The 72,089-nt window shown below is 42.6% G+C and overlaps 3 protein-coding genes across 4 annotated transcripts; all 3 read left to right on the top strand.

Moving 5' to 3' along the window:
• Window positions 1-26,590: 26,590 nt before the first annotated feature.
• Window positions 26,591-27,107, top strand: LOC133907894 (transcription factor ILI6-like). Of its 2 annotated transcripts, none has more exons than XM_062349998.1 (2): window positions 26,591-26,857; window positions 26,955-27,107. In XM_062349998.1, exons 1-2 carry the CDS (start codon window positions 26,726-26,728, stop codon window positions 27,105-27,107), a joined length of 285 nt encoding a protein of 94 aa, XP_062205982.1. In that variant the 5' UTR covers window positions 26,591-26,725. The 2 variants fall into 2 exon arrangements, with proteins under 2 accessions (XP_062205982.1, XP_062205981.1); XM_062349997.1 differs by having other exon boundaries at window positions 26,952-27,107.
• Window positions 27,108-41,001: 13,894 nt separating this feature from the next.
• Window positions 41,002-44,786, top strand: LOC133907497 (sucrose transport protein SUT3-like). Its single transcript, XM_062349550.1, has 9 exons — window positions 41,002-41,115; window positions 42,150-42,215; window positions 42,400-42,498; window positions 42,602-42,666; window positions 43,312-43,396; window positions 43,477-43,510; window positions 43,610-43,785; window positions 43,863-44,417; window positions 44,500-44,786. The coding sequence occupies exons 1-9, from the start codon at window positions 41,002-41,004 to the stop codon at window positions 44,779-44,781; spliced, it is 1,476 nt and encodes a 491-aa protein (XP_062205534.1). The 3' UTR covers window positions 44,782-44,786.
• A 19,682-nt stretch (window positions 44,787-64,468) lies between these two features.
• On the top strand, window positions 64,469-66,701 carry LOC133906949 (homeobox-leucine zipper protein HOX23-like). Its single transcript, XM_062348915.1, has 2 exons — window positions 64,469-65,199; window positions 65,764-66,701. The coding sequence occupies exons 1-2, from the start codon at window positions 64,546-64,548 to the stop codon at window positions 66,151-66,153; spliced, it is 1,044 nt and encodes a 347-aa protein (XP_062204899.1). The 5' UTR covers window positions 64,469-64,545; the 3' UTR covers window positions 66,154-66,701.
• The last annotated feature ends 5,388 nt before the right edge of the window (window positions 66,702-72,089 follow it).

Here is a 72,089-nt window from a genome sequence, read left to right as displayed (position 1 = left end):
GAAGAGAAATCCTTTTAAGTTAATCTCCTTCCATCTCCACTAGCAAGGTGAGACTAAAAAAAGCACACATACCTCTACATAGTTAGGCCTTTAAGATTTATTTAGAATTATACAAATATAATGGACCATGCCCATAGATTCTAACAATCTCCCAGCAGATTTCAAAGTCTTACAAAGATTTGCCTTTTCGTCAATACTATTTGATATACGAGTGTTTCGATGGAGACCTGTTATGGTTAAACATCCACCTAAAATATTAAGCTATACTCATTCACATCTTGGACAATGGACTATGACTTGAATTGCAAGTCTTGTGCAAACAAGTTTCACTCAAATCATAATAGATACTTGGCTGCAAGTAGGCTACCCCCGCGTGTGGAGCATATAAGTCATGCTCCATGGTCTCTTCATGAGTTTTTAGAGATTACCCAAGTCTCATATACTGCGACTAACAGTCAGGCTCATATATGTGTGTTCTTTCAAGAATGTCATGTAGAATAACATCTTTGCTAACTAAAACCAACATAACAGATTAAGGCAATAGCCAACCTACCTTACAGATTTCTACAGTATTGCATCTTCACTTGAGTGGGTTGTTTGGTACTCTCCTTTAGTTAGCCAATAGCATGTTCTTTCTAGATCCTCATTCACGAGATCTCTGATCACATAGGTTGGGTTATCACTATAGTATAACTCACATAGGTCTTATACTCATATGTTTCGATGCATTATCTATCACATTACATGATGTCCCTTTGTAAATTGATCTGCCAGGTTTTTAGATGTTTGGATATAATCTAACGCTATCACTTCAGAGTTTCTCAATTTTCTGACAGATTTCAATCTTCTCTTTACATGTCTTCACGATTTCATGTTGTCCTTATAACTATTCGCTTTGACAATAACGTTTGATTATCACAGTTCATAAGAATAGCCGGTATCGATTTTTTTTGACCACTGGCAAATCCATCAAGAGATTATGCAGCCATTCTACATCAACAATAGTCGTGTCTAACGATGTAAGTTCTGCTTCTATGGTTGACCTCGTCAATATGGTCTACTTGCAAGACCTCCATGAGACAGCAGCACCGCCAAAAGTGAATACATATCTACTAGTGGCCTTGATTTCATCAATGTCGGATATCCAATTTGAATCACTATATCCCTCCAGTACTGATGAGTACCCAGTATAGTGAAGTCCATAATTCATAGTACCTAGTAAGCAGTACATGACTCGGTCAAGCGCATACCAATAATCATCACCAAATTAGAAGTAAACTGGTTCAATTTGCTCATAGCAATGAGATATCAGGCCTTGTAGCATTAGCTAGGTACATGAATGATTCGATTATCTGGGAGTATCTCAGTTGATCTATAGCAATTCTTTTATTCTTTTAAAGTATTAAACTAGGATCATAAGATATTGGAGCAATCTTGTTATCCATGTAGCGAAAGCAGCTTAAGATCTTTTCCACATAATGGGATTGCGAAAGTGTAATCTCATTCTCATCTTTGATCAACTTGATATGTAAGATCACATCTACCTCTCCCAGATCTTTCATATAAAAATTTATAGACAAGTATAACTTAACCTCATTAATCACATCAAGATTTGTCCAAAAATCAAGATATCATCAACATACAGGCACATAATAACTTCCTCACCCCCACCATGGTGATAATACACGTATCTATCAGCTTCATTAACTGCAAAGCCTGCATATGTTAAAGTTCTATCGAACTTCTCATACCATTGCTTAGGAGCATATTTGAGATCATACAAAGATTTCAGCAACTTACATACCTTGTCCTCCAGACCTTCTAACACAAACCCATCAAGCTGATCCATATAGATTCCCTCATCCAACTCTCCATTAAGGAAAGATGTCTTAATGTCCATCTGATAAATGAGAAGATCATGTGAGACAGCCAAGGAAAGTAATACTGTTATCGTGGTCAGTCTAGCGACAGGTGAATAAGTATCAAAGAAATCTGTGTCTTCTTTTTTATATAACCATTGGTCAAAAGCCAAGCCTTATACTTTTCAATAGTATCATCAAGCCTAAGCTTCTTTTTAAACACCCACTTACAACGTATAGATTTACAACCATAAGGTCGATCTGTGACTTCTCAAGTTTCGTTGGCTAGAATGGAATCCATCTCACTTCGAATAGCCTCCTTCCAGTAGTCTGCATCTGGAGATACATACGCTTCTGAAATCAACTTACGAGTGTCATCCACAAGGTACACAGTGAAATCATCACTAACAGATTTTATTGTCCTCTATCTCTTACTCCTTCTTGAAGCCTCACTGTCATCCTCCTTAGGAACAAGCTCATGTGTATGTTCAGAGTACTCGAGTGGTGTGATAGGTTCAAGAATTATCTCAGAGGTTTGACTAGAAATGTTATGTATATCCTTCATAGGAAATATGCTCTCAAATAAAGTAGCATCACTAGATTCCATAATTGTATCAACTAGCATGTCAAATACCTCAGATTTAACTACTAAAAATATATAGGCAATGCTCTGATGAGCATATCCCAGAAAGACACAATCTACTGTCTTAGATCCCAGCTTGCGCTTTTTAATTATTGGTACATTAACTTTCGCCAAGCATCCCCAAGTGCGCAAATAGGAAAGTGATGGCTTTCTCCCTTCCTATTCTTCATATAGGGTTTTCTCCTGATTCTTAGTAAGAAATATATTTAGAACATGACATGAAGTTAACAAGGTATTCTCTCATCATGCCTTAGATAATCCCACAGTGTCTAATATGGCATTAACCAAGTCAGTTAGGATGCGGTTCTTCCTCTCAGCTACCCTGTTTGATTGGGGCGAATAGGGAGGTGTTCACTCATGAATAATTTCATGTTCCTTACAAAATAAGTAGAATTCATTCAAAAAATACTCTCCACCACGATCTGATCTAAGTCTTTTGAATTTTCTTTCCAATTGATTTTCAACTTCTGTCTTGTAGATTTTAAGGTAGTCTAGAGCCCCATCTTTGGATTACAACAAATACACATAGCAAAATCTAGATACATCATCAATTAAAGTCATGAAATATCTTTTTCCACCTTTCATCAACACTCCATTCATTTCGCACAGATTTAAATGTATGAGTTCTAATGGTGCCAAATTTCTCTCCTCAGCTGCCTTGTGAGGCTTACGAGGTTGTTTAGATTGCACACAACTTTAGCATTTAGAACCTTAGATAATGGAAAAATTTGAAATTAAATTCAAGCTGGAAAGCAGAGACATGCAACCAAAGTTTATGTGACATAACCGTGAAGCACTAGCCTCATCTCGTTTAATATGGCCACAAATATGGTTCACAGATTTATTGCAGAAATCAAAAAGGGAAAAGTGTAACAAGCCTCCGCCCTCATAGCATTTACCAATAAAGAGTCCATGCTTTGACACAACTACTTTATTGGACTCTAATACCACCATAAACCTGTCTCTATAGAGAAGAGAAACAGTAACTAGATTCTTGTTTATTGAAGGGACATATTGTACGTTTCTCAGATCCACGATCTTTCCCCAAGTAAACTTTAGATCTACAGTGCCAATACCATGAACAGAAGCATGAGACTCATTCCCTATTATGATGGAAGAATCTCAAGCAGCCTGATAAGAAGAGAACATCGAACTATCAGCACATATATATACATTAGCCCCAGTATCAATCCACCAACTGGTAGACTAATTCATTGAAAGAATAATAGATAAATTACCATATCTACTAGTTCCATCTCCAGTATTGACAATGGTCACATTGATCGACTTGGTGTTCTTCCCTTGATTAACCTTTTTCCCTTTGTGGTCTTGGCAATCTTTGGCCCAATGGCCAACCTTGCCGCATAGGAAACAAGTTTTGTAATCTTTGTTCATTATCTTCTTCTTGAAGTTGGTGGTTTATTTGGTCTTATTATTTTTCCCTTTGAACTTTCTGTTAAAGGATTGTTGCACCACATTTGCACTAGACTGTCCATGACCTCCTTTGTTATGCACATCCTTACCCCGAGCTTTCTCCTCAACATCAAGAGATACGATCAGACTCTCAACAGAGATTCCTTGTCCCTTATGTTTTAGAGCAGTGGTAAAATTTCTCCACGAGGGCGGCAATTTGGCAATGATGCCTCTAACCACAAATTTGTCAGGTAAGGCACACTTTAGGAGTTCAAGTTCCTTTACAATGCACTGTATCTCATGAGCCTGCTTGACTACCAATCAATTATCTACCATCTTGTAGTCATGATACTGCTCCATGAAGTACAATTCACTACCTACATCTGACACACCAAATTTCGCGTTCAGTGCATCCCACAACTCTTTTGCGTCCTTTATGTGCATGTACACATCACAAAAATGATCGGTAAGAGCGCTAAGAACACATCCTACAAAGAGCGTGTTGGCTTCCTCGAACTTCTTCTCCTCATCAGAGGAAAGAGTTCCTTTAGGCCCGTCAGATGCAACCCAGTAGCAGTCCTTAGCTGTAAGCCACAGAGTGGTTTTGACCTACCATCTCTTAAAGTGCACACTAGTAAACTTGTTCGGCCTCAATGCATCAGCAAAACTAGCCATCGTTAAATCAAAGTGCCCATAATAACATTTTTGGATAGTTGGAAAATATAGCACTTTCATATTTAAATTAATTCAATTCATGATATAAAATGAACAAGAACAAATACAGATAATCAATATCGACTAACTCCGACGAGCCCCGACTAGACACTTAAGAAGGATCTTGACTAGCTCACTCGAGTAATATATTGACTAAAACATTAGAGTGGTATATTGACTAGTTCACTCAACTAAACACTCGAGTAATATAGATTGCAGTGTACGTACCCGATGGCTACGTGAGATGTAGAGGTACCTATGATGTCAATGTAGTAGGTGATAAAGAAGATGAAGTAGTCGAAGTTTATCACGATGCAACAGACAGCTACGGTGGTGGCGAAGTAGACGAAATAGACCATGATGATGTAGAGGAAGAAGATCGTGAGCAGTCGTGATGAGCGTTTCCCAAAAACCTTATTCGCACTCTCGATGTAGGATCCCAAGAGCGACGAGTTCCGAAGACCTGCTCTCCTATTTGTCATTGTATGCTGGCGTTGCGGGATGTAGTAGATTATGTACAACGGCGCAGTAGCGAGAAATTGGCAAAACCCTAATCAAGTGTATTGTGTCTTCACATCTTTTTTTGGGGCAGCGACTGGCAAATATATATAGAGGGAGAGTTGCGCGGTTGAGACACGCCACAATTGAAATCTGTTACGCACCACGATCGGATCTTAACTGACATGATTTCCATATACTTATCTATTTGACCATACAACAAATAGAATAAAACCACAAAAGGAGGCCACACATGTGCAAGCAACTGGACCCGATTTCGACGGACCATTCATGCAGGTGCCACGTACTTGCGCCTTCCAGCTCGGCGAGACGAGGCGAACGTATGTAATCTTCTAGTCCTCTCATCCACACATGCTAAGTGGGTAGAAGAGAAAAACCCTTTTAAGTTGGTCTCTATCCACCTATACTAGTAAGATAGGACTAAAGAAAACATAAACATCCCCACATAATTTGACTTTTAAGATTTATTTGAAATTACACAAATATAATGAACCAAACTCATATATTCTAACACTTTACATGGCAAGTGGTGTGTTACAAGCTGGGTTAATGATGGTATAGTTAGTTAAGATGTCAGTCCCAGTCATTTAATATGCATCCAGCTCCTAACCTATGTACAACCTATTCTTGTTACTCCATTTGTTCAAGAATATATGACTTTTGGACAAAGTGTACACGGCGATCTGTCTCCAACTCATAACTTTGACATCAGTTATCATATTACTCCCTTTGGTTCCGTATTTCTTGACGTTTTTTGGCGCCTGCTGCTCCCGCTGCGTCGTTTCATTTTCGAGCGCTCGCTGCATGCTCCTTTTTGGCGCTTGCTGCTACCGCTGCACTTGTTTTGCAATATTTTTTCGCTAGCGCGCTGCATGCAAATTTTTTTGGCGCCGTCTGCTAAAGCTGAAACTCCCTGCCTACTCCTTCTATTTAAACCGCGGTTAGCTAGCACTTGATGCAAAGAAACCCAACCAGTTAAAGACATTAAGATGGAGCAGTCGATAGATCATGACATTGGTAAGTGTTCGTTTGAGCAATGCTTGTTCGCTTTCTTTTTTTTCCCGTTGAACCATGTTTTTGGCCCATGACAATGTCAATGCTTTTCTAGGTGTTTTTTATTTGAACTTGGAAGCACCCCATGTTGGATTTGATCTGAACTTTGAAGCACCTCATGTTGGATTTGATCTGACCTTTGAAGCACCTCATGTTGGATTTAATCTGAATTTTGAAGCACCTCATGTTGGATTTGACTTGAACTTGGAACATGTAGAAGATGACAATGTTGTCCAAGGTGGGATCGAAATGAACATGCAACCACCCATGCTAGCTTCTGCTAATGGCAATGTTCTCCAAGGTAGAAGATGACATGAATCTTGTTTTTGTATTCTGTTGTGCCTTCTTGCCACTACTAATGGTTCTGCACTATTTTTTAGGTAGGGAAGATACTCCAAATGAATTAAGAAGACAAATATATCAAGCTTTGTTGGCAAGAAGCACAAATGGGAAACTAAAGAGGCATGTTACCAAAGAAGTTGCCAAACTATTCGGAGTCCGTCATCGCACTGTTCAGCGTGTATGGCAGCAAGGTAAAAGCTCCCTTGATCAAGGCATTCTGGTTGATGTTTCTAGTACAAAGCGTGGCAGAGGTGGCCGTAAGCGAGTTCCATTGGATTTAGAACCACTACGTACATTGCACTTAAGCATAGAACAACACTAGAAGATGTACGTGCTGTGTTAGGTATTAGTAAATCCAAGCTATTGAGAAATATACGAGAAGGTCAGCTTAAGCGTCACTCAAACAGTATAAAGCCACACTTACCTGATGCAAACAAGAAGATAGGCTACAATGGTGTGTGGATATGCTTGAACCTGAAAGCATGCATGATAATCCAAGGTTCAAGGGGCTGTTTGATGTTGTTTTCATTGATGAGAAATGGTTCTACCTTACTAGAAAATCAGAGAGGTATTACATGCTTCCAGATGAGGATGAGCCCTTACATACATGCAAAAGTAAGAACAACATCCCTAAGCTCATGTTCTTGACTATTACTACTCGACCAAGGTTTAATAGAGAGGGAGTTTGCATTTTTTATGGAAAGATTGCGTGCTTACCTTTGGTTACAAATGAGCATGCTAAGAGAAGTAGTGTTAATTGGCAAGCTGGGACAATGGAAGTGAAGCCCATCACTTCAATTACTAGGGATGTCATTAGAACGTTCATGATCGACAAGGTGTTGCCGGCTATTTGAGCTAAGTGGCCACGTGAGGATGTCAACAAACCCATCTACATCCAGCAAGACAACGCACCGTCTCATCTAGATCATGATGATCCACTATTTTGTGAAGCTGCTAAGCAAGAAGGTTTTGACATTCGGCTTATTTGTCAACCGCCCAATTCACCAGATTTCAATATATTAGATTTGGGTTTCTTTCGTGCCATCCAATCCATTCAATACAAGAAGACCGCAAAAATAGTTCAAGATCTTGTTCCAATTGTCCAAGTGGTACACTTTCTACTACTAGAATTTTTTTATATTTTGCTTTTTTATACTCAATGCTTGGAGCTAAATTTGATTTAATAAACCAGGTCTTCCATGAGTATTCTCCACGCAAGGCAAATAGAATCTATCTTACACTTCAACTAGTATGGAAGGAGGCAATGAAAGTTCATGGTTCAAACAAGTTCAAGATTCCACACATGAAGAAACAAAGTCTAGAAAGATAAGGGCGCCTCCCTTTGCAAATCACTTGCGAGGCACCATTGGTAGCCGATGCTATGGCAAAGCTCGCTGCATGGAACAATTAGACATGGATTAGTAGTAGAAAATTAGATTTGGAGTAATAGTATGCATGGAACTTTGTAATCTGCATCAAGCATTTGATAGTTAATCTTACCAAGGTTTTAGAAGAACTTATGCATGAAACTCTTGTACATTTTGAGAATCCGGCACCTCAGTCTCGCCGGCAAAGGAGTCCACCATGAAACGAACCTCGTCAGAATCTTTGACATCGGCCAAGGAGTCCACCACGACGGCCTTTTGCATTGAGCTCTCGGCAACGTCGTCAAACATCTTGGTGATGTGCGTAGGTAGCAAGATAACGTTATCTTGACATCCTCGAGATTGGGAAGGAGTACCTCGCAGTCGAACTCGTCGAGGTCGTAGATCCAAGCCAAGACCATGTACTCTCTGTGCATGAGACCACAGCGAGAACACGGCCTCCTGCTTGTGCGCCGATACTCCTCAACGTCATTGATGTCGTGGACTTAGCCGCAGTGATCGCACTCTTGCGCGAGCTGCTCCACGATGCCACCGGTCATCTCATCCTGTTACGCTAGCTGCTTGGTGACGCCGGTCGTCGCGTTGTCCTCCTGCGCCATGGCACCGGGAAGCAAGCAGCACCGGGGAGCAAGCTGCGCCAGGGAGTAAGGGCAACGGTGAGCGGCGAGTGGCCCGGAGCTCGCGTGAGGGGCCTCGGCTGACAGCACCAGGGAGCAAGCAGTTCTTGTTTAAAGTAGCGCCTCGGGAGCTCGCGAGTTGGCACCGCTGGAGACGATGTGCCACTGGAGTAAATGCGATTTGCATGCATGCAAGGGTAAAAAAGACCAAAGTGACCGGCGGGAGGCAAAAATGTCAAGAATTCAGATGCAAAGGGTCCAAGCCTCCAACGACAAGAAAATCGGAACCGGAGGGAGTAACATGTTAGTAAAAGTTATACATAATTATACTATGCTTCTAAGATTATGTATTGTAACAAACCTAATGCTATTTTTTAATAAAAGAATGTCTTTATTCTGACTTCTATAAAAGACACGCAGTCAACCATTCGTTATTATATTATTTTAGCCATAGGCCATAAAAGATAGCGAGCCAACAAATAGCTCTCGTTCACACTTAAGAAATAACATAAATAAAAGCAAATCAAGCACAAAGCCTTCTAGTAAATTGCCATTCATACTGGACAAAAAACTCCATGATCGTGTATCCAAAACGCGGCAAGCCCACTTTATCTTCATCCTTACTGTCTCCGTTTGCAGCAAAGACCAAAATCAGATTAAGTGGGTTCCCCTGAGAGGACTTGCATGTAAGAGTTTGTATGTGTCTTATTAAAGATAGTGTCATTCCTACTTAACTATATAACTCAACAAAGAGCGCTTACCCCCCACCAAAATTTGAGGTCTAATTGTTAAGTCAATGTTTTGCAACCAAGTTCCAAACAACTGGGCAAATACAATGGTGGTTCAAGGCCAAACGCAACTTGCACTAACCTTTAGATTAACTTAGCAAACTGACAATCAAAAAATAAATATGAGATAATCTCATTGTTATCAAATAAAATCAATGCTCACTACCTTTCTAAATTCGTTTTACTAAGTTGTTTAGTCAATATTACTCCTTTTCCAAAAAAAATCCTAATGCTATTATTTTCATATAACTAATCAAATAGAATTGAGTACAGCGGCGGTCAATTATTCTTGTTTAACAATCACCTGGAGACTGAGTAAGCCCACCTGAAATAATTATATCTATTATCTTAATATTTGAGGGAAAAAGAGCAACAATGTTCGATCTCAAGATCACAAAATTACCATGTTAATCTGACAAAAGAAAATGTTATAGATCACTCAATGTTATTAACATCTAACGGTCTAGATTTAACCAAAGAATTCATATCAAATACGATTAATAATTAAGTAAATTTAGAATTAAAAGGTATGGAAGATTAGTAGTTAGATTTCCATACGGCTTAGAAAGCAAAATATATAAATAAAGAGTCCAAATAAAATAAAAATAAATAATAATTGAAATTATGGTTAGAATAGAAAAAAAAGGATCCATATCAAATAATGTCTTAGAAAAATATCAAATATCTAAATAAAGAATCCATACAAAATACAATTAATCAAAGGTTATCGTGACAAAATATTATAGTGAGACTAACCATGCTATTAATGTGAGTCAACTTGCTAGTTTATTCAAAGAGAAATTACAAGATCAAGCGATTGTCTCCCGTTTCTAGAGAGGTGGTCACTGTTAAGAAAGTTTGACCACTAAAATTCTAAAATTTCGTATATTTCTGAACAGTGGGAGTAACTGTTTCTGAGTTCCTAGAGCTTTGAGGTTTATTACTCCGCAGGAGAAGAGTCATGCGGAACGAATGTTACAAGATGGGGTGGCACCTGATTCAACCAGGCACAGCCCGGCGCATTAAGGGATGTTTGTTTAGCAGTTAGATGTGCTGCAATATTAGCACCCTAATATCGAAAGTGACTGTTTACAAATATGCAAGCATCCTTTTGACATAAAAAGATAAAAATACTGTATAGTTACAATTTACAGGAGGCTGATTGTGGTGGATCTTAAACTAAATCAACCCTTAAATCTGAAGCATGCATTATTCTAGCTGCTGGGAGTGTATCCTGTCGATTTAGTACTATTCAGGAGGCAGGCAGAACTGTTTGTGCTTGCATTTGCTGTGATTGGCTAGCTACTTTATCAGATCTGGATTAGTTAAATAGATCATTGTGTAGCTCCCAGCTGCACCATGCAGTCATCACTGACGACTTTGTGTCATAGAAAAGCATGCATGATCTCTTTGTGTTAATTAGCAGTGGCCTCGTCGCATCCTATATCTCATAATTTTTCAGGCTCACAAGTGCTGCATGTATAATTTGGTAGGAGTGTAGCATGGTTGTATAGCAAGACCTTCTCTTATACTGTCTTCAATTACAAATGTATACTATTTTAGCCTCCTCTACTATTTACTGTATATGTATGTCGTTCTGGGATATCAAAGTAACTTTTCTCTGATTGTTCAGTTTCGTCAGTCATTTATTTCATCATCGACTGAGCTCTTTTCTTGGTAACTCCGTTGTTATCAATTAATACTACTACTTCAATACTGGTGTAGTGGATGGGAGAATGGAGAGTGTTTTCACAATATTGATTGCACACTTTTACATGAGAATAATTGAGGGTAGCATAGTCATTTCAGCTACCTCCTTAGACCGTCTCCAACGGAGACCGTTTCGGTGCGGCATTCTACTGTTGCGGCAGATATGCGGAGTGAGGGCGTCCGCATTCGACTCCAACGAAGGCCGTATCGGCTGCCACAGCGTTGCGGGGTGGAGAAGGGAGTCGGCAAACAAACGAAGAGATGCTGCTTCTGGAACCGTGTGCACGAGCGGATAGGAGACGGAGCGGTTTCTCCCGCGAAGCGGTGGAAGAGGAGCTGGCGAGCCAGTGCGGCGGCGAGGCGGGCGGCTTCGGACTCCGGCGGAAGCGCGGAACATCGGGGTACCCAGGAGAGTCCGCGGCGTCCCCCGCGGCGGAGGAGTCCTGCGAAGCAGATCCGGCGACGGCACTTGGATCTCCCCCCCCCCCCCCCCCGTCCGTGTGCTCAGCGACAGCACCCGGAGCGACGTCGGCAGCTACGTTTTGGTATGTTCTCCGGGCTCAGATCCATGATTTTTTGTGGCTGACGGCGGGAGCGTGGTCTGGTCGGCGGCGGTACCGAAGGACTTTAGGGATTGGTTGGTGCATTCCAGAGATTGGGACTTTGGGATTGGTTGGCATCTGGCTTGTAGAACCAGAGTTTCAGACTTAGATTTGGTAGGAACTAGTAGTCCTTCTCCCATTATCAGAGCATGATGCTTGCTTGTAGTTGGGGTTCGTAGGGATGTGAGTTTGAGCTCTGTCTACTTTGGTTCCCTCCGTGTAGCTGGTTCTCTCCGTCCACCAGTGAGTGAGAGAGATGGCGCAAAGGCCAGCCCAATGTACCAGAATTGTGGTCTCCTGAAATCCTATTGTCTCGAATAACCTCTACTCATTGCTACTCAGTGGAATTGTTGCACTATGTATACCCATTTGGACAGATCATAGGCTTGAATCCTTTGTTTGTGGCAGTAGGTATTTCCTCTGCAGATCCATGACTTGCCTGTACTATGCAATGGTCATGTATTTTCTGTCGGCATGAACTGTCAATTTGCAGTAGGTAGGAAGCAAACTATACATGTCAAGTAATTAAGAAAGCAGTATCTTTGTTTATCATCTTTTATTTGCTTGCCAAAATCTATGTATGCATCTTATTTCCTTGCCACAATGTATATGTGATTCTTGTGTCTACATGCTGATTTGAAGCTAGCATTGTTCCAAAGGCATATATTACAATAGTTTCTCAGTTTCTGCAATTGACCTATCGTCTTCCTCATCGGACGAATCGTTGGAGAAACATAGCTTTCTCATGTACTGTTTCCAGGCTGCACAAGGCTCCATTTCGTGGCTTGCAAATGAGAGGTCCTCTTCCTCCTTTATATAGTGCCCGGCCGAACCTTCCAAGGGAAGACACTTCTGATCCTTCCCCTACAAGCCACTTCGTCGGAGGCTTCAGCCGCAAGCTTGCTTATTCCTTGCTTTGCACGAATCCTTCTACTGCAAGACACCACAATTTATGTTGTTGGAAACAATGTCATCGTACTGCTTATTAACGGGTCTACAATTGTACACCATGACAAAATTCAATTATTTCGAACCACTAACGTAAGCCCTTAGCACAACCAGTGAAACGGGATGCTGCATCGGCGGTTATGTCGGTTGGATGTTAAATATTTGAAAATAGGAAAGAGAAGATAGAGGATGAAATAAGGAGATTCTGTTGGAGATGAAGGGAATGAGGGATGCTGCAATAGTGATAGTGGATGCTGTAATAGTATTTTAGAGGATAAAATTTTAAGAATTCTGTTGGAGATGGCCTTAGTTCTTATATTCAACTCTAAATGAAATACATTTGTGATGGGTGGAGTAGCAAGTAATTGATTTACCAAATAATTTTGTTAAAGATAGTTATGCAGTACAAATAGTTTGAGCCTGGCTTTGCTAGTGAAGGTGATGCGTTGCCGGTCAAACAAAATTGCCAATCTTGCCGGTACCCACCACCGAGTTACCGGTATCACCGAAAACCGGCTGTTTTCTGAACCCTCGATCCTGGTATATCTTCGGAAGTGCTGAAGAGAAATCCATTTGCAAACATTATTTTATTTGAGCAAGACCCAGCCGCAATTATTCAGAGCAAGCTGATTTTCACCGCAATTAGTCGGAACTGCTGCATGTACTCATGCAGACTGCAGTGGTTGATGCATACGGCCCGGGTTTTCACATAGCATATTGTAGGACTAATGATGATTAAAGTGAAGTGAATAGACGTCTTATTAATTTTTTACGAAACGAATAATCTTCTCTTATTTAGTCATTCAACGCACCTTAAAAATCAAAAGCGGAAACAAAACAGGAGAGAATTAAGTTGTTATTGAAATCTCCGAAAAAACATATAGCTCTCGTAAATGTATATGAACATTAGTTCTATTGAAACTCATTCTACAGGTCATCACCGTAAAAGATAGTAACTTGAAGGAATAAGTCTTTGATCCAACGCAAAAATCACCGGAAAAAGATATTATCTAAGCTGATGATCTAGAGGCAAGGGAATTCAACACCCACTTGTATATATTTATATGTGAATTTTATACATCTAGCAACAAGAACAACTACTTCAAAATGAGAAAATTTCAACCTTCAACCGAAAATGAAAAACAAAAAAAAGGAATAACTTGCAACCAAACAAGGGAGGAAATAGAGGAAACTAGAAAGAGATGAACACGAGCATCAGAAGAAACAATCACTTTATTTCTCACAGAGGTCAACCCTCTTTTCGGCAGATTATAAGATATTTTTCTCATAAAAAGCTCTCACCTATTACAAAGGCTAAGCTTTTCTCTCTCATTTCCTCTAAAACTTAGCACTCAAAACTCATATTACTGACTCAAGCCTCCTACACAGTCATATCCCTCTATTTATAGGCCTAGAGAGGTAATTTAGTCTTTAAATTTTCTTATTTCCAAAATACCCCTCTCTTTCGATGGCTTCCTACCTACCACCAGGGTATTTTGGTCCATTTTTTTCTCCATTTATCGAACGGTTATGGCTTCTTTATGACTTAGCTTTGCCTCGACGTACCTTCGCGATGATGCCACATGCACTCCATCCTTTTACAGTTTTAAGGCCAAGCTTAGGACCACCATTGACTCCGTCTGGCCTCCTTATCGTCTGGCACCAAACGGCCCGCTTGGCCCCGATCATCCCGTTGTTAACCGCCAAGTTACATCCATCACCTGCACAACATAGGACAAGCAAATATGTATCTCCAATAGCATTATAGATTAGCCAAAATCAAAATTTTTATTGAAAGAGACATCGCACAGAAAACGTGAACATCAGATGATCCGTTGATCACTCCTCCTGAGCGCTGGACCATCTGGCGTGTTCAACCCATCAGACCAGACATTTTGCATCTTCTCTGGAAATATTAGTCTAGAGTGCACATCAACTCATCGCCGAACCATCCGGCACGTGCATCTCAACCCATTTTGCAACTCTCTGCAACATAAGGTCTGGCGAAGCATCCGACGTACATGCTGCTCATCGTTGGACCGTCCGACGTGTAGAAAAGCTCCTGACACGCTTTGCAAGCTCTCTGGACAAGTTAGTACGATGTGTACTGCAACTTTTGCTTCTAAGTGGAAATGCTCCGACGTGAAGTCCTCCTGAGCATCGGACCATTCGGCGCGTTCAAATGTCCCAGCACCTAATCATTCGGCATGTAAAATTTTCCTGAACTTAAAGACAAAAATACCAACTCCATTTTTCTTTGCAACTTTGGTTAGTCATGATCATACTTGCAGTACATAAACATGTTCATACAATCCAACAAATCATCAAACTAGAACAACAACCTTGCCGATCACTTATCACAAATAAACCAATACATAGTTGAACTTGGTTTCTCAATCTCCCCCTTGATTAGTGCATTGATAACTCTCAAAGTACAAAGATTTTGGTTTGAAGAAATCCAACAAGAGAAGCTCATCCAAGTGACTAAAAACTCAAGAAAGAATAGAAAATGTCACTTGGCATTAGAATGATTGCAACCAAATAGAAAAGCTCTCCCCTGATGAATACACAGGTTTCAAAATTCTTCTTCTTTATGATTTAGTGCATATGTTGTCCCCCTTTGGCAATGCAAACATCAAGGACAAAAACTCCATGGAATACATGATTATGTAAACCTAATGAGCATTCGCAAGTATATCACAAGGCAATTGCACAAGCTAAAAACATCAAAGGGCTATGGAGAGTAGAATGTGGAGCTCACAATCATATAAAGACTCGAAAAGAGACAGTGACATAAGAGTATGAAGCTTTACAAGCTAATTCTGAAAAATTATTGGTGCATTTAAGTTCATATAGTAGAATCATGTTAAAAATGATCACCACATAAGCATCCACTCGTGCCGAGGTAATACAAGTATTAAGAACTAGCCAACTTTAATCTCAAACTAGCCAAACAATAATTCATGATAATAGGTTTTACAAATACTCACAGATGAAACCAAGACTTAGTTAGATCAAGTGATTAAAACACAATTGAGCATTTAGGCACATTTATTTATTATTCTTTGTCCTCAAGTTGTCTCTTATCCAAGCAAAGTATCGCACGACTGGGTACGACAAACACCACGAGGCTTCAAGATAACCGTATTGGATCTCATTTGAGTATAAGAAACTTGATTGCTTAAGATTATTCAAAGTGCACAAATTATCAAGTTTCACTTAGATCAAGTCAAGTAGTGTCTTTGTGACATAAGGAACACATGTTCCACCAAGGTTCTATCATAAGCTAAACATTGGATAAAGATAGAAAATATAGTGCAATATTTCCCAATCCACTGTCTTGAACCAAGAAGCCTAGAGCAAGATATCCATCAAACTAGTCTTAATACAAGTATTGACTAAGCCAAAGAAATTACGAATATGATGATCAAGAATGTAGCATTTCATAGTCTACATGATTCATAAAATTGCCAAATTTCATCTTTAGAAAAGTTTGTTTGCTTGAAAGGATTCATGTCAAAGCATCAAGGGGAGCCTAAGTTTAAAAGATTGCTCCGCACAACTACTCGACTTAGTCTAAATTTAAGTCTAGCAACTGAAAATGCTAAAGACATACAAGTCAAAGCTCAACTACTATATATATCTTATAAGATGAGATGCAATGCAAATGCAACAAATGTAAGATAGAATATGTAAAAAAGAATTTCCCCTTACATAATGCCATAGAGATGGCATACTCCAAGATTTTCCCTCAAATAGGCAAATCTGGTTGCATCTAGAGGTTTGGTAAAGAAGTCGGTGAGCTAGTGTTGGGTATCTATATATCTCAAGTCAATATATTTCTTCTCATTAGGGTCTTGCAAAAAGTAGAATCTTACATCTATGTGTTTGGTTCTGGAGTGCTAAATTGGGTTATTGGCTAAGTTTATGTCACTGGTGTTGTCACATAAAAGTGATGCACTCTTGAAGTTTAACCTAAAATCTCTCAAAGTAGCAACCATCCATAAAATCTAAAAACAACAGCTAGCAACAGCAACATATTCAAATTTAGCAGTTGACTGCACAATACTAAATTGTTTACGAGAAGACCAACAAACAAGAGAGATACTTAAGAAATGACAAGTATCAGAGGTATTCTTCCTGTCAATTCTACAAGTAGTAAAATTGACATCCGAAAAGCCTCGAAGAGAAAACAAAGAAAAAACAGAAAACCAAAGACTAGACTCAAGAATGTATTCGAGATACCTTAATATGCGCTTTATCGCTTGGCAGATCGATATCCTTGGTGATGTTTGGAAGCGAGCACAAAGGTAAACAATGAAGTTGATGTCAGGTCTTGTCGCTATCAGGTACAGGAAGGAGCCAACCATGCTCTTATACTCCCCTGATCTACCTTCTTAACATTTTTATCTGGATCAAGCACAATTGTGGTAGCCATCAATGTTGCCAAAGGCTTTGCATCGCTCATGTTGAACTTCTTCAGCAAATTCTTAATGTACTTCGTCTGGTGGATGAATGTATCTTTCTTAATTGCTTGATTTGCAGCCCAAGGAAAAAAGTTAAGCTCACCTATCATCGATATCTCAAATTCTCTACTCATAGTTGCTGCAAATTTATCTACAAGAGCATGAGAAAAGCCACCAAAGATGATATCATCCACGTATATCCGAACAAGTAAGAAATCATTGTCATGTCTAAAGGTAAACAAGATATTATCCACCGACCCTATCACATACTCATGCTTTAGCAAGAAAGACTTAAGTTTATCATACCAAGCTCTAGACGTCTGCTTAAGCTCATACAAAACTTTCTGAAGCTTATATACTCTATGTGGGTACTTGAGTGCTCGAAACCTGAGGGTTGTTTGACATAGATCTTTTTATCTATGAAACTATTTAGAAAAACACTCTTGATATCCATTTGGTGCTACTTGAAACCCTGAGATACCGCAAATGTTAGGAGGATTCTAATGGCTTCTAATCTAGCTATTGATGTAAATGTCTCTCTAAAGTCTATCCCTTCAATTTGAGTGAAACCCTGAGTCACAAATCTAGCCTTGTTTCTAACAACTGACCCATTCCTCCCCTGCTTATTTTTTAAAACCCATTTGGTGCCTATGGTATGAACAGTTAAGGTGGCCCTATAAAGACCCAAACTTGGTTTCTCTTTTTTTAACTCTCCGTGCATAGTATTGACCCAATTTGAATTAAAAAGAGTGTGTCCAATATCACGAGCCTCAAAAGATACAACAAATATAGAATTAGTGAAATAAGCATGTTGAGCAGATTTGGATCTCGTTATCCTGTCACCAATGTCGCCGATCATCAGCTACGGGGATGTCTTCGCTGAATGTGTTTGGAGCCTTACGCTGTGAGACGATCTCCCCCTCAACCACTGCAAGTATAGGCTCGAAAGCAGCTGAAATAGACACAGAGTTTGCAGGACCCTGTCGGTGTGTCGAAAAGCAGTAGCCAACTCAAAAGAAGGTATGACAATAGAAAGTAATAGATTATTCTCATTATCACCGAGAGTTTAAATATCACTATCTACAAAGATATTTTTAACTCATCTCTTATTTACCTGCACACTCAGAAACAGTACTAGTACCCGGAGTTGATCAACCACCGGCAGTGGCGTTCTGTGCTTCCCGGCGTCAGGATCGGGGCAAATTGATGGCCGCGTGACTGGTCGAGACATGCCCACATTGTCCTGTCAGGCGCCGCGAGACAGGGCCCGTGATCGACCGGCCGGAGGGGAGGGCGGATCGACCCGTCGCCGTCGCCGGCACTGCTCAAGCCTGATTGCTCACTGTAACAAAGCACGTTCTTACGTTACATTCTTCTTGGATCATCAAATCGTTCCCATATGGCTCCATGCATGTTAAAATCGACAGAAATACTGTCTGCAGAGACTAGAGAAGATTTGCCGAGGCAGGAGAAGAGAGTGATGTAGCTATTCCCTGCTTGATCAAGCAAGCGGGACAGCTGAACAATTCTCACTACTGCTTTGGTTCATTTATGTTGTGTATAGCTAGCTCATTTTATACGTACAAAACCCAGCACAGCACGAGCCAGTGCCGGCTGCATGCATGCATGAAACCGTCGAAATATGAGTCTATTGCTCACCTTTTCTCATTAGCTTTAAACTCAATAGAGACCATAGCGATATAACCGTCGATGCCTTAAATACTCGATCAATTTGCACATTGGATATACACGTTTTGCTTAAAAAAAAACAGTTGAAGTTTCTGAAACCACCATATGAACAGTTTTATGAAAATATAACCTTTTGCGAGAAAACGCTTTTCTATGAATAAAACGTTATTGGAAGTATAAGAAGCACTACCGGAAATGAGGCCTATGCCGAGTGCCTACGTGTATGCCGAGTGCATTATATCGGGCACTCGGCAAACAGCTACCTACGCCGAGTTCCCAACGAAAGCACTCGGCAAACAATTAGGCACTCGGTAAATTCATCAAAAAAACACTCGGCAAACAATAGCACTCGGCAAAAAGAGAAAAAAAACACTCGGCAAATTCGGGCACTCGGCAAACAACGCGCCACGTGTCCCTCCATTCGGCGGCTGACGGCGAGTCACCCCTTTGCCGAGTGTCGTCATGTATGTTTGCCGAGTGCCCGATATTAGGCACTCGGCAAACTATTTTTCTTTCTTTATTTTCTTTTTGGTTTCCTTTTGTTCTCTTTTCTTTCTCGTAATAACAACCGACCAAGGGCCGTCACACATCGATTCCGGTACTACTGTAGTATGATTTAAGGATGATATTGTTATGAACTTGGAGTTAGAATTCAGTCGTGCTTCAAGATTGAGATGCAGCAGATGTGGACTCCTGGGAGCGGCCCTTGGAATCAGTTGTGCTCTAAACATGTGTCAAAGATGCTACCGTGTGATGAGCTGAGCTCACAAACAAAGGAGAATGACAATTCTTCTTGCTTGCCTTAAAAAAGGAAATTCTCTGCTATATACTATCATTCTAGCTGTCATCCAGACAAAGAAAGAATTTTCAATGCTTGCCAAGTGGAAGAAGCAAAATCAGATCAGCTTGACACACCAAGATGCCTTTCTGATCTATGGGTTTTACTTGGTTCATCGTTAAGTGCATCAGAGAAAGTAGCTGGTAGCATAGTGAGAAGTGGTGGAACAAAAAAGCAACAAAAAAAACATGAGACTTGCCATAGTGTCATGATATGATACGTAGAGGCTGTGGTAAAAATTTGAGAAGGTTTCGCAAAAGCTGTCACGTACGATGCTTAGAAACCGAAGCATCTCCAAAAAAGAATCGTGATTTCGAGAGGGAACGGATCAGGTTTGAAGCCAAAGTAACGGTTGAATCATCATTTGACCTTGAAACTTTTTCTACACTCAACATACAACATAGAATATTCCATGTTAAACTTTGGCATTTTTCTGGATCCGATTGCTATTTTTAATTCATTAAGTGCATTTCCTAGCTTTTAATGGATATAAGTCAAATTTGATCTGTAAGTACATGAAATAATGAACAAAAATGGGTAGAAAAATCATATTCATGTTGTTGAGTCTATTTTTAGGCCTTACCCAAGAAATGAAAAGAAATTTGAAACATCTGGGCGGCAACACTCGACCACCAACATGTAGCTTATTGGTTTTCTAATTCTAAAAAAAAAACAAACGAAGTCTGAAAAATATGAGACTTGCCATAGTGTCATGATATGATACGTAGAGGCTGTGATAAAAATTTGAGAAGGTTTCGCAAAAGTTATCATGTACGATGCTTAGAAACTGAAGCATCTCTGAGGAAGAATCGTGGTTTCGAGAGGGAACGGATCAAGTTTGAAGCCGAAGTGACGGTTCAATCGTCGTTTGACCTTGAAACTTTTTCTACACTCAACATAAACCATAGCATATTCGATGTTAAAATCTGGTATTTTTTGGGGTCCGTTTGCTATTTTTAATTCATTAAGTGCATTTGTAGCAAAAAAAAAAAAATCAGGTGTCTGCCGAGTGTTCTTGCGTTTACACTCGGCAAACAAGCGCTTTGCCGAGTGTTCTAGATTTGACACTCGGCAAAAACAGACACTCGGCAATTTCACGAATATAGGGTTTCCCACCCTGGTCGCGCGCGGGGACAGATCTCAGAATATCTTTCCTTCTCCCCGGCCGCCGCCGCCGCCTCCGGCGCCCCAATCCGCCGCTGCTGCCGCCCCACCTCGCGCCGCCGCCCGACGCCGCCTCGCGCCGCCCTGCCCGCGCCGCCCCCTCCGACACCGCTCCGTGCCGGCCGCACCGCCTCGCGCCGGCCAGCGCCGCCCCGCACCGACCCGCGCCGGCCAGGTCCCCCTCCTCCGTTGCCGCCCCGCCTCGCGCCACCGCCCGACGCCGCCTCGCGCCGCCCCCCTCCGACGCCGCTTCGCGCCGGCCCGCTCAACCTCGCGCCGGCTCGCTCCGACGCCGCCTCGCCCCGCGCCGGCCAGCTCCCCCTCCTCCGCTGCCGCCCCGCCCACGCCGCCCCCCTAGGGCTGCGATCTTCTGTCGACTGTGACCTCCTGCAAATCAGCAAGGTATGTGGCCTCTCCATGCACACCAATTGTTTGTTCAATTGCCATTTAGGATAAAAAATTATATGGTTCAAATGTACAACGTGGAGTTCTAATTGATTTCGTGCTGTGAATTATAATCTTTTGGTTCGCTCATTACTGTGTCATTGTTGTTATGATTGTCATTCTGATCTGTTGGGATAATGGTAGCTTGGAATATCTGTATATATTGGGTTGATAAAATTAGCCTGATAAAATTTGCATAAGAAATTATTATGGCTTGAAAACCCTGTGAGGATGCTGATGATAGCTATGACACTTCCTTCAGCCTGGGGAAAGCAGCATGTAGTTTTAATCTGAAAGTTCTCTGGTGGTCAGGGGGCCCACAATAGTTGAAATCCAAGCACACAAACAATTCTTCCTTTTGGGAGAATTTCGAGCTTGCAATTTGTTAGAAATAGATTAAATACTCCATCCAGTTTTACCTCTTCCTATCTAAATGAAAAAAAAAACAGCAAGCATCTAGATAGCAAGGTACTCCGTCGACATTAGTCTTTGGCAATAAGCAGGTGTTCTGCAGAGACAGAAATAAGCAGAGTGTACTTTTCCCAGATTACATGTTCGCAGTTCCATAAACAGAAAAGTAGCAGTCTGACCATCTACTTAAATGAAATCACATAAATGTCAATTTTCTTCTTGCTATCTACATGAATTCTATGATGACCAATTAAAGAGATTTCTGTAACAAAGAATCGGAAAACCGTGACCTGCTCATAAGCTTTCGTCCCTTTGTGGGCATGTGTTGCTGATAGCACATGAAGTAGATCATATGGGGTCCTCGTGGCAATACTATCCGGGGAATGGGTTATGAATTAGTCTTTAGATGGTTGTATCCTCCATATTTGTCATGCCTGTGTTGTTGTGTTGTTATGTCAGTTTTGCTATTTATTACAATTGAGGTGCCACCGAAATTTTGAATTTTGGCTAATTTAGGGTTTAGGATGTGCATGTCGCGTAACCTATGCGTCTCCCGTTTGAAAGAGTTATGGTTATAAATATGCAAGTCTTTGCATATCTATAACCGTAACTATTTCGAATTGTCCACATTTTTTGGACAGCCCGAGGATGTGTAGATTGGGTTCGTTTCAATGCTCTACTCCGATCCAAGACAGAGTTTCGACAGCGTCTACCCGTTGTTCTCCGGATACACATTGTCTTGGCTTGTTGCCGAGACGTGTATTTGGAGAACAGCGGGGAGGTGCTGCCGAAATTCTGTCTCGGATCGGAGTAGAGCATGGAAACGGCCCAATGTACACATCGTCGGGTGGGATTAGGATCTATCTTTACCTATTAGATAGTTTGATGCATGCCGATTCCCTCTTATGGTAAAACATAAATATTTGATGGAAATAATTAATTATATAGGTAGATGAAATTGATTTTTATATTACTTGCTGAATAAAAAATATTATATGTGTATGTTTCCCAATATGTTAGAGGATAGATGATCGTGAGTGGATGTACACTGGCCGCTCTAGTCAGGGTTTTTTGACCGATGAATGGACCCAGAAGACCGATGCATTCTTGGAATTAGCATTTGCTAGGCCTAAGGGACCTCGTGGAACTTGGTGCCCCTGCAGTATTTATGCAAACGCGCGTCAACAAACAAAGGAGGTCATGGGTCAACACCTTTGTAAGAATGGGTTTATGCTACACTATACCCGGTGGACCTACCATGGTGAGTCCGAACGTGCCAGAGAGGAGGTGGTGCGTCAACGCACCAACGACTATGATGTCGGGGTCGGAGACATGCTAGATGACTTTCATGACGCACATTTTAATGAAGCACGTATGGAGGAAGTGCCGGAGTCAACCGCAAAGGACTTTTATGATATGTTGTCTACGGCGCAGCAACCCCTTCACGGGCATTCCAAGGTTTCTCAATTGGATGACATCGGACGCCTAATGGCTATCAAGTCCCAGTTTAGCTGCAGCCGAGAAACCTTCGACGCAATGCTGACAGTTGTTGGTAGCCTTCTCTCGGAAGGTCACATTCTGCCAAAGAGCATGTACGAGTCGAAGAAAGTCCTCCATGCACTTAAGATGCTATATGAGCAGATACATGCTTGTTCAAAGGGATGCATCTTATTTAGGAAAGAACATGCGGACGCAAAGTACTGTGTGAAGTGCAATTCCTCTAGGTATCTTGAGGTAGACTCTGGTGATGGTCAGAAGAGGCAGCTCGCAATCCCCGTGAAGATCCTTCGGTATCTTCCATTCGTACCGAGAATCCAACGTCTGTATATGACTGTGGAATCTGCTAAACAGATGACATGGCACAAAGATGGGCGTCGATACAATCCTGACAAGCTGGTACATCCATCGGATGGTGAAGCATGGAAGAGGTTCGATCTGATTCATCGTGAAAAAGCTCTAGAGGCTCGTAATGTACGAATTGCGCTCGCAACTGATGGGTTCAATCCATATGGTATGACTTGTGCCTCATACAGCTGTTGGCCCATGTTTGTTATTCCCCTCAATCTCCCCCCCCCCCAGCGTCATCTTTCAACGACAGAACATATTCCTGTCGCTGATAATTCCGGGGCCTGAATACCCGGGGAAGAATATGAGTGTGTACATGGAGCCGCTGATGGATGATTTGGTCCGTGCTTGGGAGGATGGGGTCTGTACATACGACCGAGCTACAAAGACAAACTTCAAAATGCATGTTTGGTACCAGTACTCCCTGCATGACCTACCGGCGTATGGGATATTCTGTGGCTGGTGTGTGCATGGGAAGTTCCCATGCCCAGTATGCAGGGCGGCTCTGATGTTCATTTGGTTGACAAAGGGTGGCAAATATTCTTCCTTCGACAAGCATCGATAATTCCTTCCTCTTGACCATCCATTCAGACAAGACGTGCAGAACTTTACGAAAGATGTAGTTGTCGAAGGCTCGGCACCACCTAAGATGACCGGTGTCGCGGTTCGTGCTCAGTTTGACGCTCTCGAGGCCAATGCCCAAGGAGATGGATTTCTGGGATATGGTGAGCAACACGCCTGGACTCACAAGCCATGCTTGTGGAATCTCCTCTACTTCGATGATCTCCTTCTTCCACATAACATTGATGTAATGCACACTGAAAAGAATGTCGCTGAGGCCATTTTTGGAACAATCATGGACATTCCTGAGAAGACGAAGGATAATGTTAAGGCTAGAGTCGATCAAACGAGATTATGCAATAGACCAAAGCTAGACATGGCCCCTCCCAGAGGCGGGAAAACGAGATTATTTAGGTGCCTCCGGGGTGGTGCGCAGGAGACCTTCCGTGCTGGACGGTGATCGTGGAGAAGTGGTGCGCTCCCGAGTGGGAGGAGAGTCACAATGCTTGCCGGGAAAGGCGTTTGTTGATGCCTGGCGCGCCACACCATCAAGGCAACCTCAGCCTGACTAGTTTTGCGGCTAGATGGGTATGCAATAGCATCTGTTGTTCCCAAGCTCAGTTCTCCTTAATTTCTGTGCAAGCGTCCCCTTTATGAATGTTATTGCTTTTCTGTTGCAGTCGGCAAAAAATGATGGTCAGCCTCTCTCCCAGTTCAAGGCTTATGCTTTGGCCCATAAGTCAAAGGCGATGCACGGGGTTGCATATGACCCGAATGACCCGGCCTCAGCGTACAGCAATGAGAACGTCAAGGCTCGCTTGGATGGATACACATCAATGGCAAAGGAGGTCCACGGCCCAGACTTTGATCCGAGCGAGCATGATCTTGATGGGGAAGTGGTTATGAGGGTGGGAGGAGGCAAGAAACATGGCCGGTTCTGGATTGGCGACGGCACACTCGATACGGCCACCACTCCCTCTCTCTCTCAGCTTAGAGCTCAGAGCACGAGCTCAGGTCCGGGTATACGTCCTCGCCTAGAGCCTACACGGATTGCGATGAACGAAATCCAGGTTAGTTCTATTTCATTCATCCTCCACGATCTTTACATGCTTTGCATTGGAACGATGATGAGATTGTGATGACATACTGTAGGCCCAGCTGGATGAAGAAAGGAGGCTCCGGCACGAATTAGAGAGATCGTTCGAGGAGAGGATGGCGGCAGAACGATCCCAGTGGTATGCGATGATGACGCCCCTTTATGCTGCAATGGGCCAAACTCCGCCACCGATGCTAACCCCTTCTCGTCCACTTGCTTCACAGGCTCCACACACTCCTGTGAGTTAGTTTATAACCTTGTAATCACCATTATTGCCATTCCTACAACCATAGAGTGTTGTGCTAACTATCTCCTCCTTTGTGCAGTATCCATCAGAGGGATCGAATACGCCTGGAGCTAGAGGTTCGCACATTGGTACTCCACCTCACTTTGGTTTGTTCTCCTCACTTTGAAAACTTACTTTTGTAACCCCATATCCATACTTAGCATTTCTGTTTACTTTCAAATGCATACTTCTTACTTAGTGTTTCTGCTCCTTGATTGATGCAGGTTAAGGTGGTAATCAAGTGTGGAGTTCGTTACGGCCTGCAACATTTTCTTTTTGTTTGGACTATATTTTGCTATCTTGTCACGACAATTTGTGATGTTTGTGTCACGATGTTTATGCGACGGTTTATGTGATGTTTATGTGAATGTGGTAATCTGTGAGATATATATAAATTGTTTTGAATTGCAGCGACAGTTTTAAATCTGGTATGGATCAATTGGTCGTCTGGTATAGAACAGTTTGCCGAGTGTTACACTCGGCAAACAAGGATATGCCGAGTGTTACACTCGGCAAACGTGACACGTGTCCTAAGGCTGTTTAATCTGGCATTTTGGATGCCAGTTTGCCGAGTGTATACACTCGGCAAAGAGTGCTATCTCGGCGCTATTCTGTACTCACTTTGCCGAGTACCCTCCAATACACTCGGCAAACGTGACGTGATTTGCCGAGTGTATTCTACGGACACTCGGCAAAGAGGCCGTTAAGGTCCCGACGCCGTTAGGTCGCTTTTTTTTTTTGCCGAGTGTCGTATTTGGCTCTCGACAAATATGATTGCCGAGTGCTCAATATAAAACACTCGGCAAACAGCTATTTGCCGGTACTGTGTATGCCGACAGTGTTATACTGAGTGTTACACTCGGCAAACACTTTGCCGTGTACCCTAGACACACGGCAAAGTATCAAAATCCGGTAGTGAAGTAGCGAAACCCATTTACGGGTGCATGCTGATATTAGAAATAAACATCACAAAAGGCTCGTGCAAAACGGGCATTGACATCTCGGCCAGGCACAGGCAGTTGGTCAGTCTCTGTCCCTTGGTGTCAGCATGCAGCAAGCAGAACAGCACTGTGCCAGTGCGGCCACTACCTTATTTACCCTCGAGGCCGGCCGGCCGGTCTCCCCGCAGCCACCACCGCACTATTTAACTCCCCGGCACCTGCCCATTCGCCTCTCCCATGCACTGGAGCACTAGCTAGTCCGGCTCCGACCTCCCTCTCTCTGATCGCTGCTTCTACACTACTCTTGTTGCCTACTTGCCACTCAGTCAGTCAGTCAGTCTTAGCTGCTACCTGTCTCCTCCCAAGTCACCGACATTGCCGGAGAGGAGATATGTCTAGCCGGCGGTCACGGTCGAGGGCGTCGTCCGGTGGCGCGTCGCGGATCAGCGACGAGCAGATCAGCGACCTCGTCTCCAAGCTGCAGACGCTCCTCCCCGAGGCTCGCCTCCGGAGCAACGACAGGGTACGTACGTGCGCACGTTGAGTCTACCCGCCGGCAAATTCAGAGCAATATTGTACGTAGAACGGTGGCGCGATGATATATATGTGTGCGTGAGCAGGTGCCGTCGGCGAGGGTGCTGCAGGAGACGTGCAGCTACATCCGGAGCCTGCACCAAGAGGTTGACGACCTCAGCGACCGCCTCTCCGAGCTGCTCGCCACCGCCGATGTCAGCACCGCGCAGGCCGCCGTCATCCACAGCCTCCTCATGTAGCCGCCTGGCCGGACCGGCCAGCTGGCGGTCATCAAAAGATTGTAGCTTAGAGAGGGAGAGAGAGAGATGTTGAGGCAGAGCATGTTTTGGTGAAGATCATCGGCTACGTTAAATCTTTGTCCTAGAGTCAGTTAAATATTTATTTGAGATGGGATCAGTTAAATTTATAAAATTTACTACCTCCTTATAGTTTCAGTTTACTACCTCAATCAGTTTTTCGCTGTAAAATTTTGCTACTGCTGTGTGCCATCTGCTGTGTCAGAAGAGGAACAAAACAACTGATACATGTTCCTCTGTGCTGTACTAACTTGACTGACTGTCTTTTCGCCACAAATGATTCTTAGATTTTGCCTTGTTTTATCTTGCAACACGAGGGAATTTGATGTCTTTTTTTCTTCTTCTTTTCCACCCTTCACCACTAAATTACAATCGGCACTAACATGCATTAAGGTTGGCAGTGCTCCCTACCATCACAAAAGTGTTGTTTTAGGCATCGACACCGTCATCAATACTTTACTTTGACCATTAATTACTAAATACAAAATATAACAAGGTTATAATATTATGAAGCTGTTTTCAAAACAAATCTATCTATACCATTTTCAAACGCCCAATCAAAATATATTATTGGTCAAAGTTCAAACATATTGAGTACACAGCTGCATGCAACCCAAAATAACACTCAGTTTGTTACCGAAATGAGTACAAGTGAATATTATGAACTAGTTATGGTCACTTGCATCGGTAAACATTGGAATAATCTAGAATTAGTGTACTATACGCGAGCATTTCTTTTGAAATAGAACCGGCAGGAGAGCTGCTAGAATCGTGTTAATAAGAGAGAAAAGCTTGACAGGCAGAAAAAACAAAAAGGTCTAGGACAAAACGAAAAGCAAAAGACGACACAAAAGCAGCGGGAGGGAGAAAGGAAAAAAACAGATAAGAGCTATTCTCGCAACAAAAGGCACCCTAAATGGTGTGCCCATGCGATGGTCCAAGTGTTCGCCTCCTCAAAGATATGCCCACAATCTACGCTACCGACTGATTCTTTCTCTCCAAAATGCGCCTGCTCCTCTCCTTTCAGGTTTCCCATGCGGCAAGCATGACAAGCGATATGAGGGCTTTCATGCACCGAGTAGCAGGCTGGCCACATGTCAGGGTGAATGGCTATCTGCTTAATCTTTGCTCCCAAGATCTACCAAACTCGCCTAGAGAAGGAGCATTCTGCAACAAGATGCAAGCCAGACTCATTGAGTTGCTCACAAAGTGGACAAATAGGGTTGCAAGGTCAATTCCTCTGCGTTAGCCTATCCACAGTCCAAAGCCTATTCTAAAGTGCCAGCCATGCAAAGAATTTGCATTTTGGCAGCACCCACACCTTCCAGATCAGCTGGTTGATGTTTTTTGTGATGGACCCAGAGAACATGATGGAGTAAGCAGATCTAGCCAAGTAAGAACCCTGACTAGAGTACTTCCAGGTGAGGGAGTCCTGGACACCAGGCTGAAGAGCGATGGCGCTGGTGCCCCCCTCCCCCCCCCCCCCTGAGCCATATGAACTAGTCAATGTGGTCACGGGTAAGATGTTGAAGGTTGGCCATGTCCACAACCCAAAATATGTGGAGAATTACGTCCTTGAGAGAGTTGTGCTTCGCACTCGAGGAGGCGAAGAGTAGTGGAGCTTGGTCTTTTGGCCTGATACCTTTAGCCTAGGCCGAGTGCTAAAAGGATATCGTTTCACCGCTGTCAACAAGGATGGTAGAGGCCGCTGCAAAAAGCAACTGATTTGTATTGTCACAAGGGACATGCGAGCCAACCTAGGTCTTTCGGTGCTTCCTAAGCTTCCTGCACGTCAACGTGGTTCACGCAGCCTCGTCCATAGTTTTGTGATTGCCCGGCTGACTAATTCCCTCCTCGTCTTGCTCCTGCTGCTGGGCTTTAGGGGCTGAACAAGCTGGAGCATTGTTCTGGATGGCATTGGGGCAGTTCCTCATGTAATGGCTTGTCCGATGGAAGATGAAGCATGCCCTCTGAGTATTTGCTGGAGTTTGGGTGCTGCTCTGCTAAGACTGTCCTGTGTTAGAATTGCGGGGAGCTGATGTTGCTATGAGGGATGTGGATCCTGAAATTTGATATTGCATAGTCTGTTGCTGCTGATATTGGGATCTCTGTCGATGGTTGAGTCCTCTCCCTTGGGACCTACTGCCTTGCTGCCTTTGGTCAGAGAAATTTCTCTTCCTTTTTGTCTCTATTGGTGCACGAGCTTCTTCTAGAAGATGGTCTTGTTCATCATGGTATTGAAGTCAGGGTACAAGCTACGCTGCAGTCCTTTCTTGAAGTGGTCTTGCTTCTTTTTATCGGTTGATACGTCTTTCGGTGCATAGCAGGAAAGACGGATGAACTTCTGGATGTATTAGTTCACCGTCATTTATCCTTGCTTCACGCTACAGAATTCGTCAGACATCATTTCCATTGTCCCATCCAATACGTGGTACTTTCGGAACTCTTCACAGAATTCATCCCAAGTGATGGCATCGATATCCACTGATGCTTCATAGTAGTTTTGCCACCATTCTACTGCTGATCCAGTGAGCTGATGGGTCGCTAGATTCACCCTATCTTGACCCTCACAGTTGATGACCTTGAGTTTTCTGGTGATGGGCCTAAGCCAATCATCGGCTTCTAAAGGGTCTTTGGTGCTATCGAAGGTTGGATGTTTGATCCTCATGAACTCTGATAACTTGTTCTGAGGTCCAACACCATAACCTCGGTTGTTGTTTTCTACTTGTGCTATGGCCTCCAGTAGGAGGGTTTTATTGGTCATTACTGCCACTAGGTCATTCTCCGGTGGTGGGGGTAGTGGGGTTCCTTGACTGCTGCGGTGGCTTTGGTGGACTTCATGGCTGGGTTAAGAATCGGAGACCCTGCCTCTACCTCTACCTCTATCTTGGCCCGTAGCGGCCCTTACTCGGAATCCTATTGCACTTCCCGTTTGAGAGCCACTCTCGTGGGCTACGATGACGAGGGCCCGCTGGCGTTGTTGCTAAAGATGAGAGGACTGCCTAGATGACTCCATCTGCTCTCTAAGGATAAGAGAGGAAGTAAGAGTTGGGATAAGACTAAGATTAAGGCAAGCAAGATAGAGGCAAGGACAATCTTGTCATTCATGCAATCAAAGATACAAACAAGAAGCAAGACCACACAATGGTACAAGCAACATATATTAAACAAACCTAGGATCCTCTCCACTAGGCCACTGATACAAAAGTTTCCGATCTAGTACATGACAAAAACATGCTCACCGAGCATCAGACTACAAGGTTATCTACAACAAAAGCTACTAAAGGACCTACTCCTATTACTAACTAGCCACGACGTGTCATCTCAAGCGTTGTCAGCGGCGTTGCTGGCGACTGACTCAACAGGTGAGAGGGTTCCTGTTGCTGTTGGGGTAGAAGCAGGGTTAGAGATCCTATCGGCGCTACGGTCACTAACGAGCTCACGCTCGCTAGGGTCCTCATCCTCGAAGCTCCATGTCTCCATCCTCAATCAGCTCTGCAGGCACCAGACCTCCTCTGGCAGCTGGGACTCACAAGGGGCCGATACTGCCATCTGCTATGGCTGCCGCAATATGCACTAGGAGAATAGGAACACCTGCTATGACGAGGTGGCTGGTCTGACTGATAGGTAACCTAAAGGTGTTCTTCCTTGCTGTCTGTTTGACTCGGGAGCCATCCAAGGCATTCTGCCTGTTGTGATCCCTGAGATGCACATGTATGGCTCTCTACCATCCTCAGCGGTTCCTCACCGCGGTGTCCTTAGCAGATGCAGCTTGGACTCTGACCTGATCTAGCATCACATGGAGAGCTCTCTCCCATGTCACTGACTCCTCTGCCCTCTGGCGACTAGCCTGGAACAGCTAGTAGCTCACGTCATGCTTGTGCTCCAAGGCGTGGAGGTATTATGCTGTAACGGCTGTGGTGGTGTCGTCCTCCTATTCCTCCTGTCCTGCATCCTCCATGGCGGTTAGGTGTCACACCTAGCGGCTCATTGGCCAGCAGCAGTTGGAAAGTGCCTCATGGGAGTGCGTGCCACTTCCCTAACTCACCTCTCGCACAAGTACTGTAGTGCCTTGCAAGCCATCACCTGGTATGTGTCAAGGTACCGTACTCCGGTGCTGTTGACGTGCCACGGCTACCTGCTTGGGTTCCTAGGGCAGTCGAAGACCTATAGAAGTACTTGGCACTTATGGGAGCCATCCTCGTCGTACTCACACCCGGTGTACTCTGGGCATTGGGTATACCCTAGGTGGCAACAAGCTTCCCACAGTAACTTGAGAAAGTCCTTCACTTGCAGACAACGCACTGTGTTCCAGTCCTCGTCTTCCATCTGCCGGGGGAAAGGAGGCGGCTTAGAACCTGCATAAAAGAGGTTTCCAAAGAGAAAAGACAGAAGGTAAGTGCAGAAGAAGTTTTGACAACATAGTTTTTAGAACTAAGCAACCACAAACACGTCTGTCCTGGGGTCACATTCCAAAGTCAAGCATGGCTCTGATACCACTCATATAAGACCCTAAACACAGGAGCTCCTATGCCTCCTGTATTAGTCCCTGAATCAAGTAGTTGATACTATAACAATTATGGCATCACAGTCAAACTTTGTACATAAGGTATTAAGGTTCAAAGTATAAAAAGGTTTACAAACCATACGATATATTACAAACTTGGCCTAACGGCCAAAAAAAGCATAGTGGAAATAACTACCCAAGACACATGCAACTAGGGTGCGAACGTGACTTCTAACTCTACTCTTCATCTGTGCCTCCATCCTCGACGTAGTCGGCAGTGGCTTCCTCATCTTAATGATAGCAAGAGTGAGTCCAGAAGGTACTCAGCAAGCCATATACTACTTCAAATGGTTGATAGATGCATAAAGGGTATTTTAAGGATAAGGCTTTATGGTTTAGTTTTAAGTGTAAAGCATTTTTATGCAGTCATTCGGTTGTATTCTCTACCGATAGCTTTAAAATAGTTTGAAGTTGTTCAAAACCAGGTAACAAGTCATATCTACGATTTTTTTGTCCTAGGAGGGGCTACACCTCACTCTGTAGTCCCTATCATCACATCTAGTGTATCTCTAGTATCACACAGATCCTGACGGATTGAGCCAGCAACCTCATTATATGGACATCTAGTCCACACACTCACTCATCAACACACACGCACCCGGAGTCTAATCATGACGGTTACTGCTTTCGCATGTCTATGACCATGGACATGGCTATTCAAAAAGTTTTACACTCTGCAGAGGTTGTATACTGTACCCACATGATATGCTCAGCCTCCGCCCGTTGCCAGCAGAGGAGCGAATCATACCGAAACACTTCAATCATATTTCCCACTGGGCTTTTCTACGAGATACCCCAAATACTAGAGGCCTTGTACTGAATGCCAGCCCCCTTTTTAAGTCATTGGCTGGTTCTTAAAACATTCATATAGAGGGACAAATGGTCACTTGACCCCTCGCTGCTCCCCAGCCTCCTAGTATGATGTCCAACCAAGTCTGGTGAAAGAAAAGTCAAGTCCTGCCTATACAGGATGCATGGTTGCACTGAGGTGGCTAAGCATGATGGCCAGGGCAGGCATCTTCTGGCAATGAATACCACAAAGATAAACCAAGTCCCCAAGAGCATCCTCATCCAGAGTACTACTCTACCTGCCCCCGCTAAAACAGTTTTACCTATTTTTACACATCACCCTCCATATCCCACATGACATCAGGGATTTCACAATCATCACGGAATTCATAACCATCAAGGATTCATGGTATATGAGTTAATTTGATAAATAGTAAAGCGATATCTCCGAAGAGATGCATTTCAAGGCGGCGTCTCTAAGGAGACGTATTCAATCCTAAGAATGCTAGAAATCATGGCGTCGTCCGATATTAATATAGATAACGACAGGTAAATCCTAGGGTGATATGTATTTTAGATGATAACATTTAAGGCATGATAATTGTATGATAGGATTAGCTACTACAAGCAGTTAGAAAGAAAATGCAATACATAGCATATGTGATAATAAGTCCAGTTTTAGTTGATCATGTAGATTATTTAAAAATATAGGTTTAATATGATAAAGGAGATAGGACTTTCCTTCTCCAATTTTTTCCTCTAAGCCTTGGCCAAATCAAGATCCTCCTCGCTCCTGATGCTTCCCGCGCAGCACTCACAAAACTCAGCTGGTTCTGCAACGAGACAACGATCAATATCGAGCTATACTAGAGAAGGATCAATTAACACCAAATAGAAAGACAAATGAGCCCTAATGGATATCACACTGTGATAGATAGGTAGATCTTGATTTCAGATGTACTTCGGTGAAAGAATCGCCGAAATCGAAGTCAGAACGGAGAAGTTATGACTCTTGAAAGATTTAACCTAAAATTAAATCAAGAAAATATGAAATTATACTATTCATAGGTAGGACCCATGTGTGGGGCCTACTGAACAGCAACTGGTGGGACCCACGTGCACAATACTCAATTGGGCCAAAATGGGCTCGGATTGGGCTAGACCTAGGGCGCACTGTGTTGGGCTGCATAGTGGTCGGCCCACTCGAGTCAGGCCGACTGGTTTGCGGGCTATGGAACCTGGGCCAGTCCATTGGGGCACGACCTTCTGGTGGCTGGGATGGCCTGGCAGGCCGACTGCTATTAGGCCAAGTCACGGCCTTCTCGGCCCGGCCGTGTGGCGCGACCAGGTCCGGTCACGCGCGCGCGCAGATGCGCGAGCGCATGGCGGAGTGGAGAGTTGAAGGGGATCGGCGACCAGCGATTGCGGTGGTGTGACGCCAGAGAGCTTGCCGGAGCGGGGTTGAGCTGGAGTTCGATGACCACAAATACATGTCGGGTATCTACACACGATGGGGATTCTATTTAGGGGCTTAGCGATGGTGGCCCGTGGCCGGAGCGGTGTCAATCGGTAGCCGAAGTTTGACCAGAGCGGCAGAGCAAGGCTAGGCAGCGGATATTCACTCCCCACGCACGATTGATTCCCACAACCTACGTCTACAGCTGCTATGCAGTATAATGGCGCGAAGGCCGGCTTAGAAAGGTGGCTAAGAGGTCACCAGCGGAGAGCTTAGCATGGCGGCAGGGAGAAACCCGCGGCCGCACGCTGCTAGGCGACGAAAGGGCTCTAGGATGGTGACACGCTAGCTAGGAGGGTGCGCGTGGGGACGGGGATGCTCACCGAGCTCGAACAGCGAGAAGCTAGACGACGGTTGGTGATGCGACGAAGCGGTGGCGACGGAGCGACTCGGCCTCCTGCTCGAGTAGGCTCTAGTTAGGCTCCTAGAGGATGGATGATAGCACAGAGACAACAACGACTTTCTGGTACTCTTTGGCAGCTCGTGGGGGGAGAAACAGCAATGACGGAGCTACGGAGGTGGAGCAGTGGCATGGCGACGATGCTGTGGTGGTGGCATGGTGGGGAAACAGAGAAATAGAGGCCAGGCTACTCTATTTATAGAAGGAGAGGGAGCACAATAAGGCAGCAAGGAGTGAGACGTGGCATAGAGAAGCAGCGACGGTGAGAAGGTGCTTCGCGGCTTCTCTATGGTAGTGGCAGGACTGCGTCAACCTCACACGCGCGAGGTCGAGGGAGTCAAGCGGCATCCGGCTCTCGGGCGACGTGCTGTGAGGGCAGAGAGAGGGGAGAGAGAGCGAGAGCGTGGAGGGACGGGCAAGAAAGTCATCGGCGCATTGAATGTGCTGTCCATCGCGGTGGCGGGGTGAACAGCGCTGCGGCGATGCGCTAGTAAGGAAGAAGGCACGGTGACGGGCCGTCGGATGGGCGACATGTGGACAGCGCAGCTTGCACATGGACGCAGGCGAGCGGCTAGGTCAACGCGTGGGCGACGGGCCAAGGAGGCGTGCTGGTGGGCTGAGAGCAGGAAGAGGAGAAGAAGGACAGGCTAGCTGGGCCACGCAAGAAGAAAGAGAGAGGGATTAGGCTCGGAAGAAAAAGGGAAAAGGGAAAAAGATTTGGGTTTAATTTCAAATGGAGTTTTTGAATATGTATTTGACTTTTGGACTTGGTATAAATTCAAACATGTATATTTGAATTATGCAAAGGTAGAAAAGCTCTAAGATTTGGAACATGATTTGAATAAAAAAGATTTGATTTTAACTTAGATTTGAGATGAAAGGAAACTAAGAATAGATTTGAAATTGAGAGACGTTCAATTCAAATCTCCACTCAAAGAATCATAAAACCATAAACCAAACGCACATGAATCGATTAATGTATGGAGAAGTTTATATTTTAATTTAGTGCATTTTGGAATACTTAGAAAATTTAATATATATGAATATATATACCTATATATATACATATAGGTATATATATTCATATACATATCTCCTTGATTTTATGTGGTTTAATTAATTACAAAAAATTAAATGGGAGTGATTTTTGCTATAATCTATATGCTAAACTCAGGATGTTACACAACGGATCGGAGTGACCGATGTCTTGGAGAAGTTGGTTACAAGGCATGTCGCCTCACCAAAGGAGTGTATAATGTTGGCAAGGGTTGAGACTTTGTTGGCTTTGGGAGCTACAAAAAATCACTGTGTCATCCGCATACACGGAGACCCTCATCCTATCAATGTTGAACCCTCCACCCAAAGAGCTAAGGAGCCCACTCTGAGTAGCCAAAGCAAGCAGGTACTGCAGAGGGTCGATAGCGAGGGTGAACAACATGGGGGATGAGGGATCCCCTTACCGTAGGCCTTTCCCATGACGAATCGGCTTGCCAGGAACCCTGTTGAGAACAACTCTCAATGAGGAGGACACAAGAAGAAGCGAGAGTAAGTCCCTTCATTTTTGTGGGAACCCCAAGTTGGAGAGGAGGTCAAGAAGGTAATCCCAGTGCATCGAGTCGAAAGCTTTCGTAATGTCTGACTTGAAGAGGAGCGCAAGGGTCTTGCTCCTGTACAAAGCCCTTATAGCACTCCAAACTGTATTGAGTTATCATGGATGCAGCGTTGTCTGATGAAAGCACTTTGGCAGTTGGATACCAACGAGTCCAGAAGAGGCATAATCCTTATTGCCATGATTTTGGAGACAAGCTTCGCAAATGAGTGGATGAGACTGATTGGACTGAATTCAGTGATTCCTTCAGCCTCTGACTTCTTGGGGAGGATGATTATATTTGCGAGTTTAGTAGCCGAAGGCTAGAAGTGCAAAAATTGAAAAAAGCCCTGACAGTGCTGACCACATCTGCTTTGATAAGGTCCAAACACACCACGAAGAACTTGCCCGTGAAGCCATCCGGGCCTGAAGCTTTCTCCTGCGGGGAGAGCTGGATGGCGGAAAGGATCTCTTTCTCCGATGGGGGACCAAATAGGCAGGCTAGATCATGATGCTGAAGACCCAGGAACTCCCAGTTTAAGTCAGTAGCACTAGGTGGTGGCCTACCCATGACGTTCTGAGAATGTTGTTGGACCTCAGACGCCTTCTGCATGTGTCGTTGCCCAGCCACTTGCTGTGCGCAAACATAGAATCTGATTTCGCCTTCTCCGTGCATTCACCAAGTTGTGGAAAATACCTGGTGTTAATGTGCCCTCCTTAAGGTAGGCAACTCTGGAAGCCTGCCTTCTCCTGACATGCTCGATGGAAGCTAGGGAGAGAACCCTTCTCTTGAGCCATGCTCTAAGTAGGCTCTCGCTCAAGGTGAGCTCCCTGCGCTCTAGGGTAGAGTCTAGGCACATGATGACCTCAAGCGCCATGATAATCTGAATCTTTGCTCCTAAGAGAAGAGACCTACTCCACCTTTGAAGGTGGGCAGCCATGTTGCAGAGCTTCTGATTAAGTATGCGGAGTGGATCACGATGTCCCGAAGCAAGTGCCTAAGCTAAAGACACTGTGTCCATGAAACCTAGAATATAGGTCCAGAAATTCTCAAACTTGAAGGATCGGGGTCGCTTAGGCCCGCTCTGGATGGGGAGGAATAAGGGGCAATGATCTGAGTGGGAAGAGGTAAGGGGTTGAAAGGCTGTGGGAGCTAAAAACGGACTCCCACTTGGGATTGCAGAGAAATATGTCAAGCCTGACCAAAGTGGGGTTGCGACGGCCATCAGACCAGGTGACTCCGATTTTGGAGTGGGATGTCTCGAATGTGGCAGTGGTCCAGAGCATGTTTGAAAAGCCTCATCTGACACAGCTATGGATTACTATTGTTTTTGTCTACCACCATATAGATGATGTTGAAATCCCCAACCACCAACCAAGGAGTAAACATGCACACTCATGCAGAGTGAGTAGGATTGTGAGTTTGACATATTTCCTTAGGTGGCAAACACGCACACTCAGTTCACAAATATCATATATATCCTACGATTAAAATACCTAACCTGACACCGTTAACCCTCTGTATGCGTCTAAAGTGACTATTATTGATACCACTGGCAAATATGCAAATAGTCTTTTTTTTCCAATGGAAAATGTACACATCTGAAAGTTACACGTGACATGGATATATGTCATGATCTGGCTCATTGATATGAGCAAAGGCTTGGCATCTAGTGAACTAAACAGACAAGATCAGATGATAACTTTTTCAATTGCTTCCAGGATGGATAGGAAAAACAAAGATAATATCATTTTCAAACAAAGAAATTTAGAGATTCTGCCACCTCTATGATTACCTAGCTAGCTAGCTAGTTACATCAATGATCTTATACTACTATACAATCATATGAGCACCTGATTAGCTTTGTGGCATATGCTTGCATTACATCATGACTTGCACTGTTACACAAGGTTGCCATGAATTCTTATGTCAACTGCTAGAAGTTTGTTGTTCATTTTGTAAGCCACCCAGCTTGTCTTGGTGAAGATCAATCATAGCTTCTCATGAAAAGCATGCAAAACCCACTCATCAACTAGAAGTGAAAAGGTCAAATAAGCTTCTCAGCATGAAAAGCAGTAACATGTTCTTTGTGCACAACACAAAGATGAGATTTGTTTAGATAACAGAAAAGAGTTTCCAGCCTCTACACTATTATCGGTGCATACAGCTTGGTCCATTATTACATCATTGTAGCATCAAACTCAAAGCTGAAAATGAACCGGACAAATATAATAAACTACAAGGTGTTTGATATCTCTCATCCACCACATAGCCTCATATCAAATTGTCATCTGTTCCTAGCGAAGCCATGCCCACCAATTATTGACAGGAATCTGTTCTTTGAGGGAGCACATGAACATGTTGCAAACATACGTACTCTAAATGTTGCGTTGGGGCGGTTTGGCCCGTGCAGGTCGAGCTGTTCTATTCTAAGGGCAAATTGGGCAAGAGGCTCCATCCATTTTTATTTATTTTTTAAAAAGAAGATGAAAAATTGAGAAGGCTCCTCATTGCAGCAACACCGTTACACCGTACTCTGGTAGAGAAACAGTGCCATGGTAAAAAAAATCATGAGAGAAAAGTAGTATCCATCGGCTCAGAGATGTTTTGGCCTTGTTTGGATAGGTCAAAATCGTAGCTTGGCCAAGAATTTTTACTAAATATACGGACTCATCCACACGAGTGCACGGAGGCTACAAATCCCATCTGAACAAGGCCTTCGGGTGGCAAATATCATGGCATTACACCCATGATCCATGATCCACCAGAAGAAAACTTACCGAGTCCACCGGAGCTTAATTTCTTCTCCCACACCACACTATCGCCTGCATTCTCCTCTAGTGACGCCTCTTCCTTCTTCTCATGGTTACTCTTCCCATTGTGATAGTGGCATCAACACTCTGAGGTCAAGCATATGACAATTCTCGTCTTTCTGCGGGCGGTGACTACCCACATGGATTGCACTCCAGATAGGTACTCATGACCATATATAGCCGCTTCATATGCTCATTTTAGGGCTTAGCATACAACAAAGAAGTAGGCTAGGGGCAGTGGCGGACTTAGGAACTTTATGTAGCAGGGGCAAACTTTTCCCTTAGAAATTAAAAGGGTACGATACACTCGACATTCAATACAAGTAATGGTTCAGATCACATTCAATTTCATAGGATCTATGTAAAAAATAGCAAAAATATAGAATGTGGCATAAAGGTAGTAAATTTTACTAATATGGACTCATAATGATCGAAGCACTCATTACATGCCCCCAAAACTTTAGAGAATCTAGCGGGTGCCTGACAAGAATAAAAATATATGAATTCAGATGTTAGTCACAAATAGTGTCTACAACAAACAAGATAACATAATTAATTAAGCATACACAGTTACATAATAACACATCAATACAATACTCATCCCTCAATGCTCATCACAGATGACTAGATGCCTAGAACTCTAGATCATACAATCAGTATTGCACTACACCAATTGTGATTTGGGGGAACCTACCAATTCCGACGTCGATGGAAGAGGACGGGACATTGGGCGTAGAAGATCAGGCGACATCAAGCGGTGCAATGTCTGAGCTCCTCTCCAACGCCGTCGGGCAATTAGTGGCCTGGCCCTGCACCGGCGTCACTTGCTCTGGGCTCGGGCAGATGGGATCACAGCCTCAAGAGAATCACGCCCTCATCACCTCACGAGAGAATGGGACCGCAGACGCGGGATGCCGAACGGGCTCGGCCACTCGAGGATCAAGCTATCAGGGCGTTAGGCGGACCACGGATGGGCGCTGGCATGTCGTGACGTGCCACCGTGCCACCTGCTGACTATTGTCCTGCTCGGTCTCAAGAGCATGTTGAGGCTGCACGCGGACCACTTGGGAGTCAATAAGCAAATCGAGCCTCGCTTCGGGAGCATGCTGCAACACTGACTGCTCGAGAAGCAAAAGGTTGGACATCTGGACTATACAACTCAAGGCCACAAGAGGCGGACTACGCCAAGGCCCTAGAAAGGGTACTCTAGATTCAGCCCAGAAACCTGGAGTGGCTGCCCCTGCTTGCCCCTAGGGTGGATCCGCCCCTGGCTAGGGGAGGAGCAAGACAAGAGAAAGTGGGGAACAAAGAGGCCCATGAGGCAACATGTAAATAAAACTAGGTAATCCTACCTACTGATAGCGGCTCATTGTTGCAATTGCACCCGCTACCATGTCATTCTACCTCTTCCTTGCATTGCGCCTACGTCCGCTACCAAGCGGTTAGGTGGCAAAACAAAATGGCATGGTAGCGGGTGCTAGGTTCAATCGATGCCAACGCCCGACAATTCGGCTACATGGATTGCCTAGGCTAGCCGACCACCACCTTGCCAGAGTTTGGTAAAGCCCTAGCTCTTGTGCAACCACCTTTTAGAACACTTTAAGGTTACCAAACAAAGTTGCATGGATTTTATGTGTGCCCTTCGCTCCCTAAGAGTTTGAACAGGGGTTTGTAAAAATATTAAAAGTAGCAAATAAGTATTATAAACCTTTATAGAGCTATCCCTTCATCCAAACATCCCCATCGACATGCTCTAGCAATAATACAGGAGGAGGTATCCAGAATCAACTGTTTATCCATCCATTTAGAAGTTGCCTAAAATAGATAGAAGGCTAGGATAACAAAAAAAACGCATGCTTAAAACAAGGACCCCTTTCCCTGTGGCCCTGTAGCAGCTCAACGCTGACCGCTCTCGCTGACCCCACGTGTCAGCCACCCCACCGCGCTGCCCCGCCCTTTAAGCTCCTGGCCACCGGGTCCTCCTCCTTTCCCTCCATTACATGCATCCATCCACAGACACACGCCTCGTCTTCCTCCTCCTCCTCCGTTTCCACAGACCACAGGTGATCTCCTTGGATCTCCCTCTGGCTAGCTAGCTAGCTAGAACCGACGATGGCCGACGGCACGGAGCACTCCGCGGCGGGGAGCGGCGGCAAGCCGCAGATGAGCCTGGTGGGTCTGTTCCTCGCGTGCATGGTCGCCGGCGGCGTGCAGTACGGGTGGGCGCTGCAGCTCTCCCTCCTCACACCCTACGTCCAGGTATATATATGTATACACGTACGTGCTCATTGTTTTGTTTCTGAACGAAGGCTGTTGTGTTTCTTCGTGGTGTTTGGCAGATTGCTACTTTGCTGATAACACCTAATGTCCTTCTGTTGGTTGCAAATTTTGTTTGGCGAAATGTAGACAAGTTCTGATAGGTGTGTGTAATGTGTGCATTTTGGCTAAATCTTCATCTTTTCTCTGTGTTTCGGAATGGTTGCATATTTGGTCCAGATCTGCGCCCTTGCCACTGAATTTTTAGTTCTATATTTTTCTTGGTTCGATATATATTTTACTTACCTTCAATCAGTTTTAAAATCAAATTTTTTCATTTTTTTTTATCTTCAATCAATTTTCATCTTCGACCGTTCCTACCACTGGGATATTAGCCCGTTCTCAAATTCATTTGTTTGAGACAATTGATGTACAAAATGGTTTTATATTAAAGCATGAACAATTTCTAGACGGATATACCTCACAAAATAGCAACCATTGACTATGACTTCACTGGATGATATTCTAACTATAGCATGCAGTTTATTCTATTGTAACTTATTACTACGGTTTAGATAAGGCTCTTGTTCTTTTCCATGAACCAATTCTCTTGATATAGGTAACGTGAGAATAGATATATACCTGCATTAATACCAAGAGGTTTTTGCTGGTTGTAAATGCTCTATATGCAGTTTCATATGCATTATATATAAATGATATATACTTGAAATAAATCAGTGGCTTCATGCCACCGAATTAAAAGTTACTCCTAGTGCATATCATTGAAACAAATAGTTTTCGCTTCTGCTGACTACAACATGGCAATTTTGGTCAAATCCAAACAAGAATCATATGCATGTAAACGATGGTCAAAGCTCTCTGAAAAGAAACTCTAGCCTTTATGATGTGCAATGATATTACACCCAAACTAATAACTTGTTTGCTTTGACATTCTAGCTAGCTAGGAAACTGAACTAGCTTCGATGATCAGCATTTTTCTCATATGTGCCTGTATTTTTCCATCTGATTTGATTATCAACCTTTAATTGCTACAGACGCTGGGAATTCCTCATGCTCTTACTTCAGTCATGTGGCTGTGTGGACCTATTGCCGGCTTACTTGTAAGTACCCGCGACACCGCGACTATATAAAACTTGAAAAGACGTTCATCGATCGCGTCGTCGGTCATTAGTATTTCAAGTGATTGATTGATTTTACTGTACTGGGACTTTTATATATCAATCTCCAGAGCAGGAACCAAGAATAATTTTCAGTTCTAACTTGTCGATCGACCGCTTGGAGCAGGTGCAACCGTGCGTCGGCCTCTACAGCGACAAGTGCACCTCCAAGCTTGGGAGGCGGCGGCCGTTCATCTTTTCAGGATGCATTATCATCTGTATATCCGTGAGAAATATCTAACCTCTTGTTCTTGTGTATCTTGATTCGCCGGCCTGGTGTTTCTTGATCAAGAGCTGACTAACTCTACTTGAGCGCCTGCGCCCAACAGGTCATTATCATCGGGTTCTCGTCGGATATCGGGTACGCTCTCGGTGACACGACGGAAGACTGCAAGTAAGTTCCTCGATCGAAACACATTTATATTCAGTAGCCATAGATTCTTAAGAAACTGTTTTTTGATCCACCAAATTTCTACTATAATTTTCATATATGGGAGAAAAATGCTACCCCCTCAAATGGGAGTAGTATAATTCTATCTCATGTTCCAAACGAAAGTCAAGAAGGTATAGTGGTTGGTCTGAATGATGAAGGATATTGACGTAACCAGGGATTTTAATTTTGTTTTATAATTTTTTTTACCGTGAAAAGACCAAAATTCATCATCTGCTATGTGGGTCTCACATATCATTGAAAGAAATTTTTGGAGTTAGAGGGCCGTTTGGCACGAATCCGGTTCCTGGATTTATTAGAGCTGATATTTGGGTGGATTTCTTGATACTAGCTCCAAGAAATCCAGTATTTAAAACTGTGGGTGGATTGCAAATATTTGGTTTAGTCATTTGATTTTTATTTTAGATAAAAAATAAATATTTTAACTAGTTCATTTTATTATACAAACTTTAGATCCAATATGGATCTCAAATCTGTAGTTGTGTCAAACAGGATCTAAATATTTCGTTTCTCTCCGAAATTCCCAAAATTCGTAAAATTTTGACGAAATCTTAATCCCTGACGCGACTGGGAACCCATGTTATGCAGGGTATACACGGGGAAGCGGTTGCACGCGGCGGCGTTCTTTGTCATGGGGTTCTGGCTGCTCGACTTCTCCAACAACACCGTGCAGGTGAGTCGTGCGAGCTGAATCAGCTCAAGCTCCATCGTTTCAGTAGCTTCATCAGTGTCTGTCTGACTCGTGCTCTGCAGGGCCCGGCGCGCGCGCTCATGGCCGATCTAGCAGGTGAATATGAGCTGATTGATTGAGCTTGTTCGATGCTTGTTGATCGATCGACTGCGATCGTTTCTGAAATCAGCCTGTGCCTGAATGTGAATTTGACAGGCAGCCATGGCCCCAGCGCCGCCAACGCGATCTTCGTCTCGTGGATGGCGATCGGGAACATCCTGGGGTACTCCTCTGGCTCCACCAACAACTGGCACAAGTGGTTCCCGTTCCTGCAGACGAGGGCGTGCTGCGAGGCGTGCGCCAACCTCAAGGCCGCCTTCCTGGTCGCAGTGGTACGTTGGGATCGCCGCCGCCGCCGCCGTCGTCCCGTGCATGCGCATGTCTAATCCGTCCGTGCGTGTTGTGGTAGATATTCCTGGCCTTGTCGACGGTGGTGACGATGATCTTTGCCAAGGAGGTGCCGCTGGACCCGGCGGCGGCGAAGCAGAGCGAGGGGGAGCCGTCGGGGCCGCTGGCCGTGTTCAAGGGCATGAAGAACCTGCCCCCCGGCATGCCGCAGGTGCTCATCGTCACCGGCCTCACCTGGCTGTCGTGGTTCCCGTTCATCCTCTTCGACACCGACTGGATGGGCCGCGAGATGTACCACGGCCGGCCGGACGGGAGCCCCACCGAGGTTGCCGCCTTCCAGGAGGGCGTCCGCCAGGGGGCATTCGGACTGCTCCTCAACTCCGTCGTGCTCGGGATCAGCTCGTTCCTGATCGAGCCCATGTGCCGGAAGTTCACCGCCAAGGCTGTGTGGGTGATGAGCAGCGTCATCGTCTGCATCGCCATGGCCCTGGTCACCGTCCTCAGCTCCTGGTCGCTCGGCGACATCGTCGGCAACGTGCAGGACGCCGCCACCACCGATAAGGGCCTCAAAAGCGCCGCGCTCGCACTCTTCGTCTTCCTCGGCTTCCCCTTCGCGGTAAGCATCTTTTGTTGCAGAGTCAGAGCCTCCATTAACTTCTTGTCACTCTAGAAAAAAGAGCTCACACTTGCACTCGCAGGTCCTGTGCAGCGTCCCGTTCGCCGTGACGGCGCAGCTGGCGGCGAGCAAGGGCGGCGGGCAAGGGCTGTGCACGGGGGTGCTGAATATCTCCATCGTCGTGCCCCAGATGATCATCGCCGTCGGCTCCGGGCCCTGGGACGAGCTGTTCGGGAAGGGCAACATCCCGGCGTTCGGAGTCGCCTCCGTGTTCGCCTTCGCCTCCGCCGTCGCCGGCGTGTTGATGCTGCCCAAGCTGTCCAAGACCAATTTCCGGTCCGTCTCCATGGGAGGAGGCCACTGATGATCAGTTTCAGCCGGAGCACCTATATTTGGCTTCATGGTTACTTTGTCTGGATCATGTTGTTTACTTTATTAGCATTTGTTTTCATATTCCTAGCTCTAGCTCTAATAAGGATTGCAATCTTTTAGTGTCTAGATTAGTTCGAATGTTGGTGATTTGCATGTTTGTCTTTGTGTTCTGTAGACATTTAACTTTGAAGACTAAATCAACCAAATTTGAGCATGCATATTTTTTTTAACAATGAAACCCATTTCCACGATCTTCTTTGAAGGCAGGATCGAGCGAGACCGTTCCGTACGTATCTGTGCGAGCGCTCGAGCTCAAGCGTGGATTGATTCAAGCACTAGGGTCGTGCGAGCGCCGTGCTTACCAACCGAGCTAGTGTCCGGATGCATTTGAGCATGCATATGAGCCGGTGTTAACAGTATGGGCTGGAAACATTAATCGCCACCCACCAATAGCGCCAATGTGGCCTGGTTCGTAAATCTCTCGGTGGATAAGTTTGAAATTTTGGATGAATTTTTTGCAAAAATTCTAAATCTGATGTAATTTATCTAGAACGATTATCTTGCTGGACATCATTAGCGGCGGCGGCTGAGACCTGAGGAGACGCAGCCTTTGAGGATGGTTCATGAGTTGGGCTTGGGGTGGCCGAGAAGATCCTGGCCCAAATTAAAAATCCTGTCCTGCTGGCCTAGTTTGTATATTATTATGTTTCACAATGCCACTAAGGACTCGTATGGAAAGTAGCACAAAAAAAATTAGATTTTTTGGAACTGTAAAACTGCTAGAAATTTTGTAAAACTGCTTTGTTCAAATAACCTATGAAACTTGGGACTACAAATGGAGGCTTGCTTTCAAGGCTTACCTATATTGTGTAATTTGCGTCTCGATACCCGTCTTGCATCCATGGATGTCCAATTCCTCTACAATTGGCTCAGGCGAGGGGAAGGGAAGGGGGTTACGCTCTATTGAGAAGTTGGCCTTGGTCGATCCAACACCTCCGGTCCTTCGCCACGTGTCACGTGAGCTTCTTCCCTTTTTCCTCTCCCTTAACTCCCTTGCCTCCTCCTCTTTCCCTTAACTCCCCTGCCTCCTCCTCTTGTCCGCCGCCGGTGGTGACCCTTGAGCTACATTGCATCTCGCGTCCCTGCCCCACAACCGTCCTTTTGCAGCAACCATCCGCTCGCCCTGTTGCTGCTGACCACTTCACGGAGAACGTGTGTAAGAAGATGGGATGGCTGCACAGAATATGAAGCATTCAAGTTGGATCTTCAAATGAACGCTCCAGATGGACTCTATGGTGAAGGAAGAAAATATAACCAAAAGCCCAAAACTGCAGGACATGACCGCACAACACGTGGGACATTGGATCAGGCATCGACGGCGACCCATCGACTCGATGGGCGAATGGAAGGAAGAACATCTAAACACGCTCTGCTTTTGCACAAGTATGATCTGGGGCTCAGGGCCATTCATATTCCACACCTTCACAAAGGCCAGCTAGGTTCATTAGGTGAGAAACAAGTTAAAATATGTCTTAGTTTATATGTGATAAATGATTGATAATATTGTGATTTTTTTATTGATTTGAAGATTACACGAGCATATATATGTGTTGCAATTATGATCATAGTTAACCAAAGTTGCAGAAAAAATAGAGTTAGCGTGTTTATCTTTAAGTCCAGAAAAATTGTACACGCCGGATGATCCGATACTTAGGATTTTGTACATACGAAAGGTCCGGCATTCAAAAAAGGTTCACACCGGAGCTTTTCAACTCATAAGTAAAAATTGAGGTACACGCCGAATGGTCCGACGATGGAAAGCAATACATGTCAAAGCATTTCTTCCAGAGAGGTTGCAAATCGGCTTTGATAGACTTACATGCGCCGGATGGTCCGACGATAAGCAAATATACATGCCGTAGTATTTTGTCCTAGAGGAAAAGATTGAAGTGTGCATCGGATAATCTGGCGATGGAGTGAAGTGAACGCCGAAGTTTTTTCTTACAAAGAGGTTGCAAACTGGCTCTGATGGACTTGTACTCGCTGGATGGTCCGTCGTGCAACACCGGATGCTTCATCGGATCTTTTCTTGCAGAGACGGTGCAAGATGGCTGGTCCAGGGAAGAAGTATACATCTGATGGTCAGACGCACAGAAGTTGTGAACACCAAATCATTTGGCATTCATGATTTTTTGAGATGTGCATTGACTGAGGATTTTGATTATGGATTAATCTATAATAGAGTTGGAGATATGCGTTTGCTTATCTCATGATGTGCAGGTGATGGATGTAACTTAGCGGTCGATGACGAGATGATCGGGACTAAGCGAGGTGTCTGGTGCCAGACGATCGAGGATGCTGGGCAGAGTCAAGGGTGATCCTAGCTATGCAAATGAAGGTCAAGCAAAGTATGGAAGGGGTGATGAAGACGGCGTGTTGACAAAGTCAAACAAAGGGGATGTTTATGTAAGTGACGAGGCGGCTCGAGGGAACAGAAGCGGGAGAGACTTGCCGACGGTCAAGATCACAAGACAAAGTACACACGTCGATATCAGGATACTTGCTTAAGGTAAAAGCAAGTGACAGCAAGTCACGTTTTGAGAAGCGTGCGAGGACAATTTCGTGGTTTGGTCTCAAAACCGTGGAAGGATGGAGGACACATGGTATCATTGCGAAACCTGCGTCAAGGCAAAGCTAAGTTGTGAATGCACCTCGGCCGTTCGATGGATGGAGCGAGAAATAGACCAAAATGCTCCGATGTTAGGTAAGCTACCTCTCTAGACCTATAAATAGAAGAGTAAGGTTGTGTGGGAGGTACTAGGGTTTTAGAGGAAAGGAGAGAGGATTGCTTAGCCTAGGTGTAGGTGAGAGCTTTTGTAAGTAAAACTACTTTGTAATCTATCTAAAATTAGGCTAATCTTTGCAAGAAATTAAGTGCATATTTCCTTCAATGTTTATGTTCATCTTCTTTTAGTTTCCTTCTATTAGCTTCTTTGCTTTGTTACGAGCTTTCTCTTTTCGATTGAGATTTTTATTTTGGTTGATGAGCTAAGATTTTCCCACATTGAAGTTCTTCTTTCTGTTGATAGAGGTATAAAACTCACATACAAATGTATACAAGTGGGTTTTAAATTTTTTTTCCCACAAGATCATCAATTCGGAGAATTTCTTCTTCCGGTAATCTTTAGTTTGGAGCAAAGATTTAATCCATCAAGTTGTTTATGCGGCGATGACTCGTAGTATGAGTGTTAAGGGAACCTAGTGTTCATCTATATTCATGAGATTCAAGCTTTCTTTTATTGTAGCATGTATTTCTTAATATTTTGCTTTTACTTTTAGTTTTGAGATACGTTAAGTGATAAAATAGACAAAATCATCAAAGAAATTTATACGACCCATATTCACTCCGTTCTGATCACCGTTCTCATCCTAGTATCCTACACAGGGCCCTCTCTCTCATATACGTACGTACGTATGCATGGGCCCGGGCCCTATCACGTAATGGACCATACATATATGGATGCCTGAATTCGTAATCATCGTTGCAAGTACTTGCTCCGAGAATACTTCCAAGAACGTGCCATATGTGTACATATGGCCGGCTTAGCGTATATTGTTAGAAGTGTCTGTATGGTCCCTACTATAGTACTACATCGTGTACTCGTGTCTACCAGTGGTGTGTCGTAAGTCCTAACCTTCACAATGCTTGAATATATACGTACAAACACAAGTTCATGTATACACATCGTCAAGGTTTATTTTGGATTGCTTAATTTGTGTGCATATCTATCAAAATTAGCCCCGCTGTTAAAATACAATTTGAAATGATTCTCAAATCAAAAGCTATCTAGGCATTGCGACCAAATGTTCGATATAATTCTTTCTGCAAATGATATCGGACAATCCTAAATAATATATACTCCTATGCAAAATTAGTGACATTTTGGAGAGCGTGCAGTCACTAATTTCAAGTTTGGCCCTTAATATTATCTTATATACTTAAGATTCGTCATATGCAAATGGTATATAGTGGTTCCTCCCAAAGCATAATTTGAAAACATCTTAATTAGGTTTCAACCATATATTTCAGTAGATATCAATGAACGAACTTGTGTTTTGAGGATTGATTGCTTGGCCAAATTCAAAAATAGACAATATATACATCGTATATTGCAAAAACAGATAACATATCACTGTATTTAAAAATTTAGCATGTGTATTTGGCACCTCATTTACCAAAAACATGATTTTGACACATGAGATGCCGAATACAGCACTGTGCACTGTATTCGGCACATCAGATACCGAAAACGGACTGAGGTGTCGAATACGCTGCACAGTCACCTCAGGTGCCGAATACGCACGGGCAGCAGCGAAACGCATGGAGGCCACGCACGGAAGAAAGCTAGAAGCAAGCTAGTACGTATGTGTTTATGTTTTTTTATTTAATTCTCGATTTTATTTGGAGTACAAAAGTAGTCTAAAAATTCTAAATATTTTATAAGTAAATTAGAGTTCACTAGCAACCTGTTTTAATTTGTTTGATCCAAAAATCCTAAACCAATATTTAATTAAAATTCTCTAAATAAGCCTACTTTTATAAATTCTAGCAATTTTTAATGCCTCAAATAAATTCCTAAAATCTTGAAAAATTCACTAATATTCTTCTCATGTGATGTACTAATTTATAAAAATATTTTCAACCCTAGGTTATTTGGTGAAAAAGTAAGTTCCTTTATAATGCTCTATTTATAAGTATTTTATCATTTCTTATGATATTCTATTTTTAATTTAATTTGAATAAAATAAATTCAAACATGTACAAAACCTACAATCAAGTGCATAATATATAATGGGAGGCTTAATAGATGCATGACAAGAAGCTCAGTTATTGTGCTATTAATAACTGAGTTGGTTATGATGATTTTTTGATGAATTTACCATTTGATTGTAGGTTTCGTGCATGTTTGAATTTATTTTTATTCAAATTGAATTAAGAAGAGAATATCATATGAAATGATAAAAATGCATATAAATGGGACATTACAAAGAAACTTACTTTTTTACAAAATAATCTAGGGATCAAAATATTTTTATAAATTAGTACATCACATGAGAAGAATATTACTGAATTTATCTAGATTTTTTGGGAATTTATTTAAGACATTAAAAATTGCTAGAATTTATAAAAGTATGCTTATTTAGAGAATTTTAGTTAAATATTGGCTCATGCTTTTTAATCAAACCAATTAAAACATGTTGCTAGTGAACTCTAGTTTGCTTATAAAAATGTTTAGAATTTTTAGACGACTTTTGTACTTCCAAATAAAATCAAGAATTAAATAAAAAAAACATAAACACACACGTACTAGCTTGCTTCTAGCTTCCTTTCTTGCGTAGCCTCGATGCGTTCCGCTACTGCCCATGCGTATTCGGCACCTGAGGTGTTAAATACGATACACAGTGCTGTATTCGGTACCTCATGTGCCAAAATCATGTTTTCGGTAAATGATGTACCGAATACAAATGTTAAATTTGTAAATACGATATTATGTTGTTTATTTTTGCAATATACAGTGCATATATTGTCTATTTTTTAATCTAAACAAGTTAATCTAAAGAAGAAAATCATTTTCTATTAAATTTACATTTCATTTCTTCGCATGATGGGTAACCTGGGAGAACTAATGCTTGAACTTAGCCTTGACTGCTTTGATTGCCAGATGGACATCTTTGAAAACCCAATCATTCATGATCGTCCAAATACACTAGCACATTAAAATGATTACCTCCATTGAGAAAGGGACTGACAACTTGACCTTGAATCTTTCTAGAATTTGCAATGGTCTCAAGTGAATTTGATATGTTAAACCCAATAGGGCCCAACATTGCTTGGCAAAATTGCAGAGCAGAAAATAAAAGGTGTAATCTACTTTCTTCCATCTGCAAGATGCAGAGATCACATGTGTAAGAGGGAAGATACATATTCTTTTGATGTAAAAGTTCCCTTGTGTTCAGCATATCTTTAACAGAAGCTAGAAAAAAAAATTATGTTTCATTTGGCAGCAGGATTGCCATGTCAAATTGTAAATAGGATGAACTAGCCTATGCCCAATAATTATTTTATAAGCCCTTGCAGAGGAGTAAAAACTATTTCACTATAACCGAATAGGTCATCCGTACCGTCCTATTAGTGCCGGTTCTTAACATTCTGAGTTCAATCAATGATTGAGCCGGACTGAACCGACACTGATACTCATTATCAGTGCGAGTTCTAGTCAACAATTGGCACTAATACTTCAGTGCCAGTTCGTAAACATGGACCGGCACTGATAATTTTTATCATTGTCGGTTCGTTAGTAGGATCGGCACTGATACTCTTTGAGGTAGATCTGAAATTTTACAGAGATAAAACACATTCGTGAACAAGTCTGCATACGAGCTCTCAGCCTTATCTCCTTACCCCTCACCGATGGAGCTCTCTCTCTCTCTCTCTCTCTCTCTCTCTCTCTCTCTCTCTCTCTCTCTCTCTCTCTCTCTCTCTCTCTCTCTCAATGCATTCGCTGCCCGTGCTGCCTACAACCCTCCTCACCCTCCGCTCCCCACTGCCGTCCCCTCCCACGAGTAGTACTTGTCCAGCATGACTCTTTCTCCCCTCCCACCTCTCTGTCTCTGTTCATTGCTCGGTTCTTTTCTCCAATTGATAGTTCGCTACTGTAATAAACCTAGGTGGTGAGGAGAATAGCTGCACGCTTCTCGAGCTAGCGTAGTTGCTCGATGTATACGATTATCTCTACCCCGGAAAGGTGAGATCTTGCTTTCCTGTATTCGTTAAAAAGCTGCCCAAGTGGATCTGACAGAGCTAGTAGTTCCCAAGCTGCCTGAGAGGTGGGTACTTGGATGTGTGAGTTTCATGATTTCCTGTGTGTTAATTAGTCCAGTGAGAGTATCAACTCTTATAGTGGATCTAACGGTTATAGTGGTTCTGAAATTTCAGGTTTATGGGTTTGAGAGCTGCCATAGTCACCATGGCAATCTTGGTTTCCACATTTTTTGAACTGAAGATTTTGCCACACAGTCCGGCTCTTCTAGTACTACAGCCTAATTGTGCTCTTCGATCTGTGGATTGGTGAGTTTGTTGCAGATGATTTTTTGGTTCTCTAGTACTCTATTTTGATGTGAATTTGTTCAATTGTGGTAGTGATGTGGTTTGACCCTAAGTTTGTGGTGGCCTGGTGGGTGAAGTGAGAATTAATGAGGCTTGTACGCATCGATCTATTGTGTGTAACATGTTTGGTTGATGAATTGGTGAGTCATATTTGGAGGTACAGTCTCTGATCTGCTCTAATGTTGGGTTGTGCGAAATGTCGGAGGTGAAACATGGAAAGCTAGATGTGTTTTTGATACGTGATTTCTATGGGACAATGCTATTTGTGAGGAAACGTCTAAATAGTAGTCGAGCTAATCATTAGGATGATCATTTTTCATAATTACACAATGATTAATCCGAATATCATTTCGGTAGTCCCGACATGTGTTTACTTTCAGGATCAGAACACACGTCTTTATAACAAACACATCATCACAAGACATAATAAAGAGTGAATAATTAAATTAAGTTACAAGTCTTTAAGTATATTAACTTTACAACAAGATACATAACCTGAACATTTGTTAGAGTAGTTACGTAATGGAATAAGTTATATGACGATAAAAGATGGGTAGCATCGTTTGCCCTAGGGCACCACCCCAAAATAATAACACGCGAGTAGAGTAGCATTACTCTTGCCCGTCGCTAATATCGGCGGGTGTAAAGTAGCTAAAAAAATAAATCTTTCTCACCTGAAAAGCAAACAAAACACGTGAGTACGAAGGTACTCGCAAGACTTAATCTATAATGGATACTTATAAATAGCCTAACTCCAAGGAGAATGCATATGGGTAATTAGCAAGGACTCAGCCATAAAGTTTAAGTAACTTCATATGCAAAAGCGATTTAGACTCAAGTGTAAGCATCTACACGTAACCAAAACACCCTTGTAACCTGAGATCATCAACATAACAAAGTTGTAACTTATACCATATCAACTCCTTATCAACACCATCAACCACTTCTCAACATACCATTACAACATCCCGATATCAAAAACTCTACAATTGATGTAAATGGACGGAAGGATGCTCATAACCAAGAGCCCAGCAATTCAAATTATTTTTACATCCTACAGGGGTACATCTTTACCCACACGACACGAGAACCATTCAACTTGTGTCACCCGCTAAAGTGTACACAAAGGGGTACCCATGTCAACCTTTTCCAATTGAGCCCTGACCATTTGAACATGTACCTATATGTGCGGAGGTACACTAGGGCTACTCCCGGAGAACCTTAGTTACGCCTAAAGGTGTGGAGGTAACTAGAACTACTCTTTGAGTAAATTAGATACATCTACAAGCCTATTATGCCTACAACAACTTTACAATGTTACCTCTACAAGTCTATTATGACAACGACACCATAGGCCAACAAGCCAAAAGGTCACAACTACAAAAGGTAGTCGGCTTATCTTACCATTATATCAACATGTGGTAAGTACGAAAAGTACCAAACCAACTACAATAACAGTCGGTCCTTAAATGATTCAAGCGGCCTAATAGCATCCGAGACTCCCTTCTCGAGCCTCATTGCCCGTCCGAACCTCGCTTCATCTTTACTAACTTACACATCCCTCAATCATCATTGTCTTTGTGAATAAAAGTAAGCCCTAAGCTCGCAAACGATGGTCGAACCATCGCTTGACTTCTACCGATGATCTAAGCCTTGCTAAGCATAACATATTCATTTTAAGTTAGACCATTGAGTGCTATACATATGGTTATAATATATCAAAGGATAACAATACCAAGGAAGGGTAATGCAATAATTAGGATCTACTCTCCAAAACCCGATATCGACTAAGTATCATGTGTGACATACATATAGCATACTTTATCAAATTAAAGACAACATATGATCCAAAATAATGGGTGTAAAATGTTTAGATGCTTGCATTGATCAAGTGCTTCACACACAATATCACAATCAGGTTCCACCTCAAGAATACCTCCATCTCTCTCCGGTTCATCGACCGCTAAAAGAAATAACGGTGCATCACAATTAACGCGATGAAATGCTATGATACATCCACCAAATACCATGAAAAATGAATGGAATATGAGATGCCAAGTAGAATATGATGGAACAAGAATCATATGAATTAAAGTACGAAAGTTCATGGTATAAAAGATTTATTTAAGGTTTGTTCAAAAAGGATCGTAATTAAGCTAGCTATTAAGATTAAATGAGCTTCACAATTTAAACAGCACTTTCATACCAAATTATATTTTTCCTAGATATTATTGATCATAATATGAATTTTCCAAGTGGTTTCATAATCTTAGGACATTGCATTAATTAACTGTGATTTAATTAAGCCAAAACATATTTAAATAATTAATTAATTGTAAAAATGGATTCTGGAGTTCCACATTTTTAACATGTAGTTCAAACTCATACAAAGATAATGAAATTGGTCTCATAATGTTTGGAGTTCTTATGAATTAAATATGAAATTTACAAGCTATCAGCAAAGTAAATGAAAAAAGAAAAATGTTTGATGCACAATAGAATTTGGAGGGTCCAGGTTGAACTCGGAACCTGTGGGTGAACCTCTGGGTGGGGGTCCTCTGTTAAAAATTATTTGGATTAATCCAGAACCTCCGGGTTGTAGCAGAATGTGAATTTTTCGATAATTCTTCGATCGATTCGACTTCCATATTAAAGTCTAATCCACATAAACATGTATTGACACTAATGCATGAATTCTAAACATGATTTACCCACTCTACAAGCTCAAATCACTATCTCTACTCATCCAAACCTTCCTTCTATCTCTAATGCCTCAAGAACACAATGCTACTTCGCCATTCCTTGATTGCAGCCCACAAATCCCATCAAAATACCAACTAATTCATGCATCATCACATGGAAAACCTAGGAGAAACCCAAGGTGCTTTCCCAAGGTTTGTGGCTTTCGATTTGGGGAAGAATCGAAGGAAAATCATGGAGAATGGAAGACAAGGTGCTGCTAAAATTTTAGAACAAAGTGGTGACGAAAAATAATTTGCAAAACCTTCAAAACTTCATGCATGCAAGAATTTCTTGGATGGATGGAGAACTAAAGAGGTGGGGAACATGATAGAATCACATGCATACATTGATTTTGCTCTTGAGAGAGGAAATTTAGTGGAGAGCTTGAGGGGGGGGGGGGGGGGTAGAGGAAGAACAGCAGCTCCCCTTCCTCTTTGCTAGCTCAGGCGGAGTGAGGGAGTGAGAGAGTGAGCACGTGAGAGAGGGGGCAGGGGTGAGGGGCTGCTGGTGCTGAAGAAAAAGGAGAGGTGTGGGCCGGCCAACTCAAGTGGGCCCCATTTGCTAGATAGATAAGCTATATTACTGCTGAAAATCCTATTCTTCCATCCTCCTTTTCATAACCCAAACCTAGGTGCTCTAGTGCTCCAAAAATACTACGAATTTTTCTACCGCAGATACAAAATGAGATGAACCCATTTAAAATGGATTCAATCACAATGCTTACGCGGAACTAAAACAAAAGAAGAACTCTAACGTCGGGTATTTCATAATACTTAGAAATTTTTAAACCACCAAAAGAAATTAACAAACACTCAACAATTAGAGATTATGCTTATGATGCATGATTGTGTTTAATGACATTATTATAGAATTGAGACTTGAAAATATTGATATATCTGGTTGATCCATTCGATTTTGTAATATGATGTTAGTACTCTGCAAATCAGCAAGTGCATTGGTTCCATGCATACACGCTGAAATCATTTTATTTCTAAAATGTGAGTTTTTTTTTTGTCGTGTAATATGTATCAGTGCCGGTTGGTTTTAGGAACTAGCACTTATAGTGCCAATATCAGTATCGGTTCTCTGTTAGGAACCGCCATTGATACTGCAAGTATTAGTGTCATTTCTCTGTTAGGAACTGGCACTAATACTGATTATCAGTGCCGAGTAATCAGTTTTTGGTTCAAAAATTGTCACTGATAGCGTTTTTGAGTCGGCACTAATGACTATTTCTGTAGTAGTGTTTCCCCATAGGTAAGACCAGTTGTCTAGATCATCTGAGAGATTTACATTGTTTAAGTGGATTTCCAACTTATGCAATTGCTCAAAAGCTTGAACTGATAGAGGGAGGTTGAACAAATGATAGAGGTGATTAAAAGCTACTGCAGATTGTATAGTGATAATGTGGGGGAATCGTCCAAACAGTATTGTAGTTAATCACCAGGAGAATCATTACTCACAATCACAACCTCAATGATTAACCAGAATGTCATTGCGGTAGTCCTGACATGTGTTTACTTACAGGATCAAAACACATGCCTTTACAACATATAGCATCACAACACATCTTAAGAAAAAGCAAGTAATTAAATTACATTACAAATTCTTAAGGATTTACCAAGTTATTAAAATTTACAATAAAAGAGAGCTAGGAGAAGACTAAAATCTGCTCAACTCCTAACCTGTAAAAAAACTACGCAATGGAAGACTAAAACTATACAACAAAAGCAGGATGGAACCACATGCCCTTAGGCTCCGTCACAAAAGCACGCCAACAGAGTAGGATGCACTACTCATACCCGCCACCACTATCGGTAGACGTGAAGTAGCCAAAGACCAACTCCTCCTCACCTACAAAACCTGTAGAGCAACTGAGTACAAAGGTACTCGCAAGACTTAATCCATAATAGAAAACTTATAATTAGCCCGACTCCAAGGATCATACATTTGGATGTTAGCAAGAAAAACGGCCATATGGTTAAGTAAAATTTACATGCAAAAGCAACTTGACACATACATGTGTGAGCACCTAAACTTAACTAACAACAATACCACTATAACCTGTAAAAACCAACTGTACATAAATGTAACTAAAACCATAATGAATATATATGTAATACGAACCATCTCCACCATGACCAATCACAATCTACAACGGAACTCTACAATGGTGCACATGGATAGAAGGCATGCTCGCGACTGAGAGCGCGTTATTTTGAAATATTTTTACACTCTGCAGGGGATACTCCTTTACACGAGGACCATACGGCTTGTACCACCTGCTAAAATGTACACAAGGGGGTACTCGTGACAACCTTTCCCAATAAACCCCAACCATTTGATTTATGCATCGCTCAATGCAGAGATATCTAGACTACTTCTGGAACAAACTAGATACCTCTTCCAAACCCGTCCGCTCACACCGTCGATGTTTAGGTCCAAATGATCACAACTACAAAGGTATTCGGCTCATCTTACCATTAGATCGGCATGTGGTGAGTACGGTAAGTACTTAAGCCAACGACGGCCAACTATCGGTGCTTAACCGATGCAAAGCGCTCTACGGTATCCGGGCTCCTTCCCCGAACTACCCCAGAAACCTCCTCCAGGGCAGATGATACTCCTAACGCCGCTCACATCTCGTCTCATGCTCACCACTCATCAACTCATCATCAATATCATTGTGTAAGTAATTATTAAGCCTATGCTCACGAATGATGAAATATTTCACCGCTCGACTTATACCGTAAACATATGCAATACTAATCAACTCGTATCACATTTTAAGTTAGACATTAACATGATTATGTCCGGGCTACAAGGATATGGATCAACAACATTGAAGGAGCATGATTGAAGAGCAACAATGCATGCCAAAATATGTATGAAAACATGTTAGATGTGCAAGATACATGAATTAATGTCACACTAAGCAATCTAAACGAAGTCAGAAAAATATCAGGAGGCCAGAGTATCCGGGTTCCAGAGTATCCGGCCAACCTCCGGGAAAGGGTTCTCTGTTAGCTATTTTCGATTTAACTTGGAACCTCCGGATTGGTCCGAACTATTCGGGTCGTGCCAGACACTCCAGGTGAGGCTCCGGGCGAGAGTGCTTGGTAAAATCTACCGGTTTAACCCGGACCCTCCGGGCTTACCCGGATTATCCGGGTGGGGCAAACTTTGACATTCTAAAAAATCTTCCCTTGGGTGATTCAACTCGCATGACAGATCTTTGCTATATAAACATGTATATACCCTATCCAAAGGATTCTAGACCCAACTTGCACCCTAAACCATAACGATTTTTTAATATAATTCAATGGGCTTTTTACTGTTGAATCTGGAGTATCCGGGTTTACCCGAAGTATCAAGACTATCCAGAACAGTCGTTTTCGAGGGGATTTTGGGGTCGATTTGATTTGCGAGCCACAACAAGTCTAAGGGAAACATGCTAGGGATAGTTCAAAGAGTCTGGAACTCACTCATCAACCTAGCAACACGACTTCATAGCTCAAATTCGTCCAAAACTACATTTTGCTCTAAAAACTCAAGAACATCTAATAAACTCAAGAACAACTCGATTCCTCCATGAAAACGAAAATGAATTGGATAGATGAGTAGCTTATGAGCTTGTGATCGTGTGGATACCACATGCATACCTCAAATCCTTCTTTTGAGGTTGGATTTTAGGGAGAGGGAGAGAATGCTTGAGAGAGAGTGAGAGGGGGAGCTCCTCCCTTGCTTTGGCTAGTTGGAGAGGGAGAGGGAGGCATGGGGGAGTGAGGGAGAGAGAGAGGGAGCAGTGGCTTGCCCCTCTAGGTGGTTAAAGAAAGGGTCCATTTTAATTACGAATTTTATTATTTTCTCTTCCGAATTTATTTATCTCATCCAACTGACTTTAGATGAATTGCATTAACGTTCTCAAATAAAATTACACAAAATTAAACATAATATTTAAGAAGTGTGATTATACTTAATTGTGTAATTAAGGATTTAGGACGTGACAAATAAAATCCTTCTTGTAGAAAGAAAATAATTCAGAAAAATTTTGACTTGGGATAATTCCATCCCACATATCATTCCAGAAAAGCACATAATTCTCATCACCAACATGAGCAGTGGCAATGCATTTGTAAGTATCTACCAGTTTTACTATGTCTCTCCACAAAAAGATCTCTTTTTCCTCGAGCCAGGAAATTGTCCATCGTAGTAACAATTATTCCACAACAGATGAACCCATGGAAGATCTGCCACGTTATAAAATTTGTGTAAGTGTAAGGAAACAACTTTTCGAATTAATGGAGTGGTGCACAAGCTAGACAGAACACCGCATAGTTGGAACTTGGAACCAAGCAGTTATATATTTGCATTGGATCAATATATACTTTGTCTTTTCACCATTGCATGTACTTCCTCCGGTTATAAATACTTATCGTTTTTTATTTTTTACGGTTTTTTTGCAATTTTGATTATTATTTTCTATTAAAATATTATTATAATATTTAATAAAATTATAAAATTATAAAATTATATTTTAAAGATAAATCTATATGTGTTATTTTTAATTTTTTTAACTAAATATTTTGAAAACTATTGACGATCAAAGTTTTAAAAGTTTGATCGAATTTTAGTCAAAGCAATAAGTATTTATAACTGAAGAGTATATCTTGGAGCTGTTAGAATCATCTCAAGTTAAAACATGGTTGCGCATCCTATATATGCATCAGCGAACGGTGGAAAATCATTTGGATTAATGATGGCTCAATGCAAATCATGTCAGAATTTGTTTTCAGTCAGTCAGTGCAGTGCAGTGCAGTTCTATAGAGATTGTGCGTCTAGATGCCCATTCTTAGTGTAAGAGAAAATTGGGCATCGTTCCATGCCAAAACAAAGGCATGGGTTTCATATTAAATATATATGATCGACTAGCTATAAATATAAATAGGTTTCATGGAATTACCTATAAATTTCATGGAAGGACGTCGGGGGCACAATGCAGATAGGGTATAGCTCATCATTCTTCTTTTTAAGAAAAGGGACTTGAAAATTAAGGTTGTGAAAAGCGTGGGTAAGCAGCAAGAGGTGTAGAGACTACTACATATATAAAGAAATTAAAAGTTGGAAATGCAGCCCTTATGGTCCCCAGTTATCTTGGCAGTTAGCTCTGTGCTGTGTATATAGTCCTCAATTTTGCAGTGCTACTGCATGCACTCGTGCCCCAATTGGTTGCAAGTCCGAAATAGAGAAAGGGAGTGAGTAGGTGTTGGTTTGGGATTAGTGCGGGGCTGGTTTAGAGATTTAGATGGAGTGGTGTGGGGTGGGTTTTGCTTCCGCCTGTTCTTACCTGCATGTCTTTTGTCCTGTTCTGCCTCATCTTGAGATCGGTGAAATTTTTCTTGCCCCGCACCGCCCCGTCTCATAGAGTTTTGATTTTGACCCAACCCGACTCGCTCCGATTAAAATTATTAAAAAATTTAAATCAAATTTAATTAGAAGATAATAGCTACCACAACATACAAATAAATAAATAATTATATGTAAAATTCACGAGACCTAATATAACATGACAATAGTTACATACATATATTAATTTATAAAAAATTCATTACAAAAGGATATTACACTTAATAAAGCATGCATGTAACATTTACTCCAGGGTAGAAAGGGGTGAGGCGGGGCAAAACTTGACCTGCCCCTGCCCCTATCATGCCCCGCCCTGATCGATACCCCGTCCTGTCTTATCCCAACTAAGACATGGTGGATGGAGACTCGACGGGTCGGATGAAGGCTTAGACCTCTAGGCTGATTTGAAGGGCTTCGGCTTTAGATTTTACAGCTATAGCTTGTTAATTTATTGTTTAGGATATCAGCACGTCAAAATATATCTCTGGCCATTGCCTTTTCCATTATATGTCAGTAAAGCATACCCGAAATATAATAGTATCCAAATACTTTTGATGGCAAATCCATTAATATAATTTTTATTATTTGACAACTCTAAATATTTTAAGCATACTTGTGGTCGAAATTTAAAACATATGCATAGTGGCATTCTAGGATTGCAAACGAAAATGAACGGCATACAAATGTCTTCAACGTTACTGCTTCTATGATGAACATCAAACTTTTGACCAACCACGTATCTGTGATTCCTTGTAATGAAGTATAAATTGTTGATTATCTGATTAATTTCACGCAAATTCCAGTTCTAAGCAGAGCTTTCGAAGTAATAGGACGAGAGTGAAAAACATCGGATAAGAATTCAGCAACAAATTAGAGAAATGTTTCCCTTAAAGGGTGGCAACAGGTCGAGCCAGATCAGGGTCCTGCAGGTTTTAGACCCGATAAGAATAGGTGAATTCATCCTGCGGGATCATCGGGTCGGGGCCTGCCTCAAATCAGGGTCAGGGCCAGGGGTGCATTTGCTCCCAAGGATGCCGCACGAGCCTCGAACCTAACCTGTGCGGCCATGGCGGCTCCTATGCTGCCGGCGGCCACCCCTCCCCCTCGCCTGCGGCCATGGCGTCGCACCAGGTCATCTCCTCCCTCCTCCGCTCTGCCTCTCGCCTCCGCGGTTCCTCATCCGCGCCATCGCCGATTTCGTACCTCGCTGATTCCACCGCTGTCGATCCCGATTCTATCGTTGCCGCTCCCGATTAGATTTCGGGTCTGCATTGTTACCATCAAGTGCCCCTCCCCACGCCGCCCAAGGTGGACAACAAGATCTGCATCCTCTCCTCCATCTGCGACCCATGCCTTGTCAACCTCCTTAGCTTCTCTGACCCCGGCCCCGGCCCAAGCCCTGTCGTGCGCCTACTCGTATTCGAGTACATGCCCAACGGCACGCTCTACGACTTGCTCCACTCCAACCTACGCCTGCCCTAGCTAGCCGCGCCACCTCCGTCTCGCACTCCAAAGCTCCAGAGCGCTCCACACGATCAACGACGCCGACTCGCCCATCATCCACCGTGACATCAAATCCATCAATGTCATGCTCGGGTCTCGGGTCCCTGTTAGAGCCGGGAACAGAAGTGAATTTATATCCGGTTGGATTTTCATATCCGAGTAGGATTTCAGATCAGATGCGTTTTTAATCCGTTGCCACCCCTGCTTCCCTATAGCAGCACGAATCGCCAAGGAGCCAGATGCAGGCCACCTGCACTCTATCGCAAGGGCCCGCAGTCCCATCCTCCCTTAGATTCCTGAACCTTTCCCTCCATGCATGGCCAGCAACCTGCCTCCCTCTAAAGTCTGGAACCATTTATTCTTATTTTCTTGTGATTCTCTCTCTAGCCAGCTCATTCCTCCAATTCTTTCTCTGTACTTTCCTATCCCCCTCCACTTCAACATCCATGCATGTTCCAAAATCCCTAGAGAGAGAAAAAAAGAAGTAGAGTATCTACACTAAGTATGTCACAACTCACTACATCTCGCCATTTGCACACTAAAATAAAGTGTTCTCACCAACTAAAGAATCATAAGAACATCACTTCTCAAATGTTTTGTTAATGAGACTATTTGAATTATCACCAATCTTTCTTTCCGAAAAAATCGTAACTGGACTCTTTCTGTTCCTTGCAGCAGCGCATTTTTGCGCATATGAGGATTATGATTCAGTCAGAAACACATATGACTCATGAGATTTCACAGGGTACACATTATGTCGAAGAGAGTTCTTGCACAATTAATTCATATACATGCAATTATATGCATGTCAATATCAGTTTTTTAAATGAAATAATGCATCAAACAAAGCGAGATGTCAAGTGAGCAGGAGAATAAACTAGTCAGAAGGTTCTCCAAAGCGATCTTGCTTCCCCTCCCCCTCACATGGCAGCCAGCAACTTGAAGCTCTCATCCGCATGGCGCGTACACAAAAATATTGCAGCAACCACCAGGATGCTAACTGAACACATGCAAGAATCTCCGGGCACGCCTTTGGAAGGATCATGTGGGCTTAGTTTAATCGCCTTTTCGATCCCGACTAAGCAGAAGGCGCCGAGGAGTTTAACAACTAATCATAGGGTTCTCAAGGTAGAAGAAAGGTTGGGTTGGGTTCCCGAGGAGAATGATAGGCTTTTCTGAGATGTTAATCGTCTGACTTCGGAACATCCTGTTGTGAGGTTCAGTACTGATGGATTTACTGTCAGAGAATTTGACCAGCTAGATCAGCGGTATTTAAATGTGCACATGAGGATTAATCTCCAAAGTCCTAAGTAATGTTCTGCCATGTCACTCTGTGGGCCCCTTATGAGTACTTAGAAGAATTACCATGATGTAAAATCTGCGTGATCGACACGTGTCTTTCGCCTATGTTAGTGCTGCTGATGCAACAGTCCCATTTTTTTTCTTATGGAAAACAACAACAACAAAATATCGTTAGCGTCATCGGATTCTATCTGATCCAATGGCTACTGGCTGCGCCTATATACATACTTCTTGAATGCGTGATATATGATTCGGTTTACAAACAAGCATCTACCTGGAATATGTACATTTAAAATATATCCAAAAGCAAAGAAAACAACTTTTTTCTAAATTACCGTGATACTTGAAGGGAGAAAAAAAAATTACAGAGGAAGAAGACAGCAGAGATTTTAATTTCGTTTTACAATTTTTTTTTTATTTATCAGCAAAAAGACTGAAATTCATGAAATTTTGTTAAAATTTTGGTCATTTTCGTCCTTAGCTTTATGGTCACACATATCAGTGAAAGAAAATTTTAAAATTAAATATTTTGTTTCTCTCTAAAATTTGTAAAATTTTAACGAAATTTTAATAAGAAAGATTGCAATTCGCTGTGCGCAGAGGGTGCTGAGATTGTAGCAGTACAACAGTCGTGCGTGGTTGGTACAGAACTAGAGAAGGAGACGCAGAGCAGTGCAGGAGCAGCAAACGTTGCATTGGTACGACTATTCCGTCGGGGGGCCACAGGAGTTGGATGCATGCATGTCAGATCAAGCCTACTTCGGTACAAAAATTTTATCCGTAACTTCTTGCTCCATCCAATTGCCTCACAACTGACAAGTTCACCGTGCATGTAAATCACAATTTTACAGACTTTATCAGTAGGCTGGATGTCGTCATAATATCTTGTTCATCCTGAAATTCTCTCTGGTCACCATCCTGAAATTCTCTCTGAATCATGTTTAGCGTTATAAAACCAATATTATCACGCCTAATTTTAGATTTTACTAAGAGACTAACCGATTACATAACCAGCCGTCACCACCACCTTCACCCCTCCTCGCCACTATCCATCATTATCCCCTTCTTGTGTCAGTGTCTCACTAACATGATACGCTGCCATCCACATTTCTTCCTACCCCTCGCCTCTCTCGGTAGTTGCAATCCTACTTGCTTGCCGCCGTCAACTCCCGCCTCTCAACACCAAAGGTGGAGATTTTGATGCCTAAATCTATAATCAAATTAATAACAAGAAAATTTGATAGAAATCCAACAATTTTTAGGTGAACGATTCTTCCTATATTTACTTTCTTAATATCAAAATCTCTTTAATTTTATAAGAAAAACAGCAACCTCCATCTTATATATAAGGAATTTGCATCCATACTACCAATTTAGATATATTTTTTATCTATATTATCAGCTATGTCAATGATAAGTGGGATCTAATCCTACATATCTGTGACACAAGCTAGTGATATGGATAAAAAGTACATTTAAAATGATAGTATACATAAAATTATTTCCAATTATTTCCATTTCCTCTCCTCTTCCTCCTCTGCCTCTCTGTCACACTCTCAACCAACCTACTTCTTTCTCTCTCCTCTCTCTTATTGATAAAACTCCCCCAACCCCAATGCTCCTCTCGCTCCTGTGATGAAGCCAATGGCCACCAATGGCATGCCGCCCTCCTTCTTCCCCGCAAACTTCCTCCTCCAAATGCAGCAGCCCTTCCCTCACCACCACCCCCAGCAGCAGCAAGAGCACCATCACGATGACCACGAGCTCCATCTCCTGGCTCCCCCTCCTCCCTCCCTCAACGCCTTCCTCCACGACTTCGGCGGCGCCATGGCAGCGCCGCCCCCGCCAATGCTGGCCGGCGGCATCGGCAAGCCGCCCATGTACCTTTCCGACGGCGTGGACGACGACGACCTCCACCACGCCCCGGGGACGGACGGCGCGCACCTGCAGGGGCAGGACGGGGCGGCGTCCGACGACGACGACGAGGGGTCCGCCGCGGCGGGCGGCGGGTGCGGCGGGGAGCGGAAGCGCCGCCTGAGCGTGGAGCAGGTGCGTACACTGGAGCGGAGCTTCGAGGTGGCGAACAAGCTGGAGCCGGAGCGGAAGGCGCAGCTGGCGCGCGCGCTAGGGCTGCAGCCCCGGCAGGTAGCCATCTGGTTCCAGAACCGGCGCGCGCGCTGGAAGACGAAGCAGCTGGAGAAGGACTACGACGCGCTCCGCCGCCAGTTCGACGCCGCGCGCGCCGAGAACGACGCGCTCCTCGCCCACAACAAGAAGCTCCACGCCGAGGTATGTATCGCATGTACAAACACCAAGATCTACTAGCTACTAGTCCATTGTTCTTCATATTCTTCTTGCTTTTGGATCTTGATCAGTAGTCGCGTCAACAGTAACACTGGCATGATCCCAAGATTGTTCTTGAAAGTGATCTTGGTTGTTCTTGGCTGTCCGAATGATTGAGGGTGGTGAATACTTGATACAGAGTGAGAGCACTGACATGGTGTATTAGTAGTAGCAACAGTGAGATTAGGACTGAGTGCTACTGCTGCTGCTCTGATCCGTAGCTAGGTGATAGGATCCATGTGGGTTTCAGGGTCGTCTGCAGAAAGTGCGCGTGTCGGGATCGGTGCCGGCCATATGAACACTGCGCCTCCTGTCGGCCACCCATGAATCTCTCTCCTCTCTCTGCATGCAGCATGATTAGCCACTCGATCTACCAATCACCATCGCCCTTTTTCCGAGCCCACCGATGCATCTCGCTCCTTAATTTTCTTGGATTGTGGGTCTTTTGGCTGGACGCGATCCCGTCCATGTCGTCGTGTCTGTGTGCCTACTGAGCTTGGTTTCGGGCAGATCATGGCGCTCAAGGGAGGAGGGAGGCAGGAGGCGGCGTCGGAGCTGATCAACCTCAACGTCAAGGAGACGGAGGCATCCTGCAGCAACCGCAGCGAGAACAGCTCCGAGATCAACCTCGACATCTCCAGGCCTGCGCCGGCGCCGGCGCCCGCCGCGGATGAGAGCCACAACCACCGCGGTCTCCCGTTCTACGCCTCCGCCGTCGACCAGCTCCTGCAGCACGGCCACCCGTCCCAGCCCAAGGTGGAGCTCGGGCACGGCACCACGGCTGCGGACACGGCCGCGACGGCGGGTGGCAGCTTCGGCAGCCTGCTGTGCGGCACCGTCGTCGACGAGCAGCCACCGGCGTTCTGGCCATGGGCCGACGGCCACCACAACTTCCACTGATCGCGTCCGCAAGAATCAATACAATGCGATGCACGTTATGTATGATCAGACATTCAGAGTGAACGATCACTGAGTCCGGAGGAGATCAGTGGCACTATGAGGAATTCTTGAACAAATTAAAGATTGCGATTACTTAAATTTGCGCATGATTGATTGATCAGAGACTCGATCGAGAACCATTTGAGTTGAAATCAGGATTGAATGGGAGTAAGTCACGAGTGATTAGGGTTGGATGGATCGGTGTAGGTAGATTTTGGAGTTGACTAGTGATTAAGTTTTTTTTTTATTTTTACCTCAATCCTTTTTTTTGCTGTTTTATAATCATATATAAAGGATTACATTTGTGATCGATTATTATGTATAGGATTATGATAGTATCACTGGACTCTTGTGGAGTAGGAGCAGTACGGTGGTGTGCGGTTGGTGTTTGGCATGTGGACCTCACCTGCTTAGAGCCTACGAAACAGACAGCTTGTACAGACAGACTGTTGTGCTAGCTGTGCCCATTTGATCTTTTTTTAAGATAAAAGAAAAGGTGTCGGTCTCTCGATTGTTACATGCATACGACCCAATTTATTATTATATTATTGATGCTTAAAAACAACCTTCAGAGGAAGTAAAAAATAAACTACATGATATCAAATCAGCCATTATATAATCTATTACTAAACAGTCACCTATTCCTAACAAAAATATCCATCACAACTACTTCTAACCTTTGGCACGACGTGTGTTCTGCTCTCCTATACTCTTCTTTTTGCATCAGGCTCTAATACCTTAACCAATAAGTTCATCTGAAGATACCCTGTAAAAAATTGTGATAAGTTTTTTACTAAAAATAATATCATTTCGATATAGATATATTACCCAACATAGGGTAGCTACCCGACAAAAATAGTATTATTCTATTTTTGCTCAAAACCCCTATGTCATCCGCCTATCATATGACTAATACTCCACGGTGTCAATATTAAGAGCAACTTTGATAACACGTCAAATAAATTTAGCAAATGACAATCAAAGAACAAGTGTTGTATGCTTTCACATTGATTGCAAAAGCTGCAATTCAAATTCTCATCCCAATTACGTTTTGCTAAATTATCTTTAGTTAAGATCACTCTTTATTTTATGTACCACATAAGAATCTTGCCCATTTGATCCAATCAACCCGTTTCTTGTATGAAATGAAATTGATCGAGTGGCAGATTATTTTGGGTAGTGAGACAAATAACTTGACAGATGATTTTGCTAAATTACTCGTTAAAAAATTCGGTCCATGTTTATTGCTGGTTAAATACGATACCTTTGACGTACAACGATTTGCGTACAGCTATGAGGGTAAAACAGTGATTTAATTTTATCGTTCCATGGTTGTAAATTTTTATTGTGATGGGCTTTGCCTTTTTCCCATGTTGCCATATGTTGCACACTTGCACTAGCATGCAGGTGAATTCAGTTTCAACCTAGCTGAACCATGTCAGTCTTTTAGAGGAGGGTCATGTTTTCCTAGGGAATTCAGGTCAATTTGCCAAGTCAGTTACAATTTTTTTATTTCTATATTTTATTTTTCAATATTTTATAAATACATGATCATTTTAAAATATTAAAAATCTAAGCTACCGTCGCTCGTTAGATGATGACACTTCGGTATCATCCATCCAATAGACGACACCTCATAGGACTTATGGTTCAACGGCTCAGAAATAAATAATTTAACTAATATAGCGTCAACGTTAACATATCACCTGACCAACCAACTACATCTTTTCTAGACCCACTAAACCAACTAAATGGGTTTTTGCATGCATACACCGAGGTGGCTTTTGCATGCATGAATACACCACTCGAAAATGGACTTCATGCACCGTGGTTGCCATTGAGGAGGATGGTGGGCGATGCCATGCATGCACAGGCAACACCTTTTGGCCTTTTGCATATTGAAAAGGCACATATAAAAAGAACGGGTGACACATTTTTTAGTGGGTTTAATAAAGATATCGCCTGTTGGTCAGACGAGACGTTGATATGGACATCATGTCGCCTATTTTTTACCATTATGCTATGGGTCTTACCTGGTGTTATCCGTTAAACGAGTGACACTAAGGTGTTGCCTATCCAAAAGGTGACAGTAGTCTAGATATGCAATATTTTAAAGTGATAGTGTGTTTTTGTAATTATTAAAAAATAAAAATATATAAATAAAAAATCGCCAATTACACACGCTAAGCAAAACACCAGCCCTGTCACGGTCGGCCTGCTTGCCTTGGTCCAATGTTTTGGGCTAGTCTTGTCTTAGCATTCAAGCCCATGAACTAGCACGTGGCCTGGCCCGACCCAGTTTCTTTAAGTTTGGCATACCAGTCCTCTGAAATTTTTATATTTTTAAATTAAAAATTACAAATATATATGCATATTTTAAATTATTATAAATCTAGACCAGATTTAAAAATAAAATATTATATTTTAATGCTCTCAAAATTCAAAACACTATCAAAATAGTCATAAAGTTTTTTAAAAAATTATGTGAAATAGATAATACTATCATCTAACTCTTCAATAAACAAAATTATAACAATTGGAGAAGTGAGACAAATAACTTGACATAGGCTTTTTCTTAATTACTCATTAAAAAAATTGGTCCATGGTTGATTGCCCATACATGATTTGGATATAGAATTCCATTTATGTTAATAAGTCAACGCTGGCATCTATGTTAAAGGATTTCAACTGCTGTTTTCTCTATTACTCCTTTTTCCAAGAATACAAGCCATGTTTTATTTTTAAAAAGTCAAAATTTGTATACTTTGAGCAATAATTAGTTAAATTATAAGTACGTCTAAGATATAAAAATTATACGACTAGGTTTATATTTCAAAATGCTTTCACATCATATTAGTTTTATAGCTATAAATGATATTTTTGTGAGAAAATCATGATCAAAATCTAAATTTGAAGACTCGATAACAGTATTCTTGAATGGAATGAGTAATTTACCTGAACCCAAGTTCATTAGTCCCTACTCTGCCCATGCACATCAAACCTAAGATCATCTTCAAAGGATTCCGTCATGATCAAAATCTCTTCAGGAAGTGATTTAAATTCCCTTCAACGTTATAACGATTTCTCTTCACGGTTCTCATCACGAAAGGATTCTCAAGATCATTCCCTTCAGAATAGAATTCTCTCAGTTCCCTTCACGAATCCCTTTAAAAAGAACTGTTAAAGATGAGAGAAAATAAAGTAAATAAAGATAGAAAAGAAAATCTACAAGAGAACGAAATGAAAGAAATATGGTTTCAAATGATCTAACAGAACAGATGTGACCAGCAGAGCTTTGCGCAGTGCTCAATCAACCTAGAGCACATGTGCAGTTAACCACCTGACCACTGTGGTTTGCTACTCGAGAACTAGGCAATTACGGACGCAATTAAGATGTACCCATGTTTTAATCCGGCAATTCCGGGATTCCACCTGACCACTGTGGTTTGCTACTCGAGAACTAGGTAATTACGGACGCAATTAAGATGTACCAAGTTGGGATATTTAAAATCTAATTGTTTAAAAAATTATAAGATAAATATATCTTAATTTTTATTTAAATGTGTTATATATTTATCTAGTGTGTCTGCTCTACCGTTTAATAAGATTGCAATCTACTCTAGTAAGGTAAAATATAAGAAAATAAATGCGAAAACGTAAATAAGGTGGAGAGACAAATTTGGCACAAGAGATTTTTATCTCGTGTTATCGATGGTATGAACGTCACTTCTAATTTGCGTTGGAGCTACACGAAGGATATGCTCCCGGTCAATATTCAGTCATGACTCTTGAGCCACCAAGCTACCAAGACAAGATCTCAAGTCGGATGAGCCACCAAACCACCAAGAAAAGGTCTCACCACTAGCCTCTCTTTCGGTCACTTGCCGTAGTAGTCACTTCGGAGCTTGAGTCACCAAGATAAGAGTCTCCGTATTCTCATACACGTGTATTGTCGCCGTTCTACATCAAGTCAGAGGATCAACAAGCTTGAGCCACTAAGACCAAGATGCCGACGAGTCACCAAGACTCTAAGGTGTCAGCGTACCACTTGGTATAAGCTATGATCACTCCTCGATCCTTTCTTCAAGCTGTAGCACCTAGCTACAACTCACTCTAGACCTATAAACATTAAACACTCTATAATCTTATGCTTAATCGTCTTGGATAATCATTTTAAGCAATTTGGTGGCTTGGATGTCTTCTCAAGTGTATATGGGTTTATTTGGACTTCAGCAGCATGTCACACCTTCAAATGACTAAGTGAATGTGTATTTATAGCATCAAACCCGCTAACTAGTCATTTTCCCAACTGCTCAAAAAGTTGTTAACACTGAATGATCCGGTGAGAACAGTAATACTAACATCGGATCATTCGATGAGTACAAACTCAGAAACTAGCCATTGGAGCTCCACTGAATATCTCCGTGAACACCAGACACTCTGATATACCTTCAAATCTATCACCGGACCTTCCGGTGGGTTATCATGAGTCATTCGAGCCTTTGCAGCCTCTCTATATAAAATGCTCTGGTAGGTGAGTTAAACATTATCTTCTTTTCCCTGAAAATACTCCGGTTCAACTATCTCTATGATCACCAGCCTATCCGGTGAGTTGATCTTCATTCTTCAGCATTTGCCGTCGTCTCTACAAGAAATACTCTTGTGCTATAATCCGGTGTGTACAAACCAAGCACATGACCATTCGGTGGGTTAATGTTCGGTGTTCTGCACTTGCATTCTTCTCTGCAGGAAATACTTTGGTGTTACCCATTACAGATCACCAGACTATCCGGTCCCCCTTTGTCAGGAACACTCTGTTAGTCTTATGTCCTATTCATCAGACTATCCAGTGAGGCTATCAGCCTTTAGACATAATGCTCCGGTGAGTGTAAACTCCTCTGCACCAGACCATTCGGTGAGACAAATGTTCCTCGAAATTTTTCAATTCAATCAAACTTTGTCTCGGCTACGATGACTTCTTGATGTATTGCATCTATGAGATCTATTAATGTATATTCTTGATTAACATGTTAGTCCCAATAAATATGTTGTTATTAATCACTAAAATCATAATTATTATTTAATTAGATCATTTTTGCTACACCATGTATGCATGTGATCGAGTAAAACTTTTATATGCGTGCACCTTTGCAGCACTAGTTGGGGTTACGTTCTTTGTGAATTTCGAGTTGTTTCATATATATTAAAAACTAATTGATTCCATTGTTCCCTGTTGTGTTAGTTTGATGAAAGAAATGGGTGGAATGGGAGGCCACAGGTATATATGCAGCTTGCACATGTCAGGGCAGGGCAGAGGATGCTAGCATTTTCCTGCATGACGTGATCGAGGCGTTACGTATGTATAGAGCATCGGGTGGATGTATAATTTGGAGATGATAGAGTGAAATAATTAGTTCTAATAGTACTGAAAACAAATTCCGGTCGAAAAGAAAGTATTGGAATAAAATGATTTCTTGAAAATATGAAGATTCTTTTTTTGTGAAAGAAGATAGGAATATTTGCAATGCACTATTCCACTTCATTTCTCAATCAGTTTTATGTTGATGGATAACCAACTCCTGTACAAAACATTATCACTATCGCTCCAAAAACTATATTATTACTGGTTTTTTAACCACTAGTAATTAAGCGATATTGATAATCACTAATAATGAATATTAGTGCTAGTTGAATTCATAAATCGGCAGTGATATAACATCGCTCATTTTTAGCCTAATTTGCCGATTGATATACTTATTATTGTCAGTTCCAACTACGAACTGGTAGTGATACTCAATCCCAAGAGAAAACAATTAAAATTTAAACAGGCAAGGAATAATTTATCCAAGCTTTATATTAATAATCTCCAGAAATACTAGTTTAGATCACACTAATAG

The sequence above is a fragment of the Phragmites australis genome, chromosome 24 (genome assembly GCF_958298935.1).
Source record: "Phragmites australis chromosome 24, lpPhrAust1.1, whole genome shotgun sequence".
In the NCBI taxonomy this organism is placed as follows: domain Eukaryota; kingdom Viridiplantae; phylum Streptophyta; class Magnoliopsida; order Poales; family Poaceae; genus Phragmites; species Phragmites australis.
This window is presented reverse-complemented; position numbering and strand designations above follow the sequence as displayed.

Coding starts and splice junctions, on each gene's coding strand:
- LOC133906949 (XM_062348915.1), top strand. CDS start 64,546: ATGAAGCCAATGGCCACCAATGGCATGCCGCCCTCCTTCTTCCCCGCA. Junction 65,200..65,763: donor ACAAGAAGCTCCACGCCGAG/GTATGTATCGCA, acceptor GGTTTCGGGCAG/ATCATGGCGCTCAAGGGAGG.
- LOC133907497 (XM_062349550.1), top strand. CDS start 41,002: ATGAGCCTGGTGGGTCTGTTCCTCGCGTGCATGGTCGCCGGCGGCGTG. Junction 43,786..43,862: donor CCGCCTTCCTGGTCGCAGTG/GTACGTTGGGAT, acceptor GTGTTGTGGTAG/ATATTCCTGGCCTTGTCGAC. Junction 44,418..44,499: donor TCCTCGGCTTCCCCTTCGCG/GTAAGCATCTTT, acceptor TTGCACTCGCAG/GTCCTGTGCAGCGTCCCGTT.
- LOC133907894 (XM_062349997.1), top strand. CDS start 26,726: ATGTCTAGCCGGCGGTCACGGTCGAGGGCGTCGTCCGGTGGCGCGTCG. Junction 26,858..26,951: donor GCCTCCGGAGCAACGACAGG/GTACGTACGTGC, acceptor TGTGTGCGTGAG/CAGGTGCCGTCGGCGAGGGT.